We start from the raw sequence: 72,089 nt of genomic DNA, 5'->3' as shown, positions 1-72,089 counted from the left end.
AAAATTCATGCCATTGTCGGTGATGATGCTGTGTGGTACGCCGTACCGAGTTGTTATGTCTGCGATGAACGTCATAGCAGTCGGCCCATTCAGCTTCTTGATCGGCTTTGCCTCAATCCACTTGGTGAATTTGTCCATGGCGACGAGCAAATGCGTCATGCCGCCGCGCGCCGTCTTGAATGGGCCCACCATGTCTAGTCCCCAAACGGTGAAGGGCCAAGTGAGGGGAATGGTCTTGAGTGCCGAAGCCGGCATGTGTTGCTTGGAGCTGAAGAGTTGGCATCCCTTGCAATGCTTAACTAATTCTTTGGCGTCATCCAAAGCAGTCCGCCAGAAGAAACCACGGCGGAAGGCTTTGGCGACAAGTGATCTTGAGGCCGCATGGTGGCCGCATTCTCCTTGGTGAATGTCTCTGAGGATTGCAATGCCCTTCTCTTGCTCAACGCACCGTTGGAGGATTCCAGTGACACTGCGCTTGACTAGTTCTCTGTTGACGGTTGTGTATGCTCCGGCTCGACGTTGGACTTGTCTTGCTTCTGTTTCGTCAGCCGGCAGATCTTGGTTTACTAGGAAGTTGAGGATGGACTGGGCCCATGACGGAGCCACGACTTCTTCTACTGCCAAAGTAGCTACCGCCACCAGGGTGGGCGGGCTGGGCGGTGAGATGCTGGAGTCGGCCAGTGCTTGGGACTTGATGGAGGTGTGGGGCTGGTAGAAGATTGTGTAAGGGGCCAGCTCGATGGCCCATTTCACCACCCGGCCGGATGCGTCCCGGCTGCCTATGATCTCGGCCAGCTGGGCGGTGCATACGACCGTGACGGGATGCTCTTGAAAGTAGGGCTTCAGCTTCTTGGCGGTGAAGTACATGCCGTAACACATCTTCTGGTAGTGCGGGTAGTTCTGCTTTGAGGCGGATAACACCTCGCTCAAATAATACACCGGCCTTTGGACCAGCTGGGCTCGGCCTTCTTCCGAGCGTTGGACTACGATGACGGTGCTGACCACCCGGCTGGTTGCGGCGATGTAAAGGAGCATGGGCTCTTTCTCAGTCGGCGCCGCGAGGACAGGTGGCGTGGCCAGCATCTTCTTCAGCTCGTGAAAAGCTTGGTCGGCCTGGTCGTTCCATTCAAAGTGAGTGCTCTTTTTCATGAGGCGGTAGAGGGGGAGAGCTTTCCCTCCGAGCCGGCTGATGAAGCGGTTCAAGGAGGCCAAGCACCCGGTGAACTTCTGAATGTCTCGAAGCTTGGTGGGGATCGCCATTCTCTCGATGGCCTTGATCTTCACCGGGTTGCATTCGATGCCGCGTTCGGAGACCAGGAAGCCTAGGAGCTGGCCGGCTGGCACTCCGAACACACATTTCTCGGGGTTGAGCTTGATTTGAAATCGGCGCAGGTTCTCAAACGTTTCCTTGAGGTCTCCCAGCAAGGTGCCACGCTTCTCCGTCTTCACCATGATGTCATCCACGTAAACGTGAGCGTTTCTGCCGAGCTGCTTGAGGAGGCACTTCTGCATGCAACGCTGAAAAGTGGCACCGGCATTTCTCAAGCCGAATGTCATAGTCAGGTAACAGAAGGCTCCAAATGGCGTGATGAAGGCGGTCTTCAGGCGGTCGTCCGGATCCAGCTTTATCTGGTGATATCCGGAGTAAGCATCCAAGAAACTCAACAGCTCGCATCCGGCTGTGGAGTCTATCACTTGGTCTATCCTTGGCAGGGCAAAGGGATCTTTGGGGCAGGCCTTGTTGAGGCTTGTGTAGTCTATGCACATGCGCCACTTGTTGTTCTTCTTTAGCACGAGGACCGGGTTGGCGAGCCACTCTGGGAAGAAAACTTCCATAATGAAGCCGGCTGCCAAAAGTCGGGCTATCTCCTCCCCTACAATCCTGCGTTTCTCCTCCGACAGTCGGCGAAGGGGTTGTTTGACTGGCTTTGCGTCTTCTCGAACGTGTAGTTTGTGCTCGACGAATTTCCTCGGAACACCCGGCATGTCCTTGGGGGACCATGCAAAGATGTCCCGATTCTCACGGAGGAAATCGGCGAGCTCGCCTTCCTATTTGCTGTTCAGGTTTGCCCCGATGACGGTGAACCTTTCTGGATGCTCGGGGTCAAGAGGCACCTTCTTTGTCTCCTTGGCCGGCTGGAAAGATCCTTGAGCATCATGCTCCTTGGGGTCGGGGGACACGGCCGACTGCTTGCCGGCTATGGCCATGACTCGGTCCAGCATCTTCTTTTCTTCGGCAATCACAAGGGACTCGGCCAACCGACTGCTGGCTGCTGCGCACTCAGAGGACTTCTTGTAATCGCCGGCAATGGTGATGACGCCTTTGGTGCTTGGTATCTTCATCTTGAGGTATGCATAGTGGGGATCTGCCATGAATTTGGCCCAGGCAGGTCGGCCAAGCAATGCATGGTAAGGGCTCTCCAGGTCCACCACTTCAAACCAGATTGCTTCCCGGCGGAAATGCTCCTTGTCCCCAAAAAGTACATCGATCTTGATCTTGCCAATGGGGGCGCAGGATAAGCCGGGTACGATGCCATGAAACACTATCCGAGTAGGCATGAGCTGCTTCGTCTTGACGTTCAGCTTCTCCAGGGTGTCACGGTACAGGATGTTGATGCTGCTCCCGCCGTCTATCAACACACGGGAGAAGCGGGCGGTGCGTCTGTCCGTCGCGAGGGTGGCTTCCAGGACCAGGGCATAAGAACCGGGAGACGGCATCACCTCTGGATGGCCGGCCCGGCTCTAGCTGATGGGCTTTTCTGACCAATGCATGTGTCTGGCAGGGTCGGCAGCGACCACGCTAACTTCCTGGTGCTCTCGGCGTTTGTCGCGCCGGTCTTCGGGCTGGCTTGTAAAGATGATGTAGGTTGCTTGCTTGTCAGGGAACTCATCATGCACGACTCCGACCGCGGGCCGAGCTGCCGGTGGCGGCGGAGGCGGAGGCGGCGGGCCGGCAGGCGGAGGCGGCGCCAGCCCCTCGCCTTTGGAGATTCGGGTGAGCCAATGGCACTTCTGGGTTGTGTGGTTGGATGACTTCACGCCGCTATGGAACTTGCACGGGGCGTCGAGAGTTTGCTCGTAGGAGAAAGCCGGTTGCCAAGCCGGTCGGCCGCCCTTGGGTTTCTTGGGGGCGGGCCGCCCTTCAGGCGGCACGTCTTCAACTGTGGCCACCTGCCGACTGGCGGGAGGTGGCGCGGGGCCCTTGCGCTTGTGGTCGTTCGAGTGGGGGTGTCGGCCGGAATCCCCATCCGGCGTCTTGGGCGCCGGGTTGAGTACCTTTCCGGACGCGTCCACCCGAAGCTCGGTCTTCATCAAGGAATCGGCGGTGGCGTACTTGTCCGCTATGTCCATAAGCTCATCGAGGTTAGCCGGCTCGTCGCAGAGGAGCTTGTGCTTGAGGAGGGTGCCTTCTCGGCATCTGGCTGTAAAGTACTCGATGGCTTGCACCTTGTGCACCCCCTCGCAAGAATTGCGGAGCTCGGCCCAATGCGTGAGGTAGTCGCGAGTGGACTCGGCGGGGCCTTGTACGCACAAGGAGAGCTGTCTGGGCTTGGGAGCCCGCTTGTAGGTGCTGGTGAATTTGCGGATGAAAGCTTCGGTGAAATCTAGCCAACTGTTGATGCTGAGAGGCTTGAGGCTGTTGAGCCAGGTCCGCGCCGTGCCTTGCAGCATGAGGGGCACGTACTTCACAGCAACGCGCCGGTTGCCGTTGGCTATGCTGACTGCCGTGGAGTAGTCGATTAGCCAATATTCCGGCTTCACGGAGCCGTTGTACTTGGGCGTGTCTCTTGGGAGCGAGAACCCTTTGGGGAAAGGCTCATCACGGATGCGGGGGCCGAAAAAAGGCGGGCCGACATCGTCTTCTTCTTCCAACGCCAGGGATCGCGCCAGGCGGTCGATCCGATGGCGGGCATCGTTCTCGCCGACTCCTTCGCGGCGACCAAGTCGGCCGCTGAGAGTCGGGTGCGCCACTAGCGGCGGGGTGGGATATCTCTCTCCACGGGGTCGAGGCGGAGGCGGGTTGCCCCGCCATTCCGTGGCTCGGGGATGGCCGTCCGCGTCTCGCTCGATGGAGATTCGGGTCCGGCTGCGGCTGGCAGCCGGCTCTTTCTCGCGCCGCGCGCGGGTGTTGCTCGTAGCCGACGTCCGGGACGTCGCGCCGTGATCTCGGCGCGGGGGAGGGCTTCCCGCGCGGGTGTCTGCTTGATGTCGCTGCGCGGCTACGTCACTCAGTTGCTGGATGCGCCGGGTCATGTGGGGGAGGTCTTCGGCCTCCAAGCCGTCCAACTCGTCTACGGCCGCCTGGGCGGCACGCAAGTTCTCGAGCGGAGTGGCATAAACCGGGCGGTCGACTCCCAGCGTGTCGGCAATGATGGCACCGCGTTGCTTGACAAGGCCGGTCCGGCTTGGCCCGCCTGGGGCCGGCGTGCCGAAGGCGGCGCGGTCAGCTTCGCGCTGATAGGCCTCAGCGAGGCGTCTCACGGAGGCTAGCCTCCGGCCCTCTGCGAGGAGGGCGAGGCGGCGTGCCTCCAGTGCTTCGTCTTCGGCATTGGCCGGGAGGGGGGCGGACAAGTCGTGGGCGCTCTCGTCGGCCGGGCTGCCGTGGCCGACAACAATTACTTCGGTGGTGACAGCATCGCAGCCGTCGGCTTGAGGAAGCGGGTCGTTGTAGATCGTGACATTGGTGGGGAAGGTGTCGTAGGAGGCCGTGTCGGAGTCGACAGGCATCGGGTCGGTGGAGCCAACCAACTCCAGGTCTGCAGCGGGCTCGTTGGAGACATGGAGCTGACCGAGAAGGTTGGCGAGGTGGTCGGTGCCCGCATCGGAGGCGAGCTCGTCGGAGATGAGGGTTTCGTCGAGGAGATCGGCGAGGCTGCTCGCCGCGCAGATGCTGGTGACGCCTTGCAGCGCGTCGTGGCAAGCGCCATCGGGCGTGCCGGGCTGGCTACGCTCGCTGGGGAGGAAGAGGGTTCCCGTCCAGAACAGGTCTCCGGACGATGGTGAACCTGGCCCCACGATGGGCGCCAAATGTCGGGTGGTAGGTGCGACATATGCCAACGGGTGGCTTATCATTGTGGGAGCCAGTAAGACATCACCGTTGCCTGGAAACTGGATAAGGCGAAGACATGCACGCCGGCGGATCTTACCCAGCTTCGGGGCTCTCCTTGGAGATAACACCCCTACTGCTGCTCTGCGGGGTCTCCGCATGATCACTAGATGAACAAGTAGCTACACAATGCTCCTTGAGCTGTTTGATGTGAGGGGGAAGAAGGGCATGGCTAGCCTGCTTCCTCTCCTTGCGTGGTGTCTAAGACTAGCAGAGGGTCCAACCCTTTACATGGGTGCCTCGGGGGGTTTATATAGGCCTACCCCCCGGGGGTACAATGGTAATCCGACTGGGCGCGGGGCCCAGCCGTCTGTGACTGCGCTCGCCGGCTTCTGCGCCGGCTGCTGGGGCCCGCCGACTGGTGGGCCCCGCCGGCTGCCGGCCCCTTGGTCGACAGGCAGGCCCCACTGTCCAGGGCCTGGTAGGCGGCTGGTTACTGTGGCTTCATCTTGGTGACGTGGGCTTCGTCGTGGTAGGCGCGGCTACAGTGCCGCCGCCCGTCGGGCGATCGCTGTAGCCTCACCGCGTCTGGTCTCCTTAATGGGGCGTCTCCTTCGAGGGAGGCGGCAAGCCGGCTGCGGGGAGCCGGCTCTGTCTTGGGCTGACTGGTTGGAGGCATGGCCGCCTTCGGGCGTCTCTCTGCCGGAAGGGGCCCACCATCTGTGGGCCACGCTGGCGGCCCGTCATGGGTGACACCAAGGTCAACATGGCAACAGTGCCGCGCCGGACGGGTCAGGCCTACTCCGTACGACGCACTGTGCCAGGCGTGCCCCGGGATTCGGGGGTGGCAGGCTTCACTATAGCCACGCCCCGTCGCACCACCATTAGGTGGGTGCACACTTTGAGGGTACGGTCTCGACCGCTTTATGGGAGCCGGCTTCTTGGAGTCGGCATCTTGGAGCCGGCTTCTTCGAGTCGGCATCTTGGAGCCGGCTTCTTCGAGTCGGCCTCCCATGGTTTTCTTCATGAGGGGTAAAGTCGGGCCGCCTTCCGAAAGCCTGCCTGGGTGGCAGCCAGCAAGGGTGAGGTGGCTCCATGTCTTGGATTCTTGAGAGCCGGACGGGCTCGTGATTTTTTCAGAAGGGCCAGGGGAAGCCGGCTAGGCTACCCCTGGCTATTTACTCTGACATTTCCTCTTGTTTTGGATTCTACTTTGCATGATTTGAATGAAACTAACCCAGACTGACGTTGTTTTCAACAGAACTACCATGGTGTTGTTTTTGTGCAGAAATAAAAGTTCTCAGATTGGAATGGAACTTTGCGAAGATTTTTATACAATAAATAAGAATTTCCAGAACCAAGAACCACCGGAGGGGGCACCTGAGTGGGCATAACCCACCAAGGCGCCCCCTCCAGGCGCGCCCAGGTGGGTTGTCCCCACATGGTGGCCCAGTAGAACTCAACCCTAATACTATAAAATCACATATTTGGAGAAACAATCGGGGAGAAAGAAGTATCGCGTTTCACGAGACACAGCCGCCGCCACCTCCTATTTTTCATCGGGAGGCCAGATCTAGAGTCCATTTGGGGCTTCGGAGAGGGGGATCTTCGATATTCGTCATCACCAACCCATCTCCATCGCCAATTCGATGAAGCTCCCCACCAGGAGTGAGTAATTCCTTTGTAGGCTCGCTGGCCGGTGAGGAGTTGGATGAGATTCATCATGTAATCGAGTTAGTTTTGTTAGGGCTTGATCCCAAGTATCCATTATGTTTTGGGATTGATGTTGCTCTCACCGTTACCATTACTATTTTTGTTGCTACTACTATCAAAACTATCATACTACTTTGCTACTAATCACTTGGATGCAGATAGTTAATCTCCAGGTGTGGTTTAATTTACAACTCAGCTGCTACTACTTGCAAATATTCTTTGGCTCCCCTTGTGTCGAATCAATAAATTTGGGTTGAATACTCTACCCTTGAAAACTGTTGTGATCCCCTATACTTGTGAGTTATCATGAAGTAGCGCAAGAACCACCCCGACGTGATGATGATGTGCTACTTGAGGAGAACCATCTCTGGGCTGCTACGCGTGCAGCACGCTACCAGCAAGCCCTGCGTCGCTATCACAGTCGCGGGATTCATGCCTGGGGCTTTGAGGAAGGTGACCTTTTCCATAGGCGTGTTCAGTTCGCCAAGGGTACAAATAAGTTGACACCGAAGTGGGAAGGCCCTTACCAGGTAGTACGAGTCACCAGACCCGGCGCAGTCCATTTGGAGACCGGAGATGGCATTAAGTTGCCACACTCATGGAATATTGAGAATCTCTGTAAGTTCTACCCATAAGGCGCGGCTGTCGGGCCCTGCTCGACAGCCACCCTTTTGTACAACCCTTGCCGAAGTTGCATGTAACCCTTTGTATAAAGCCAGGCGCAGACCTTGAGCAACAGATAAATAAAGAAAGCACTAGGGGCCCCAAGGAAGATTGCATGCATGCATAAGCATATCATGAGGATAGCATGTTCATGTAGATAAGATCACATGTAGCTCTGTTTTCATCTGCACTAAGATTGCAGGATTCATTCCGCGGACTCGATCCTGAAGAAAAGGATTAAGAAAAGCCTACATGACGGTCCCTGACAACCCAAATAGATAAGTTCTTTCTTATCCATACGTGTTCGGTGGAGTGAAACTTATGGATATGAAAACCTCGCCACCTTCGAAACATAGGTGTTCCCATCCTTTGACTCAAACGTTGCTTTGGTTAGGGCGGTTGAAGTGGCCTTTGGAGGAAAAGGTTCGGCAGAGGGGCGGGTCCCTTGTTGTAGTCTGACAGAATAACCTGCCGGGGAAAACTTGTTTACTTGAATGTATAGAGGCATTTCACCTCAGCATGGATTTGATACATGCACAAGTACCCGACAAGCCTTTTATTTTTCATCAATATGCTGATAAGCAAGTACAGAACTTACAAAACACAAATATGGATAAAGGAGATTACATAACTTAGACTAAAGTTTGGCAGATGCCTACATATTTTATTATGAAAAAAAGATAAGTGCCCCATGATGCCTTTGATCTGTCCCTCTTGTAAGGGCATATTTCTCCCTCTGTGGTTTTGGTGATTGATGACAATGCATTTGGTGACTAATCATGTGCATTGAGCATTTTAGATATCTCATGTCTAGGCACAAGACGATTCGGTGCCCCTCGGAGCCTATCGAAGACGGTGTTTCTCTACGTTTCTTTTCGGTGGATTTGAGTCGTAGGAAAGCAATACTATTAAGAGGGTGTCCTCTTCGGAAAGGTTAGGGTGGAATCAACATGTACACATATGTTCCTTTGCACCACCTTTCCTTCGCTTCATTGGAGCAACGGTCGTTTTCCCTTGTCTATGCGAAGATGAAGGCCTCGAAGTGCTATAGTTTCTGTGGCGTGCGGTAGTACTGCTCAAGGGAGCAGTAGTACCGCAGTGGTCCATGGTAGTACCGCCTAGGGTAGTGATAGTAACGCGTTGTGCGGTAGTACCGCTCCTTGCCCACGATAGTACTATGGCCTCTAGCCTAGAACGCTGGCACGCTCGGAAGTAGGTGCGGAAGTAATTTTTACATCCGCGCTCTATGCGGTAGTACCGCTCCCTGCGGGCGGTAGTACCATGCCGGATTTTCGCACAGACCAAAACTCAGCAACAGTAGCCACAGATGTAATTTTATTAGTCCGTTCCTTCCCAACCCAGTTGAACCCTGCCTTGCGGTAGTACCGCAATAGCGCGTGGTAGTACCGCTTCGGCGGTTCTACCGCTCATTTCTATATGCAACAGGGCCTCATCTGGTCTCTGCTGCGCGAGCGGTAGTACCGCACCATCTAGCGGTAGTAGCACATGCCCTTGTGGTACTACCGCGTGTCTGTGTGGTAGTACCGCATGTCGCGGGCTCAATAAGTGGGTAACGGATTGATCTTTCCCCTCACTATATAAAAGTGGTCTTCTTCCCCAGGTTGACTACCTATTCCCTCCCCATGCTCCATTATTGCTCTAAGCTCCATTTTCGCCTGATCTCTCTCCCTAGCCAATCAAACTTGTTGATTTTCTAGGTATTGGTTGAGAAGGCCCCGATCTACACTTCCACCAAGAGAAATTTAATTCCCCCCACTAATACCTTGCGGATCTTGTTACTCTTGGGTTTTTGAGTACCCTAGATGGTTGAGGTCACTGCGGAGCCATATTCCATTATGATGAAGCTCTGTGGTGTTGTTGGGAGCCTCTGATTAAGTTGTGGAGATTGCCCCAACCTTGTTTGTAAAGGTTCGGTCGCCGCCTCCAAGGGCACCGATAGTGGAATCATGACATCTCGCATTGTGTGAGGGCGCGAGGAGAATACGGTGGCCCTAGTGGCTTCTTGGGGAGCATTGTGCCTCCACACCACTCCAACGGAGACGTACTTCCTCTCAAAGGGAAGGAACTTTGGTAACACACCCTCATCTCCACAGGCTCCACTCTTGGTTATCTCTTACCTTTACTTGCACAAGCTTATATTGTGTTGTATCCCTTGCTTGCTTGTGTGCTCATTCTTGTTGCATCATATAGGTTTCTCACCTAGTTGCATATCTAGACAAACCTACATTGATGCAAAGTTTAATTTGGTAAAGAAAAGCTAAAAATTGTTAGTGTCCTATTCATCCCCATCTAGTCAACTATATCGATCCTTTCAATTGGTACCAGAGCCTCGTCTCTTTATTAAGGACTTTGCCATCTTAAGAATTTGGTTGACACCGTAGACAGTGGGGAGGAGAACTCTGGTGTGAATCTGTACTCGTCTATGGCCGATGGGGGATCCTCGGTCCCTCTTGAGGAGTTCAATGCGGCTTTGGACACATTGAAAACCTCCATGATGACCGAGGTCAAAGGCATGTTTAAGGATTTTCTTGATGGTCTTAAATTATCCACCGCACCGTTGGAAGCGGTCGATTCCGCTAACAAGGTGATGGATGGTGACTCTGACAAGGGGGGATCTACTAGTGATAAAGTTCCTTTGACTAGTGGTATAAGTGGAAACGACATCTTTGCCCATGTTGAACCACCCCCTACTTATGGAAGACCGGTTCCCTCCACACATTTGAATCATGTTGGTCCTCCTCCTAAGTTTGTGAAAAATGAGGATTTTGCCTCTTGGGTCTATGACTTTAAACGTCATTTAAATCATAGTTCTACTAATCTTTGGAGAATTCTTGAGCAAGGTTTCTACCCGCATGACCCAAGGAACTTCACTTCTAGAGAAGCCGCGGATCATCAATACAAATTGTCTGCTCTCTTCATTCTCCAAGATGCAATTCCACCCGAAGATATTGTGTATCTCCAACCTTTCGCCATGGCCAAGGAAGCATGTCAACATGTTGTTTCCGTTTACAAGGGAAGCGCAAGCATTCAACGCTCCAACTATGAAGTGGTGCAAGATGAAGCCGATGAGTTTGCAATGAATGAAGATGAAGAACCTCGTGAGCTTTACAAGATATTAACCACTCGCGCGGTCTCACTCCGAGATCATGGGAGCAAGGATACGGATGACAATTGGATCAAGTGCAAGTTTCTCAAGGCCATGATGCCTTACCATAAGGCCATGTCCTCTGTCATCTGTCAAAGGCCGTACTTTCACGCCTTGTCCTCAAGTGAAGTGTTGGATGAGTTTGTTGCGATGAGGCTCTTGGATAAGACTGCCGACAATGCGGTGTTGAGTTCGCAATGAGTAAAGAATCCCAACCTTGCTTTGAAGGCCAAGGCTAGTGTGGAAGAAGAGGGTGAAGAGGAAGAAGAGGAGTGTTTCCCCAAAGATACCAAGTATGCTTATCATGAGCACATGGCTCTTGCTTCATGGCAATTTTGGATCAAGAAGAACTCAAGGCCCAACTTCAACAAGAACAACTCAAGTGGCGCCAAGGTCAACCAACATGTGAGGACATGCTATAATTGTGGCAATGTGAGCCACTTTGTTGCAGAGTGCCCATACGAGAAGAGGGAAGACAATGGTGGCAAGCTTATATGAAAAGACAAGGCCAAGTCTTTCCCCAACAAGAACAACTTCACCAAGAAGACTCCTCCCAAGGAGTTGGTGGCATGATACGTCTCCAACATATCTATAATTTTTTGATTGTTCCATGCTATTATGTTATCTATTTTGGATGTTTAATGGGCTTTAATATACCTTTTTATATTATTTTTGGGACTAACCTACTAACCAAAGGGCTAGTGAAAATTGTTGTTTTCTTGCCTATTTTAGTGTTTCACAGAAAAGGAATATCAAACGGAATCCAAACGGAATGAAACCTTCAGGAGAGTTATTTTTGGAACAAACGCAATCCGGGAGACTTGGACTGGATGTGACGGAAGAAACGAGACGACCACGAGGTAGGAGGGCGTGCCCAGGGGGGTAGGCGCGCCCCCACCCTCGTGGGCCCCTCGTGGCTCCGCTGACCTACTTCTTTCTCCTATATATACTCATATACCCCTAAAACATCCGAGAGCACCACAAAACCCGATTTCCACCGCCGCAACCTTCTGTACTCGTGAGATCCCATCCAGGGGCCGTTTCTGGTGCTCCACCGGAGGGGGAATCGATCACGGAGGGCTTCTACATCCACACCATAGCCTCTCCGATGACGTGTGAGTAGTTTACCACAGACCATCGGGTCCATAGTTATTAGCTAGATGGCTTCTTCTCTCTCTTTGTATCTCAGGACAAAGTTATCCTCGATTCCCTTGGAGATCTATTCGATGTATTTCTTTTTGCGGTGTGTTTGTCGAGATCCGATGAATTGTGGGTTTATGATCAAGATTATCTATGAACAATATTTAATTCTTCTCTGAATTCTTTTATGCATGATTTAATATCTTTGCAAGTCTCTTCGAATTATTTGTTTGGCTTGGACTACTAGATTAATCTTTCTTGCAATGGGAGAAGTGCTTAGCTTTGGGTTCAATCTTGCGGTGTCCTTCCCAGTGACAGCAGGGGAAGCAAGGCATGTATTGTATTGTTTCCATCGAGGATAAAAAGATGGGGTTTATATCATATTGCTTGAGTTTATCCCTCTACATGATGTTATCTTGCCTAATGCGTTACTCTATTCTTATGAACTTAATACTCTAGATGCATGCTGGATAGCGGTCGATGTGTGGAGTAATAGTAGTAGATGCAGAATCATTCCAGTCTACTTGTCGTGGACGTGATGCCTATATACATGACCATGCCTAGATATTCTCAGAATTATGTGCTTTTCTATCAATTGCTTGACAGTAATTTTTTCACCCACCGTAGTATTTGCTATCTTGAGAGAAGCCACTAGTGAAACCTATGGCCCCCGGGTCTATCTTCCATCATATTATTTTCCTATCCACTTACTATTTCTATCGTTGTTTATTTTGCAATCTTTATTTTCCAATCTATACAATAAAAATAACAAAAATATTTATCTTATTATCTCTATCAGATGTCACTTTCGTAAGTGATCGTGAAGGAATGGACAACCCCTTTATCGCGTTGGTTGCGAGGTTCTTGTTTGTTTGTGTAGGTACAAGGAACTTGCGTGTTACCTCCTAATGGATTGATACCTTGGTTCTCAAAAACTGGGCGAAATACTTACGCTACTTTGCTGCATCACCCTTTCATCTTCAAGGGAAAACCAACGCATGCTCAAGAGGTAGCAAGAAGGACTTCTAGCACCGTTGCCGGGGAGGTTGCACCAAGTCAAGTGAAGATTTGATCTCTCGTCAACATGCCATTTCTGGCGCCGTTGCCGGGGAGATCTACGCACAAGTCAAGACATACCAAGTACCCATCACAAACTCATATCCCTGGCATTACATTATTTTCCATTTCCCTCTTGTTTTCCTCTCCCCCACTTCACCCTTGCCGTTTTAATCGCCCTCTTTTTCATTCTCCTATGTACCATTCGCTCTTCTTCTTGCTTTTTGTGTGCCCGCTCTTTGTGCAAATTGCTGCCATCATGTCTGAAATTGGGGAGGTTATCGTTGATAAGGATAGTGGTAATAACATGGAAAACGTTGATGCTTTTGATTATCCTCATGAAGAACCTAATATTAAAATTAAAATTAGAGATCATGAATGCTATGCTTTATGTGATTTGGGTGCTAGTGTTTCCACGATTCCAAAAACTTTGTGTGATGTGTTAGGTTTCCATGAATTTGATGATTGTTCTTTAAATTTTCATCTTGCGGATTCCACTATTAAGAAACCTATGGGAAGGATTAATGATGTTCTTATTGTTGCAAATAGGAATTATGTGCCCATAGATTTCATTGATATAGATTGCAATCCTACATGTCCTATTATTCCTGGTAGACCTTTCCTTAAAACGATTGGTGCAATTATTGATATGAAAGAAGGAAATATTAGGTTCCAATTTCTGTTAAGGAAAGGAATGGAACATTTTCCTAGGAAGAAAAATTAAATTACCTTATGAATCTACTATGGAAGCCACTTATGGATTGCATACCAAATACAACAATACCTAGATCTATTCTTGTTTTTATGCCTAGCTAGGGGCGTTAAATGACAACGCTTGTCGGGAGGCAACCCAATTTTATTTTATTTTCTTTTTTTTGTTCCTGTTTAGTAATAAATAATTCATCTATCTTCTGTTTAGATGTGGTTTTATGTTTTTAATTAGTGTTTGTGCCAAGTAGAACCTTTGGGAAGACTTGTGGGAAGTCTTTGCGATCTTGCTGTAAAAAACAGAAACTTTAGCGCTCACGAGATTTGCTGCCAGTTTTTACTGGCGATTGAGATTAGGTTGATTCTTTCTGCATATGATTAATAGACAAATTCCTCACGGCCAAAAATTTATTTCAGAATTTTTTGTGTTGCATAAGTATTCGAAACCTACATATTACTACAGACTCTTCTATTTTTGACAGATTCTGTTTTTTGTGTGTTGTTTGCTTATTTTGATGAATCTATGGCTAGTATCGGGGGATATGAACCATAGAGAAGTTGGAATACAGTAGGTTTAACACCAATATAAATAAATAATGAGTTCATTACAGTACCTTGAAGTGGCGGTTTGTTTTCTTAAACTAACGAAGCTCATGAGATTTTCTGTTGAGTTTTGTGTTGTGAAGTTTTCAAGTTTTGGGTAAAGATTTCATGGATTTTGGAATAAGGAGTGGAAAGAGCCTAAGATTGGGATGCCCAAGGCACCCCAAGGTAAAATTCAAGGACAACCAAAATACTAAGCTTAGGGATGCCCCGGAAGGCATCCCCTCTTTCGTCTTGATCCATCGGCAACTTTACTTGAGGCTATATTTTTATTCACCACATGATATGTGTTTTGCTTGGAGCGTCTTGTATTATTTGAGTCTTTGCTTTTTAGTTTACCACAATCATCCTTGCTGTACACACCTTTTGGAAATACACACATAAATCATAATTTAATAGAATACTCTATGTGCTTCACTTATATCTTTTGAGTTAGATATTTTTGCTCTAGTGCTTCACTTATACCTTTTTAAGAGCACGGTGGTGGTTTCATTTTATAGAAATTATTGATATCATGCTTCAGTTATATTGTTTTGAGAGTCTTTTACAATAGCATGGTAGTTTTCTTTGGCTATAAAATTAGTCCTAATATGATAGGCATCCAAGATGGGTATAATAGAAACTTTCATTAAAAGTGCATTGAATACTATGAGAAGTTTGACACTTGATGATTGTTTTGAGATATGAAGATGGTGATATTAGAGTCATGCTAGTTGAGTAGTTGTGAATTTGAGAAATACTTGTTCTAAAGTTTGTGATTCCTGTAGCATGCACGTATGGTGAACCGTTATGTGATGAAGTTGGAGCATGATTTATTTATTGATTGTGTTCCTTATGAGTGGCGGTCGGGGACGAGCGATGGTCTTTTCCTACCTATCTGTCTCCCTAGGAGAATGCGTGCAGTACTTTGTTTCGATAAGTAATTGATTTTTGCAATAAGTACGTGAGTTCTTTATGACTAATGTTGAGTCCATGGATTATCCGCACTCTCACCGTTCCACCATTGCTAGCCTCTCTAGTACCGCGCAACTTTCATCGGTACCATACACCCACAATATACCTTCCTCAAAACAGCCACCATACCTACCTATTATGGCATTTACATAGCCATTCCGAGATATATTGCCATGCAACTTACCACCATTATGTTTGTTATAACATGTTACATCATTGTCATATTGCTTTGCATGATCATGTAGTTGACATCGTATTTGTGGCAAAGCCACCTTTATAATTCTTTCATAGATGTCACTCTTGATTCATTGTATATCTCGGTACACCGCCGGAGGCATTCACATAGAGTCATATTTTGTTCTAGTATCCAGTTGTAATTTTTGAGTTGTAAGTAAATAAAAGTGTGATGATCATCATTATTAGAGCATTGTCCCAAGTGAGGATAGATGATGGAGACTATGATTCCCCCACATTTCGGGATGAGACTCCGGACGAAAAGAAAAAAAAGAAAAAAAGGCCATAAAAAAGAAGAGGAAAAGGCCCAAATAAAAAAATGAAAGAAAAAGAGAGAAGGGACAATGTTACTATCCTTTTACCACACTTGTGATTCAAAGTAGCACCATGATCTTCATGATAGAGAGTCTCCTATGTTGTCACTTTCATATACTAGTAGGAATTTTACATTATAGAACTTGGCTAGTATATTCCAATGATGGGCTTCCTCAAAATGCCCTAGGTCTTCGTGAGCAAGCGATTTGGATGCACACCCACTTAGTTTCTTTTTAAGCTTTCAGACACTTAGAGCTCTAGTGCATCTGTTGCATGGCAATCCCTACTCACTCACATTGTGTAACATCCCAAAATTCTAAATTCTGGAATGTTATAATAAATAGATAGATTTGATTGAATGTTTGATTGATTGACTGAAAGTGAGTGAAATTCGAAGCTTTTTGAAAGTTAAATGAGAGGGAATAAAAGGACTTTCCCAAACTTTCACCTTTTTCTTTTGATCCCCGAGAATTCAAATTCTTTTCATCACAAAACCCTGGAGAGAAGATGACATGACTTCTTCCATTTATTTAAATGACAAGGGGTGTTGAAAATATTTGAATTTCATTTGGAAAATATCTCCAATTCTGAAACGTTTGCAACTCAATGATTTTCACGAGAGGAGATAAAATGACTTCTTCAAATTATATGAAATATGAGTTGGGAGTTTCAAAAAATTAAATTCAAAGTTCTTTTGAATTTATTTTCAATTTGGAGTTATTTGAGTTTTATTCAAATTACTTTTCTCCAAAAATAAAATATATGGAAATTAGGGTAACATGATTCCCTACAACAGAAAATCGGAGAAAAATTAATTTGAAATCATTTTGGTATTTTTAAAATGATTTTTATTGGATTTTATTAGACCAGTAGCACTCTTTGATTTATCTGAATTTGTGTGGATTTTATTTGAAGTTATAAAAATGTTCATGTCGTAGAGAATCTTTTTCTGAAAATTTTGATATATTATATGCCTATATAATATTTTACTTATTTTGCTTTTATTATTTTATTTGTCTGAAAATGTCTCTTTCCGCGCCCATGTGTGGATTTTATTTTACTTATTTTATTTTATTTTACTTATATTATATGCCTATATATTATATGTCTCAAAACTTTTGTTTGTATTGTGTGTATCCCTCTCTATCTCTCTTATCTCACCCAAAACCCATGGACCCAATAGAGGACCGATGAGTCAATTGCAGACGGACCAATGGATTCAGAACATGGAGGATCACATGAAGAATAACCCTATAGTTGGACATGATGTGACCCAGCATGCTCTTCAGTGCTTTGAAAGAGGTGCTGCTACTTGGTGGAGGATGTACCAAACCATCAATGGATGGCAAGGAGTAACGACTTGGAAAGAATTTAAGTTGACTCTGCCAAAGTCTCAGCTTGTGTCCCAGAAGTTGAAGAATTATGGAAAGGATATGAAGAAACCTTGTGCATGCAAGATTTGTCGAGAAATAGGACACACGCATAAAGAACACAAGGATGAATGCCCTAATTGTGAAGGAAGTCACCCAGTTGAAGAATGCCCAATTAGGCAGATTACTTGTTTCTTGTGTGAAGGGACTACCCACCATCCTGCTCAGTGTCACATTTACCCCATGGTACAACGAACCATCTAGCAGAAGAAAGAAGTAATGAAAGGAGCCCTTATGGAATTTTTAGAAGAACTCGTGATGAAGGAAGAGGTGGAGGACACACCCAAAGAAGAACTAATTAAACCCTGCACCAAGTCATGCTATTCATGTGGAGAAGAAGGACACATCTCCCAGAATTGTATGAATGGGGGATCTAGTAGAATTCCCGACAGAGGAAGTAGAATATGACCCACAAGAAATAGAAGCCATGATTGGCATGGAAAGGTCCAGGAAGAGAAGCAGATTGGATTCCAGGAGGGACCTGAGTCATATCACCTGTTACAGGTGCAAGGAGTCAGGGCACTACCTCAACAGTTGCCCAAAAAGGAAACCTCGAGACTAGTCAGAAGTAATATGTTTTAGTTGTAATGGAGCAGGGCACTTTGCCAGAGAATTCCCTAAGGAGAAGGAAACTTGTGCTAGATAGTTGAGTTTGCAACAAAAGAAATCGAGTAGTAGAAGTGAGAACATTTTTCTTCTATATTGAGGTGTTGAGTTGAGACATGTAATGGAAAAGTGAGAGATTGTAATCAATGAATAAAGTTAGCATCGTTGGTACTGATATGGATTTTATGAGTTGTTACCCTATGAAGAAGAATTTTGACCATTTTTGAGGATATGAGAAATATGGTCTATGGAAGATTTGTGCATTTTAAGGGTGGTAGTACCTTGTAAGAACCGTTGACCCCTGGAAAAGATAAAGATACTCCACTGAGTGGATTTCGGACAAAATGAATACGAGTTTTGTCTCGATATGCGTGATGCCCCAAGAGTATGTGGGATGAATTTGGAGACCGTTAGTTGTTTGGACCAAAAGTGATCAAGGAGTCAGAAGAGAATGTTAAGTTGATTCGAGATAGACTGAAGGTAGCTCAGTCCAGGCAGAAGAGTTATGTAGACTCAAAAACTCAAGGAGGTAGTCTATGAAATTGGAGACAGATCATGTCTTCGCGTGTCCCCTATGCGAGGAGTTAAACGGATTGGAGTTAAGGGACAGTTAGCCCCGAGATTTGTAGGACCATACCGAGTTTTGGAGCGTATGGGAGAAGTGGCCAACAAGTTGGAGTCACCCGAAGGACTGTCAGGAGTCCATGATGTGTTTCACGTTTCCCAGTTGAAGAAGTGCCATTTAGAGATGGCCAATATTCCCCTGCAAGGACGCTTGACCCTGGAAAGGATAATGATGTTCCACGAAGTGGAATATGGACTCCATAAGTATAAGTTTATATCTCGGTATGTGGGATAACCCACGAGGATGAAGAGACGAATTACTATTGGATATAAAGGAGGTGTGATGTTGGAAATATGGATCAATGGAAACTCCATGATGAGTCTGAGTAATCATGTCCTAGTTTGGTGCCAATAGAAGGAAGGAAGACAATACAATTGGATGGATTTAAGAATACTAGGAAGTTGGAAGTTGGAATAATGATCAGTTGCCCGATGATAAGTTCAAGGACTACAAGTGATGAGATGGGCCATAACCCACAGGCCCCAGGACCTGCCAAGAAGCAAGCACATTCTTGCTGAAGGAAAAACCCTGAAAGAAGTTAAAAATTTTATCGACAGACGATCTTATAGGAGTTACGCAAAACCTGAGAGTTATGAAGGAACGATAGATGGTTGCTTGGCTTGCAGAATCAATGGATTATTCCAAATGTAGTTCATGGACAAGAGAAATTCTGCAATGCTTGTGAGGATGACCGAGTGTTAGAATGCGTGATTCGCTAAACCGTATACAAGGTAATGATTTGGGTGTGGGATGGATTGATCACCATACCGACTTACTCTTGTAATTCGCCTTGCTATATGGGATGGTAAATCTGAGTGACTTACCTATAGTAGGGAGACGATGATAGTAAACCTTGTTTGAACCTTAGAATGGTATAAGTATTTTCCCTTGTACAGGGCAGCTTTTGCCAACCGTAGGTTATACGGTGAGGATCAACCAGACCCATTTCGTGCAGGAGAAACCCTAAATTGTTAACCACCATGAGATATCGATAGTTAGTTAGTAATGGCGCCAGACCCGTCAGCTAAGAAGACCCAGTCTTGGAATAACCTTACCATGATGAAAGTACAGAAGAATTGAGGAAAAGGTTATGCCGCTGTCGGAAGAGCCGGAGAAGGAATTATCCTTATGATCTGAGAAGACCGGACTTGTCAAGAATAAGGATGGAGTATACGAGTATTGATGGGACCGTAACAATGTTTCTAAGGGTGGTAGCACCTGAGACGCTGAAGACGATCGATGGATTTTGGGAAGACCCCAAACCCAACCTATTTCTTTCTAGCCTCTCCGAATCTCGAGGACGAGATTCCTTTTAAGGGTGGTAGGTTTGTAACATCCCAAAATTCAAAATTCTCGAATGTTATAATAAATAGATAGATTTGATTGAATGTTTGATTGATTGACTGAAAGTGAGTGAAATACGAAGCTTTTTGAAAGTTAAATGAGAGGGAATAAAAGGACTTCCCCAAACTTTCACATTTTTATTTTGATCCCCGAGAATTCAAATTCTTTTCATCACAAAACCCTAGAGAGAAGATGACATGACTTCTTCCATTTATTTAAATGACAAGAGGTGTTGAAAATAGTTGAATTTCATTTGGAAAATATCTCCAATTCTGAAACTTTATGCAACTCAATGATTTTCACGAGAGGAGATAAAATGACTTCTTCAAATTATATGAAATATGAGTTGGGAGTTTCAAAGAATTAAATTCAAAGTTCTTTTGAATTTATTTTCAATTTGGAGTTATTTGAGTTTTATTCAAATTACTTTTCTTAAAAAATAAGATATATGGAAATTAGGGTAACATGATTCCCTACAACAGAAAATTGGAGAAAAAATAATTTGAAATCATTTTGGTATTTTTAAAATGATTTTTATTGGATTTTATTAGACCAGTAGCACTCTTTGATTTATCTGAATTTGTGTGAATTTTATTTGAATTTATAAAAATGTTCATGTCGTAGAGAATCTTTTTCTGAAAATTTTGATATATTATATGCCTATATAATATTTTATTTATTTTGCTTTTATTATTTTATTTGTTTGAAAATGTTTTTTTTAAATCCTGACTGGGCCGGCCCAGCCAACCGGGCCAGGCCGCAGCCCAGCGCCCCGCCGCCTCCGCCTCCGTCTTCGAGCGGGACTCCGCTCGGAGCACCGCCGCGCCATCGTGGGGGCTCGGGACTCCTCCCGAGGTTCGCCGCCCCCCCTATTTAAGCCGAAACCGGGCCCCCCTGGACCCCGATCCGCCGCCGCCACAGATCGCCACCGCCGCCACAGCCCCGCAGCTCCGCCTCCCCGCCCCGCGCCCCCCCGCCGCCGCCTGTCGCTCCTTGCCCCGCGTCGCTCGCCGCCTCCCGCAGCCGCGCGCCACATGCCAGAGCCGCCGCTCGCCTTCCCCGCGCGCCGCCGCACCAGAGCGCGCCGCCCTCGCCGGAGTTTGCAACCGCCGCCGCCGACACCACGAACCGGTAATAGACCGCCCCGTTCACCGGTTTGGTTTTTGTTAAAAAAAACCCCTAGATCGGTTTTGTTATAAAACCGGTTTTGTTTAGGTTTATTTATGTAGTGAACGTTCATTAGTTAGCTTCTTTAGCGAACGGTTTTCGTCGTGTACGCCTCCGTAGAGAACGTTCGTTAGATAGGATTTTTCTTTTTATTATAATTCTCGGCCAAGGACCTATCTGTGATGATTTTATTTACAAATTAGTCCCTGATTTTCAAACGACTATAACTTTTCGCTCGTTTGTCCAAATCCAACGAAACCAACGCTCACGTCTTCGTTATGATATCCTCTAACCATTAATCCAACTCAAAAATATTTTTGCAAAGTTTAAAATTTGAATTAGATCATATTTGAATTCAAACTTCGTTTGTTCATAACTTGAGTTTCGTAGCTCCGTTTGAGTTGATTCTTTTTGCAAATCGAAGCTCTTGACCTAAACATTCTAATAAGGCCAAATTCATATAATTTTGGTACTGTTAGAAATTGATTTATTTTGCAAGAGTTATTCGCTTGGTTTTGAAGTTTTTCGAATCGTCTTCTCCGTTCTTTCTGATCTTTGGAGTGATTGCTTATGTGTGGTTACTACTGCTTGCTTACGATAGATTGACCGGAGTGTGACAAGTAGAACTATCAAGAGTTTTGAGTGTGAATCATCTTCATCGACATTGCAGGCAAGTTCACACTTTGATCATATCCCTTTCGTACCCAGATTTTATGCATTAGTTTCAACCCTCAAACATTGCATGAGTAGGATTGATAACATGTGGGTATTGGGAAGTAGTTACTGAGGTAGGAACCTATTGCCCTGTTACTATCAAACCCTAGGGAGTTGCTTCTACGCATTGCTTATATTGCTATGCTATGCTCGTAGACGTGGTTTGGGTATGAGTGAAATCCATGACAGATGTGATATTGTTATTTAATGGTTCAACTTAAGGTGGCAACTTAAATACACATCTGGGTGGATTGCTAGGGGCACCCTGGGAATATACCAGTGGACTTACCCGGACACCTGGGGATATACCAGTGTTGTCCTAGGAGATCCCGGGGATATACCGTGTGATCATCCTACGGTCCGCCACCCAGGCTCAAAGGGATCATAAGATTATTCATGCTAGAAACTTCCGTGTGCAGCCACAAGCTATTATGGGCTCTAGCATAGTTGATTAAGTCGTGCGAACTCTTACAGTGGTAGACTAGCAGATGTAGGGGTTGTAGGTGGTACGGTCTACCCATCGTAAGGTGCAAACGCTTCTGAAAAACTATGTCTCGGTCATCCGTTTCTCAAACACGAAATCCAACGGAGGAGATCGAGTCTTGTTGGGAAAAGTGCGCAAACCTCTGCAGAGTGTATAAACTAATCATGGTTAGCCGTGTCCCCGGTTATGGACATCTTGAGTATCTAGTTCTTGGATTATCATGTGAATCTCATCACGTTACTTTAAATTAAGTTTGTTGGGTTTAATGATGTTACTTAATTGGGATTGAGAATGCCGTCAACCATTCTCAATGTTCAACAACCACCATGATAGTTAAATAAAATTTGTTCCTTTGAAGTAGGGAAAAATTGGCTTTTCGCAAAAACCTTATAACCGTAGAGCTTTTCCACCAGCCAAATATGCATGTAGTGATAGCCATTGTTCATCATTCTCTATGGTGTGAATTTGCCAGTACATTCATTGTTCTGACCCTTTGTGGCTGCAACGTCTCATGTTGCAGGATTTCTTACGACGAGTAAGTGATACATTAGGGTTACGACTTCTACACTCAACTTTGCCGTTGGTGTTGATGGGAATCCACAACCTTGTTACTTCCGCTATTTTGGATTGAGGTAATAGTATTTACGTTACTTTTACATGTGATTTACCTCTGTTATAAATCCTCGAGTACTGTGTGTGTCAGCATACCGATCCAGGGATGACACTTAAGCACAGAGACTTGATCCATTCAGGTCGGGTCGCTACACATTTATATCTATTGATGGGCATCTCCATAGCCCGTTGATATGCTAGTTGATGTGAGACTATCTTCTTCCTTTTTTCTTCTCCACAACCACCATTCTATTCCACCTATGGTGCTATATCCATGGCTCACGCTCATGTATTGCGTGAAGATTGAAAAAGTTTGAGAACATCAAAAGTATGAAAGAATTGCCTGGCTTGTCATCGGGGTTGTGCATGATTTAAATACGTTGTGTGATGAAGATAGAGCATAGCCAGACTATATGGTTTTGTAGGGATAACTTTCTTTGGCCATGTTATTTTGAGAAGACATGATTGCTTAGATTGTATGCTTGAAGTATTATTATTTTTATGTCAGTATTAAACTTTTGCCTTGAATCTTTAGGATCTGAACATTCATGCCACAATAAACAAAATTACATTGAGAATTATGTTATGTAGCATTCCACATCAAAAATTCTGTTTTCATCATTTACCTACTCGAGGACGAGCAGGAATTAAGCTTGGGGTTGCTTGATACGTCTCCAATGTATCTATAATTTTTTATTGTTCCATGCTATTATATTATCTGTTTTCGATGTTTAATGGGCTTTAATATACCTTTTTATATTATTTTTGGGACTAACCTACTAACCAAAGGCCCAGTGCAAATTGCTGTTTTTTTGCCTATTTCAGTGTTTCGCAGAAAAGGAATATCAAATGGAATCCAAAAGGAATGAAACCTTTGGGAGAGTTATTTTTGGAACAAACGCAATCAAGGAGACTTGGAGTGGACGTCAAGGAAGAAACGAGGCAGCCACGAGGTAGGAGGGCGCGCCCCCCACCCTTGTGGCTCCACTAACCTACTTCTTATGCCTATATACTCATATACCCCGAAAACATCCGAGAGCACCAAAAAATCCTATTTCCACCGCCGCAACCTTCTGTACCCATGAGATCCCATCTTGGGGCCTTTTCCGGCGCTCCGCCGGAGGGGGAATCGATCACGGAGGGCTTCTACATCAACACCATAGCCTCTCCAATGATGTGTGAGTAGTTTACCATAGACCTTTGAGTCCATAGTTATTAGCTAGATGACTTCTTCTCTCTCTGTTGATCTCAATACAAAGTTCTCCTAGATTCTCTTAGAGATCTATTCGATGTAATTGTTTTTGTGGTGTGTTTGTCGAGATCCGATGAATTGTGGGTTTATGATCAAGATTATCTATGAACAATATTTGATTCTTCTCTGAATTCTTTTATGCATGATTTAATATGTTTGCAAGTCTCTTCGATTTATCAGTTTGGTTTGGCCTACTAGATTGATCTTTCTTGCAATGGGAGAAGTGCTTAGCTTTGGGTTCAATCTTGCAGTGTCCTTTCCTAGTGAAAACATGGGCAGCAAGGCATGTATTGTATTGTTGCCATCGAGGATAAAAAGATGGGGTTTATATCATATTGCTTGAGTTTATTCCTCTACATCATGTCATCTAGCCTAATGTGTTACTCTATTCTTATGAACTTAATACTCTAGATGCATGCTGGATAGCGGTCGATGTGTGGAGTAATAGTAGTAGATGCAGAATCGTTTCAGTCTACTTGTCACGGACGTGATGCCTATATACATGATCATGCCTAGATATTCTCATAATTATGCGCTTTTCTATCAATTGCTCAACAGTAAATTGTTCACCCACCGTATAATTTGCAATCTTGAGAGAAGCCACTAGAGAAACCTATGGCCCCCGGGTCTATCTTCCATCATATTATTTTCCTATCCACTTGCTATTTCTATCGTTGCTTATTTTGCAATCTTTATTTTCCAATCTATACAATAAAAATACCAAAAATATTTATCTTATTATGTCTATCAGATCTCACTTTCGTAAGTGACCATGAAGGGATTGACAACCCCTTTATCGTGTTGGTTGCGAGGTTCTTGTTTGTTTGTGCAGGTACTAGGGACTTGCGTGTTACCTCCTACTGGATTGATACCTTGGTTCTCAAAAACTAAGGGAAATACTTATGCTACTTTGCAGCATCATCCTTTCCTCTTCAAGGGAAAACCAACACATGCTCAAGAGGTACCAAGATGGATTTCTGGCACCATTGCCGGGGAGGTTGCACCAAGTCAAGTGAAGATTTGATCTCCCATCAACATGCCATTTCTGGCGCCATTGCCAGGGAGATCTACGCACAAGTCAAGACATACCAAATACCCATCACAAGCTCTTATCCATCGCATTACATTATTTGCCATTTGCCTCTCGTTTTCCTCTCCCCCACTTCACCCTTGCCGATTTATTCGCCCTCTTTTCCGTTCACCTATTTTCCGTTCACTCTTCTTCTTGCTTTTTGTGTGCCCGTTCTTTGTGCAAATTGCTGCCATCATGTCTAAAATTGGGGAGGTTATCATTGATAAGTATAGTGGTAATAACATGGAAAATGCTGATGCTTTTTATTATCCTCATGAATAACCTACTATTAAAATTAAAATTAGAGATCATGAATGCTATGTTTATGTGATTTGGGTGCTAGTGTTTCCACGATTCCAAGAATTTTGTGTGATGTGTTAGGTTTTCGTGAATTTGATGATTGTTCTTTAAATTTGCATCTTCCGGATTCCACTATTAAGAAACCTATGGGAAGGATTAATGATGTTCTTATTGTTTCAAATAGGAATTATGTGCCCGTAGATTTCATTGTTCTTGATATAGATTGCAATCCTACATGTCCTATTATTCTTGGTAGACCTTTCCTTACAACGATTGATGCAATTATTGATACAAAAGAAGGAAATATTATATTCCAATTTCCATTAAGGACATGAATGGAAAACTTTCCTAGGAAGAAAAATTAAATTACCTTATGAATCTATTATGGAAGCCACTTACGGATTGCATAACAAAGACAACAATACCTAGATCTATTCTTGTTTTTATGCCTAGCTATGGGCGTTAAACGATAGCGCTTGTTGGGAGGCAACCCAATTTTATTTTATTTTCTTGTTTTTTGTTCCTGTTTAGTAATAAATAATTCATATAGCTTCTTTTAATAGGTGGTTTTATGTTTTAATTAGTGTTTGTGCCAAGTAGAACCTTTGGGAAGACTTGGTGTAAGTCTTTGCGATCTTGCTGTAGAAAACAGAAACTTTAGTGCTCACGAGATTTGCTGCCATTTTTGAATGGAGATAGATATTAGGTTGATTCTTTCTGAAGATTATTAATAGACACATTACTGACGTCCACAAATTTATTTCAGAATTTTTGGGTTACATAAGTATTCGAAACCTAGAGATTACTACAGACTGTTCTGTTTCCGACAGATTCTGTTTTTCGTGTGTTGTTTGCTTATTTTGTTGAATCTATGGCTAGTATCGGGGGGTATGAACCATAGAGAAGTTGGAATACATTAGGTTTAACACAAATATAAATAAATAATGATTTAATTACAGTACCTTGAAGTGGTAGTTTGTTTTCTTATACTAACGGAGCTCATGAGATTTTCTGTTGAGTTTTGTGTTGTGAAGTTTTCAAGTTTTGGGTAAATATTTCATGGATTTTGGAATAAGGAGTGGCAAGGGCCTAAGCTTGGGGATGCCCAAGGCACCCCAAGTTAAAATTCAAGGACAACCAAAAGCCTAAGCTTGGGGATGCCACGGAAGGCATCCCCTCTTTCGTCTTCATCCATCGGTAACTTTACTTGAGGCTATATTTTTATTCACCACATGATATGTGTTTTGCTTGGAGCATCTTGTATGATTTGAGTCTTTGCTTTTTAGTTTACCACAATCATCCTTTGTGTACACATCTTTTGGAAAGACACACATAAGTCGGAATTTTTTAGAATACTCTAAGTGCTTCACTTATATCTTTTGAGCTAGATAATTTTGCTCTAGTGCTTCACTTATACCTTTTTAAGAGCACAATGGTGGTTTCATTTTGTAGAAATTATTGATCTCTTATGCTTCATTTATATTATTTTGAGAGTCTTTTAGAATAGCATGGTAATTTTCTTTGGCTATAAAATTAGTCCTAATATTATAGGCATCCAAGATGGGTATAATAAAAACTTTCATAAAAAGTGCATTGAATACTATGAGAAGTTTGACACTTGATGATTGTTTTGAGATATGAAGATGGTGATATTAGAGTCATGCTAGTTGAGTAGTTGTGAATTTGCGAAATACTTGTTCTAAAGTTCTTGATTCCCGTAGCATGCACGTATGGTGAACCGTTATGTGATGAAGTCGGAGCATGATTTATTTATTGATTTTCTTTCTTATGAGTGGCGGTCGGGGATGAGCGATGGTCTTTTCCGTCAATCTATCCCCCTAGGAGCATGCGTATAGTACTTTGTTTAGATAACAAATAGATTTTTGCAATAAGTATGTGAGTTCTTTATGACTAATGTTAAGTCCATGGATTATACACACTCTCACCTTTCCACCATTGCTAGCCTCTTTAGCACCGCACAAGTTTCACTGATACCATACACCCACAATATACCTTCCTCAAAACAGCCATCATACCTACCTATTATGGCATTGCCATAGCCATTCCGAGATATATTGTCATGCAACTTACCACCGTTCCGTTTGTTATGACACGTTACATCATTGTCATATTGCTTTGCATGATCATGTAGTTGACATAGTATTTATGGCAAAGCCACCTTTATAATTCTTTCATACATGTAACTCTTGATTCATTACATATCCCGGTAAACCGCTGGAGGCATTCACATAGAGTCATATTTTGTTCTAGTATCGAGTTGTAAGTAAATAAAATTGTGACCATCATCATTATTAGAGCATTGTCCCAAGTGAGGAAAGGATGATGGAGACTATGATTCCCCCACAAGTTGGGATGAGACTCCGGAAGAAAAGAAAAAAGTGAAAAAAATTAAAAAAAAAATAGGCCATAAAAAAGAGGAAAAATCCCAAAGAAAAAAATGAGAGAAAAAGAGAGAAGGGACAATGTTACTATCCTTTTACCACACTTGTGCTTCAAAGTAGCACCATGATCTTCATGATATAGAGTATCCTATGTTGTCACTTCCATATACTAGTAGGAATTTTACATTATAGAAATTGGCTTGTATATTCCAATGATGGGCTTCCTCAAAATGCCCTAGGTCTTCGTGAGCAAGCAAGTTGGATGCACACCCACTTAGTTTCTTTTTGAGCTTTCATACACTTATAGCTCTAGTGCAACCGTTGCATGGCAATCCCTACTCACTCACATTGATATCTATTGATGGGCATCTCCATAGCCCGTTGATATGCCTAGTTGACGTGAGACTATCTTCTTCTTTTTTGTCTTCTCGACAACCACCATTCTATTCCACATATAGTGCTATATCCATGGCTGACGCTCATGTATTGCGTGAAGATTGAAAAAGTTTGAGAACATCAAAAGTATGAAACAATTGCTTGGCTTGTCATCGGGGTTGTGCATGATTTAAATACTTTGTGTGATGAAGGTAGAGCATAGCCAGACTATATGATTTTGTAGGGATAACTTTCTTTGGCCATGTTATTTTGAGAAGACATGATTGCTTTGTTTGTATGCTTGAAGTATTATTATTTTTATGTCAATATTGAACTTTTGTATTGAATCTTTCGTATATGAACATTCATGCCACAATAAAGAAAATTACATTGAGAATTATGTTAGGTAGCATTCCACATCAAAAATTCTGTTTTTATCATTTACCTACTCGAGGATGAGTAGGAATTAAGCTTGGGGATGCTTGATACGTCTCCAACGTATATATAATTTTTTATTGTTCCATGCTTTTATATTATATGTTTTGGATTTTAATGGGCTTTAATATACCTTTTTATATTATATTTGGGACGAACCTACTAACCAAAGGCCCGATGAAAATTGTTGTTTTTTTTGCCTATTTCAGTGTTTTGCAAAAAAGGAATATAAAACGGAATCCAAAAGGAATGAAACCTTTGGGAGAGTTATTTTTGGAACAAATGCAATCCAGGAGACTTGGAGTGGACGTCATGGAAGAAACGAGGCGGACACGAGGTAGGAGGGCGCTCCTAGGGGGGAAGGCGCGCCCCCACCCTCGTGGCTCCCCTGACCTTCTTCTTTCGCCTATATATACTGATATACCCTAGTAACATCCGAGAGCACCACAAAACCCTATTTCCACCGTCGCAACCTTCTGTACCCGTGATATCCCATCTTGGGGCCTTTTTCGGCGCTCCGCCGGAGGGGGAATCGATCACGGAGGGCTTCTACATCAACACCATATCCTCTCCGATGATGTGTGAGTAGTTTACGACAGACCTTCGGGTCCATAGTTATTAGCTAGATGGCTTCTTCTCTCTCTTTGGATCTCAATACAAAGTTCTCCTGGATTCTCTTGGAGATCTATTCGATGTAATTGTTTTTGCGGTGTGTTTCTCGAGATCGGATGAATTGTGGGTTTATGATCAAGATTATCTATGAACAATATTTGATTCTTATCTAAATTCTTTTATGCATGATTTAATATCTTTGCAAGTCTCTTCAATTTATCAGTTTGGTTTGGCCTACTAGATTGATCTTTCTTGCAATGGGACAAGTGCTTAGCTTTGGGTTCAATCTTGTGGTGTCCTTTCCCAGTGACAGCAAGGGCAGCAAGGCATGTATTGTATTTTTGCCATCGAGGATAAAAAGATGGGCTTTATATCATATTGCTTGAGTTTGTCCCTCTACATCATGTCATCTAGCCTAATGCGTTACTCTATTCTTATGAACTTAATACTCTAGATGCATGCTGGATAGCGGTCGATGTGTGGAGTAATAGTAGTAGATACAGAATCGTTTTGGTCTTCTTGTCGCAGACGTGATGCCTATATACATGATCATGTCTAGATATTCTCATAATTATGTGCTTTTCTATCAATTGCTCGACTGTAATTTGTTCACCCACCGTAGAATTTGCTATCTTGAGAGAAGCCACTAGTGAAACCTATGCCCCTCTCGGTCTATCTTCCATCATATTATTTTCCTATCCACTTGCTATTTCTATCGTTGTTTATGTTGCAATCTTTATTTTCCAATCTATATAATAAAAATACCAAAAAATTTATCTTATTATCGCTATAAGATATCACTTTCGTAAGTGACCGTGAAGGGATTGACAACCCCTTTATCGCATTGGTTGCGAGGATCTCGTTTATTTGTGCAGGTACTAGGGACTTGCATGTTACCTCCTACTGGATTGATACCTTGGTTCTCAAAAATGGAGGGAAATACTTACGCTACTTTGTTGCATCACCCTTACTCTTCAAGGGAAAACCAATGCATGGTCAAGAGGTAGCATGGCACAAGAAGAGTACAATGAGGACGATGATGATGAAGACGGTGAGACGGTCGCCATGGCCTCCGTTGCCATTGCCGGGTGTCCCTCTTCGACTCACCAAACGAGAATAGCACCACCATGTGCCTCATGGCCAAAGCCACCAAAAAGGTAAACCCCCAACATCAGAACCACCATCACTACTAATCCTTCCTTGACGGATTGCATTGATGAAAGTGAGGGATCGAAGGAGGAAGAAAATGAGTTTGAGTCTTTTATGAGTAAGCTCAAGGGTAAACAAAAGAAGCACTTTGTTGCTCTCTTGGAATAACTTGGTGAAGCCAATGACATGATCGAGGCTCACAAAGAAACCATCTCTAAGATGGAAGGGCATAGTCGTGACTATGCCAATGAGATATCGGATCTCTCTAATGAGCTTGAGGAAGAGCGTGGTCATCGTTTGGCTCTTGAGGAGTCACACAATGATGATCATGCTAAACTAAAGAAATATCTTGATCATGCTCTTGTTGTTTCTCGTGTGCTCAATTCCGAGAAGGCTAAACTTGGGGTTGACCATGCTAGACGCAAGGAGGAGTTTTCTATACTTGACAAGGCTCACAAGGCCTTGAAAGGTTCTCATGATAGCCTCAAAGAGTCTCGTGCTCAACTCCAAGTGAAGCTAACCAAGGAGAAAGCCATATTTACTCATATGGTTTTAATTGATAGTGCAAATGCTACTAACCCGTGTTGTGAGCATGTGCATCTTGCGGAGGATAATGCCAAGTTGAAGGAGCAACTTGAGAAAGGCCTTGTGTCGTGCATACAAGGTGAGAAGAACCTCAATGACCTTTTGAGTAATCAAAAGGAAGTTGTGGGCAAGGAGGGAATTGTGTTTGCACCCAAGTCCAAGAACAAGAAGAAGAACGACAAGGCCAAACGACCTCCTCTCCTCAAGCAAACTTTTGTGAAGGAGGGAGAGGGTGTTTCTAAGGAGAAGAAGAACAATGTGAAGGGTGGTGGTGTCAAGAAGGGCAATGCCACCCCTTCCAACAAAGCCAGCAAATTTAACCTTCTTATGTGTTATGCCATGCTAGTGATGGGCATGCTTATGCCAAATATTTTGGTTCTCCTTATGAGTACATTGAATGGTCTATATGGGTTCCTAAGACCCTTGTTACTAACATCAAAGGACCCATTACAAAATGGGTAGCGAAAACCAAGCATTGATCTCTTGTAGGTGTTTGCTTCCGGTGGGGGTCATGGTTGCTCGATAGTGGAGCCACAAATCATATGACCGGAAGAAAGGACTTGGTGGTGGACGTGCACAAGATTTCATCTATGCCCACCAATGTCGAGTGGGGTGATGCCTCATCTTCTAAGGTATTGGGTCTTGGCAAGGCTGTCATTTGTAATGATCTCATAATCGAGAAAGTCATGCTTGTTGAGTCCCTTGCATACAACTTACTTTCTGTTCGTCAACTTGCACTCATGGGCTTTGCCACTTTCTTTGATATTGATATTATGGCCCCCTTTTGGAGCAAGACTCTTAAAGTAGCCTTTGTTGGGCATGTCGAGAACAGTCTCTATGTGATTAAATTTTTGGAGCGACCCTCTAAGACCACGACATGCCTAATGGCTAAAGTTGACATGCACTAGTAGAAAACGGGCCATTAGTACCGGTTTGTAAGGGCCTTTAGTGCCGGTTATGGAACCGGCACTAACCTTTCGGCACTGAAGGACCCCCCCCCTTTAGTACCGGTTCAGCATGAACCGGTGCTAAAGGGGAACCACGTGGCACGAGCCAGCTCCGGGGGCCGGGAGCCCTTTAGTACCGGCTGGTAACACCAACCGGTACTAAATGGTTGTGGGTTTTTGTTTTATTTTGTATTTTTCAATTAAATTTGTGTTATCAATTTAATTTAGGATTGTTTTACGTTATAATGAGTTGTAGTCGTCATCATCATCATCATCATCATCATCATCGCATATTAATAAATAAATAAACTCTAGCTAGCTAAAAATCATCGTAGTCGTCTAATTACCACTATTTAATCATCATAGTCATTACCGCGCTAGCTATCTAATCATCATCAACGCTGGCTAGCTTAAAGAGGAAACATTCACTTTGTAACAGAAGCAAAGATATCATCAAGTTCAACATAATCTTCACCAAGATCGAAGTTCAGGACACGGACATGAGACAAGTACTAATTAAGAGCATGAACTAGTAGCTACTGATCCTGCTGCTCCCTCTCAGGTAGAATAGCATAGAACATGTATAGCTCTCCTGATTCATCATACTGGAGCATGCAGATGAATCTGTCTCCTAATCTTGGGTTGCGCTTCTCCTTACTGCCCCCTAGTACTTCTCTGCGATCGTTAACAATTTTGCTCCAATCTTTCACTATTAAGCATTCTTCGCTTTCAGAAATCCTGAATGCACTCATGTGCAATGTAGGAAATCTTGGTCGTAAGCTAACCATTGACATGCGACCTTTTGTCTCGATCCACTGAGGCACAACTGTCATCGGAAGTCCCTGTTGAACAACATCGTATAGTAATTAATATACTAAGCAATGAAAGTTTAGCTTCAAAAATAATGTATGCAAAAGATGCACTAATTAAGGACAAATATTTAAAATCTTACCATCTTTTGATTATAGATGTGACCGTAGTTCAATACGATCACCATTGGTCGCACGTTTTGAGTACTAACATTTCTAAGTTTAGGAAAAAAATTTGTCTTGACAGTATTAAGATCCTCAAGCCATGAAACATAATGAATTATCTCCTCGCAGTTTAGTTGAGCCCCGAGGCAGTAGTAGGTCCTGTCTACCAAGCGCCGGACATGTTTGCTTGAACCGAAATAAGCTGACAATACAAATTAGTTGTCAACTATTTTTGAATAAACTGTATGAAAGACATAAACATATGCATGCATGGTTGAGAAAAACTCACCAAATGGTAGAACTGGAGGCGTTTGCACATCGACCCAGATGTCTATATTACCTTCAATATCATCTTCCGGACGAATATCAAAGGTGATAACCATATCAGGCTCAAATGCATAAGCCTTGCATAGTGCGTGCCAAGTTTTTCATTCAAAATGGGTGTATGTGTCTCCATTATATAATTTGACGTTGAAAGTCTACCCATTCTCCGTCTTCAAGTAAACTCTCTTTACCTCCATATCATCTATAGCACTAAAACCTATCTTATCCAAGACAAAAATTCTTGCATGGCAGGGGATGCGCTAGTAGAATAGTGAAAATTTAAAATTATAAGTTGAAGCAAATGAAGCATAAGTTTTGCATTCAAATAATAATTGACAAAGTGACTTACTGTATCAACTTCGAATGTCTCATCCAGCTTGATGCTGAAGCGCCTACCATCAATAAGGAAATTTTGGTCGCACAGGCCGCGCTGGTCTTCATAGTGTTCGCACAAAATAAAATCTTTTTCGTCGTCAGATGACATTTCCTATGTTCATATAGGTGAAACATTAAACACCTATATCTAGCCAAATATATATTCATCTAACATTTGACATTAATATATCTAACTATATATTCAATTGACATTACTATATATTTAACTTTTCTATCTAATTCATCTAACATTCGACATTAATCTAACATTTATATAAACTCAAAATATATAAAAAATTAAATAAACAGAAAAACTCATTAACAAATAATATTTTAATTAGATCATCAAATCTCATTACCTAAATTTTCTTACTAAAATAAACTAGTTATATTAATTATTCAACTAGTTCTAATCTCATATACCTAAATTTTCTTACTAAAAATAAACTAGTTATATTAATTATTCCACTAGTTCTAATCTCATATACCTAAATTTTCTTACTAAAAATAAACTAGTTATATTAATTATTCAACTAGTTCTAATCTCTAGTTCGACAATTTTTCTATCTAGCTAGCTAATTCATCTAACATTCGACATTAATCTAACATTCGACATTAATCTAACATTCGATCATCTAATTAACTTTTCTAAAAAACAGAAAATAAGTAAAAAAAATGTGTGTGTGTGTGTATGTGTGTGTGTATGCGTGTGTGTGGTATGTGTGTGTGTGTGCGGCCCCGTACATACGAGCGGGGGCGCCGGCGTACGGGGCGGGGGCGCCGGTGTGTGTGTGTGTATGTGTGTGTATGCATGTGTGTGTATGTGTGTGCGGGAGCGAGAGAGAGACGTACGGTCGCGGCGATGGCGACGGACGGCGGCGGCGTTCGGGGCGGCAGCGCGAGACGAGACGACGACGGGCGGCGGCGGGGACAGCGACGATGACGACGGACGACGGGCGGCGACGACGGGATCGTGCGGCGCGCGCGGCGGAGGTTGGAGACGAAGTGGGGATGAAACTGAAATTTTCGTAAGAGCTATGTATATAGGATGGGCCTTTAGTACCGGTTGGTGGCTCCAACCGGTACTAAAGGCCTATTTTCGCCAGGCCAAGCGGCGGGAAACGAAGGCTTTTAGTACCGGTTGGAGCCACCAACCGGTACTAAAGGGGGGCCTTTAGTACCGGTTGCTGGCTCCAACCGGTACTAAAAGCCTTGTGCTGCCACCCCAAAGTTTAGTCCCACCTCGCCCGGCGAAGGGCAGCCGCACTGGTTTATAAACCCAACCGCGGCTACCTCTTCGAACTCCTCTATATAGCAGGCTTCTGGGCCTAATTAATTAGGGCGCGCTGCCCTGTGAGTCTGCTGGCCCTCCTGGGCCTGCATTTGCACACCCTAGGTCTGGTAGACCCACAGGGCAGTGCGCCAACAAATTTGTTATATAGTTTTTTCTTTTCTGCATTACTTATTTTCTTTTATTTATTTTTGATTAGTTTTTATATAGTTTTTTCTTTTCTGCATTATTTATTTTCTTCTATTTATTTTTGAGTAATTTTTTTGTATAGTTTTTTTATTTTCTGCATTATTTATTTTTGTATAGTCCGAAACCCTGATACTCGGAAAGAGTTTGTCCAATTTGTACACGAAGTGCGTCCAGTTTTTGCCGTGACCCTCTCTACTCTTTCGCGCATGCTATGCGGGTGATATGATGATACCATGCCAAGTTTCAACATTTTCAGGATTCATTTTGTAGTGATTTTCAATTTCACGGTCATTTAGCTCTAAACAATTAGGTAAATGACCGAAAAACAACAAATGATGTCAGAACATGTTGGAAATTGATGACGCCGCTTTAAATGCTGCATACTGAACACAAAAGAAGTCCGAAGTTTAAATAAGTTATTAAAAATAAAAAAGAGGTGCAATGCTGGTTAATTTGCTTCAAGCCATTCGGAACAGTGTAGACTGCACTGCACATAGCTCAGTGCAATCTATGCTATTCCGCAAGGCTTGAAGCTAATCAACATGTAGGTGAGAATTGCAACTCTTCGTCATTGTCTGTGCACTCACGGCTTATAAACCGCTCATACTGCCTCTCTCTTGGCGAAGATCACAAGATAGTTTGGTTAAATTGCATTACTTGTAAGTCCAGTTAACATGGATGCTTATGATGCAAGAGCAACAGCAAAAGTGAAAATTTGGCACAAATAGGTAGTTGTGTAACTAAAATAGGTAGGAGGAGAGATAGCTCTTATGTCACAAAAAAGAAGTTGTATCAAACCTTTTATGTCGGATCTAGAACAAACCAATCGGTATCGCCATCATACAGCCCAACTGTTGCTCGTGATGCATATATATGCATATCAAATGCACGGTTGGACGTATGATGGCGAATCCGAATGATTTGTATTCAGTCGATGAACTGGTAGATGTATGCAGTCGATGAACTGGTAGATGTATGTAGTTGATGAACTGAAAGACTTATGCAGGGAAGGCGAGAGGTGGGCTAGCTATATATAGGGTCGTCTGGCTCACAAAGTGATTGTGGTAGTTTCGATCCAACGACTCACATGAGCTAGGAAGAAACACACCCTTGATCCAACGACTCGCAAGAGCTAGAAAGAAACACACGATCTGTGTGATTCTTCCTGATTGGTGGGATGAACATTAGTACCCACTCCGGACTCCGAAACCCTGATACTCGGAAAGAGTTTGTCCAGTTTGTACACGAAGTGCGTCCAGTTTTTGCCGTGACCCTCTCTACTCTTTCGCGCATGCTACGCGGGTGATATGATGATACCATGCCAAGTTTCAACATTTTCAGGATTCATTTTGTAATGATTTTCAATTTCACGGTCATTTAGCTCTCTAAACAATTAGGTAAATGACCGAAAAACAACAAATGATGTCAGAACATGTTGAAAATTGATGATGTCGCTTTAAATGCTGCATACTGAACACAAAAGAAGTCCGGAGTTTAAATAAGTTATTAAAAATAAAAAAGAGGTGCAATGCTGGTTAATTTGCTTCAAGCCATTCGGAATAGTGTAGACTGCACTGCACATAGCTCAGTGCAATCTATGCTATTCCGCAAGGCTTGAAGCTAATCAACATGTAGGTGAGCATTGCAACTCTTCGTCATTGTCTGTGCACTCACGGCTTATAAACCGCTCATACTGCCTCTCTCTTGGCGAGGTGGGACTAAAAACAGCTTGCCATAACCTCATTAGTACCGGTTCGTGGTAAGAACAGGCACTAAATGGTGATGGTGGGGCCATAGCCTGACCGCAGGCTGATGCAGCCTCTTTAGTACCGGTTCGTGGCATGAACCGGTACTAAAGGTTCGCCACGAACCGGTACTATTGATCGCTGCCACGAACCGGCACTAATGTACACATTAGTGCCGGCTCTAATTCAAACCGGCACTAATGTGCTTCACGTTTAACCCTTTTTCTACTAGTGATGGGATGGCTTTGGCATCGCCATTTAGCCCATGTCAATATGAGATCTTTGCAAAGTATTCTCAAGGGGGACCATGTCCATGGACTAACAAATGGTAGTTTTGCCAAAGACCGTGCTTGCAGTGCTTGTATCAAAGGAAAGCTACATGAGAAGGCTAACCCTCCCACGACTATCATCTACTCGAAGAGGCCCTTGGAGCTCCTTCACTTGGATCCCTTTGGGCCTCCATCCTTTGATAGTCTTGGGGGTAGAAAGTATTGCCTTGTGATTGTGAATGATTATTCAAGATATGCTTTGGTATATTTCTTCAAGAGGAAGAGTTACACCCAACAAACCGTCATCGACTTTGCAAATGAAGCTCAACGTCAACACAATGCAAAGATCTTGACGATAAGAAGTGACAATGGCATCGAGTTCAAGAACTACACCTTGGATGAGTTTCTTAGTGATGAGCGGATCAAGCATCAACATTCCACACCTTACACCCCTCAACAAAATGGTGTAGTGGAGAGGAAGATCCAGACGTTGATAGATGCGGCAAGGACCATGATGGCGGAGTTCAAGTCTCTATAGAACTTTTGTGCCGAAGCCATCAACACCGCTTGTCATGCATCCAGTCGGCTCTATCTCCGCAAAGGCTTGAACAAGACTCCATATGAGATACTCACCGGCAACAAGCCCAACCTCAAGTACTTCCAGGTGTTCAGGTGTAAGTGTTTCATTCTCAAGAAAGGTATTCGTTTGTCTAAATTTGAGGCTAGAGCTCATGAGGGCATATTTTTTGGTTATGCTACAAACTCTCATGCTTACCATCTCCTCAACAAGTCCACCGTACTCATTGAGGAGATGTGTAACGTGGAGTTTGATGAGAATAACGGCTCCCAGGTGGAGCAAAGTGGTACTTGTGATGTAGGTGATGAAATTCCTCCCCAAGCCATAAGAAGAATGGGTGTTGGTCATATCCTACCCATTGGGGAACCCCTTGTGGCTGAAGGAGTAGGACAATGTTCCACTGAAGTGGAACCAGCACCAACCCAAGACCCACATGCATCCGAAGAACAAAGTGAAGGCCCTCAACCAAATGAACAAGATCAAGGGCAAGATCAACCTCAAGATGGTGGTGAACCACCAGGTGATGCCCAAGGTCAAGTTCTCACCACCGAGCAAGTTCAAGATAAAGAGAAAGCTCAAGATCAAGAACAAGCTCAATACGACGCTCAAGATGATCAAGTTACCGCTCCTCAACTCTCTCCTGAGGAGGAATTGGAGCGTCGTGCCACCAAGGTTGCATCCAAGCTCACTACCAAAAATCATCTCATGACAAATGTGCTTGGAAGCTTAAGAAAGGGGGTAAGCACTCGTAGACAATTAGCAAACTATTGTGAAAATCACATGTTTGTTTCTTGTGTTGAACCCCAAAATGTCTATGAGGCACTAGAGGATCTGGATTGGCTTAATGCTATGCATGAAGAACTCAACAATTTCGAGCACAACAAGGTGTGGAGATTGGTGCCAAGGCCAAAGGTGAATCATAATGTCATTGGAACCAAGTGGATATTCAAGAACAAGCAACATGCTCATGGTATTATTGTTCGCAACAAGGCTCATTTGGTAGCACAAGGCTACTCCCAAGTCGAGGATATCGACTACGGTGAAACCCTTGCTCCCGTTGCTCGCCTTGAATCTATTTGTTTGTTGATTGCTTATGCTTTTCATCATAACTTCAAGTTCCAACAAATTGATTTGAAGAGTGCTTTTCTTAATGGTCCTATTAATGAGTTGGTGCATGTCAAACAACCCCTAGGGTTTGAGGATCCCAAGTTCCCCAATCATGTGTACCACCTCGATAAGGCACTCTATGGCCTTAAACAAGCCTCACATGCATGGTATGAGCACCTTACCAAGTTGTTGCAAGACCGTGGGTTTGAAATTCGGAAAATCGACCCCACTCTTTTTTACTAAGAAGGTCGAAGGGTATTTGTTTGTATGCCAACTATATGTTGCTGATATTATCTTTGGTTCTCCTAACAAAGCTTTCAATGAAGAGTTTGCCGCTCTCATGACCTCGAAGTTCAAGATGTCCATGATGGGAGAGTTGAACTTCTTTCTCGGCTTCGAAATCAAACAAAGAAGAGAAGGAAACTTCATCAACCAAGCCAAAAACACTCAAGACATGCTCAAGAGATTCAAGCTAAGTGATGTCAAGCCGGCTTCCACTCCAATTCCCGTCAAATGCCAACTTGACATAGATCCCAATGGTAAAGCGGTGGATCAAAAGGTATATCGCTCCATGATTGGCTCGTTGCTTTACCATTGTGCATCTAGACTGGATATCATGTTGAGTGTGGGAATTTGTGCATGGCTTCAAGCTGCACCCAAGGAAGCCACTATGTGGCGGTCAAGCGAATCTTTCAATATTTGGCTCATACCCCACACTTTGGCTTATGGTACCCAAGAGGAGCTAACTTGAACCTTGTGGGATTTCCGGACTTGGATTGGGTGGGAGAAAAGTTGATAGGAATTCGACTTTTGGAGGGTGCCAATTTCATGGTGCCTCTTTGGTGTGACAATGAAAGTGCCATCAACATTTCTCTCAACCCGGTGCAACACTTCAGGACAAAAGCATATTGAGATTCGGTATCATTTCATTCAGGATCACATTAGGCGAGGGGGGATCGAGCTCAACTATGTCAATACTCATAATAACCTTGCAGATATTTTCACGAAGTCCTTGGATGAAGCAAGATTTCGTGAGTTAAGGCATGAGCTAAATATCATTGATTCGAGCAAGGTGGCTAGAACCTTTGCACACCCCACCATACTCGTCTTGATGTCTTGTTTAGGTGTAGGCATGGACATAGGGGGGTGTTGTTCTCTAAATGAACTCTCCCTCTCCCATTATGCATAAATTGATCAACTCTTTCACATTAGCCATTTTTATGGTACTTGTGCTTAAAAGACGAGTTTTGTTCATGGGCCCAAGGATAATTCCTCGCAGTTCCATACCAATTGACTCAAACATAGGTGGCTCCGGCCACCGCCCTCTCCCTTTGAGGGTTTTCTTCGTGTTTGGTCCTCGTTTTCTTTTGCCTTCTTTTGTCTCGTGTTTGTGTTTAAGTTGCCTCGTGTGTGTGCTCTTTTGCGTGTCCGGTTGCTTGAAGGTTGCATTGCAAAGGCCGTGTTTTTATGTTTTTATCGAAACGTGCACTTTCTTGGGTTTACGGTACTACAGTGGCAAGCCATGGTACTACCGCTGGAGATGGGTTGCCATGTGCGTGCACAGCTGCATCCCAGGCACGGTACTACCGCTTCCATCGCGGCTGTAATTTTTTACTGCCACTGGAAGAGCGTTACTACTGGCCTATGTGTGGTACATCTTCCTGGGCGGTACTACTACCCTGTGTGCGGTACATCTGCTTAGGCGGTACTACCGCGATGACCCGCGGTACTACCGCACCCTCGTGAGTGCATGGGGGTTAAGAGCGGGCAGGGGGAGTTCCAACTTCCCCATACCCATTCATCTCTTTTCCCCACTTCGTCTCTCTCTCTCTCTTTCCTGTCCAAGAACGGTGCCGAAGGACCTCACTAGATCATCGTCTCTGGCCGCTCTCCTTGCATTCCGACCGGTAGGATCGATCCCCACCTCGCCCTCTTGCCGTGGAACTCGGTATCTCCCCTTGTCCCTCTCTCTTTGCCACGTTGTTGTGTTTCTAGGTTTTGGGGAGATGCATGTGTAGTTCTTGTGATTTTTGGCTAAATCTTTGCAAGAGGAGATTGTTGGAGAGTGCTAGTGCAGTAGATATGCTATTTGCTGTGATACAAGGGTGTAGTTTTGATCAACGGTAGTATCGATCTACTTTTATATATGTTTCTAGATCTGCTCTTGGCATTCTTGTGAGTTGATGTTCCGTGCGGTACTACCGCCTGGAGTGGTACTACCGCTCCTCCAGGCGCGATACTACGGTGCCAACCCAGCACAGTACTATCGCGGCTAAAGCGGATGTAAAATTTAACGTCCGCATCCTAGCCCGGTACTACCGTTGGGTTAAAAACTACTCGGTTTTGTCCTCCCAACCTCATTTCTACATGTTTCATTTGTTTTGGCCTTGGTCTTTGCACTAATCCTTCTCGTTTTTCTCGTGTTCTGTGTTGTGTGTCATAGGTGGTGGATCCGGTTCCAATGTCTGGCGCTCGAATCCCAGCTGTGACACGAGATCGAAGCGCCTTCGCAGCCAAGAGCCTCCTGAGGAGTCCAGGGCCCCACAACGCCACGTCTAGACCACAGCTAGCAAGTTCAAGGCACCAACTATTGGCATGGATGAAATGCCTCAAGCGGAGTTTCTCACTCGAAGGAAGCTCAACCCCTAAGCCAACCCTAGGGAGCTTTCAAAGGGAAATGACTTGTTTTGGACCAAGCAATAGAATCTTATCTTATTGGATGTGATCAAGGCCAAGCAGAACCTCCATGTACTCGTTCAGTGGATTGATATGAATCATCTGAAGAAGGACCATGCATACTTTTGTGAGCCTCCAGATTTGGTTGTGCAGTTTGTCATTGAGGAGTTACTCACGTTCCACATGCACTTTAACCCGGAGATGTGGCTCGGTTCTTTGCTTATGTCCACTTCCACATGGATGAGAAACGGACCATGACGTGGATGACTAATGGGAAGAGGATGTCTGCAGAGTGGAAGGAATTCATGGAGATGTTGCACGTTCGTGATGAGGGGCTCAATGTGCCCGTTGGTGTCCGCCCACATGCCAACCCCGAGTCGGCCAACAAGAACAATCTTCTACCGTACCTTGTTGAGAAGAAGTTAGCCAATGACAAGAAGACTTGGGTGTTGAACCCGTTCCTTGACATCATGCACGAGATCTTCCGCAACTCACTTTTTCCTCGCATAGGCAACAAGGAGAAGGTGCATGCCTATATTGTGGATATGATGCTCATTTGTGAGCAAGCGCGTCTCAAGCAGACTCAACCACTTGATCTCTCACATCTCATGTGGTGTGAGCCGCAATTTGCTGTGTTCAATCGTAAGGTGCCCATCTAGGGACCTTACCTGTTTCTCTTGATATCGAAGACTTGGGAGAAGCTCTTTTCGTGTGAAGAGTTTCTTGCTCCCAACTGGGTTCGCCATGAACCCATCAAGCTGCGCCAGAAGAACAAGTGGGCTAACACCACTACCCGGGCAGAGGCAGAGGCTGCTAGGATGGATGTGGATGAGGATGAGTTGGAGGAGGAGGCGGTTGAGGACAGTTCTGAGGGATACACTCCACCCTCTACTAAGCCAACTTGGTATAAGAAGCTCAAGGCCAAGATGAAGGCTCTGTTCTGCTTGCAGGCCAAGGGATAGTACTAGGCTCATGTGAACACCAAGATGGCTCCTCCTCGCAACAAGGCTATTGTCGGTGTACAAAAAGAGGGGTACACTTTTTTGTACCCCTATAACTGTGCACGGGCAGTCTGAGCCACAGATACCACCACACCAAGCAAGGCAAGGGAGGTGTGCTAGGGTAAGACCGAAGCTCAAGAGAACTAGAACGATGCCAAGGCCAAGACCACGAAGAGCAAAGGGGACGAAGCGGACTCCCCCGGCAAGATCCTTGCCGGGAGACAGTTCTAGCAGCCTCGGCAAGACCCTTGCCGCGGCGACTCGTCCCGCGCCTCCGAAGCAAATCACCCTTGAGTCCACTGCCCCCAAAGTGCAAGGATTCGGGAGACATCCCCGTGGCGGCATGCAGATCTTTGTGAAGACATTCAAGATCAGATACGCACTAAGGAGACGACAACCCTTGGCGGGATCCCAGCCAAGGAAGACCACAAGGCCCCCGGCAAGCGCCTTGCCGGGGATGACAGCAGGCGCCTTGGCAAGACCCTTGCTGGGGCCCCGGCAAGGCCCTTACCGAGGACACCCGCACGGCCACCATCAGGCCCACGCCGACTAAACCTCCACCATCGCATGCATGCAGCTGCTGACCCAACCAGCTGGGCAGGCACCTACGTGGCGGCATGCAGATCTTCGTGAAGACCCACCACTGCGCCACCTCAGCTGCCTGCCTACCTACATGGCATCGTAGGCGTCGCTGGCCAGGGCGCGTGTCGACACAAGAAAGAGCGGCGACGGACAAGATAGGTTTCTCCCCCATCCCCGATAAAGCAAGGACACCTAAGCAAGACGCATTGAAAGTGCCTTGTCATGTGATGCGAGGGATAACCTCGCCGCATTGTACCCTTTCCACCTCCTGTGTGCCACTGTGGCAACCCCTTTTTTCTATAAAAGGAGGCCCGAGGCGACTAGAGGAAGGATTCAGCTTTTTGGAGCTCCTCACGCCCCATAGCTAGCTCAAGAACACAGATATACAATCCACCAAAGCAGGAATAGGGTTTTATGCATCCTCGCAGCCCGAACCTGGATAAACGAACCGTGTGCTATCTGTTTGATCCGCTCTTCTCATGACCCCGCGCCCCGCTAACCACAGTTGGGATTCTTGTGATCCCATAGGTGTCGTTCCCACCGACATCTTTGGCGCGCCAGGTAGGGGGGCGCAGTTGTGAGAATCGGCTTTAGCAGTTAGTTCGGCGCTTCTTCATCATCATGGCGCCCAAGAAGAAGACGACGGTGGCGGTTGGCCAGTCGAAAGCCGGACAGCCCGTCCCGACGCGGGCGAGCAGCGGACCGGTTGCAAAAAGGACCCGGGGCGCTGCTCGCGAACACCAACACCATCCCAGTAGCCGGAGTTTGGGAGGCGGCGATGTTTGTGCGCCTAGTAACGGGCCACATGTCGCCAAATCCAAAGGCGGAGCCAAGCCCTTCGCGGGTGGAGCGGGGCCTTCCAGGGTCATCGCCGCCCCGCCCGAAGGCGACGCAAGGGCCTCCAAGACTCCCATGCTGGTGCCAACAGCGCGCTCCTCCCAGGCAGCGCGCGACGAACGGCGTAATCACGCCGAAGATCCCGGTCTTCGCCATGGGAAGAGCCCCGAGCGCCACTACCGGGACGTAGAAGACCTTCCCACTCGCCGAGGCGCTGGTGAAAACGGCGTGCAACCATGGGGTCGTGATAGCGCTCCTTCTGACATGGTCAGAAGTCGAAGCGCGTCGCGATCCGTGCAGGTTTCGCTGCCACCGACGCCAGCAGAGGCCCTGGCGCGCGCGCAGTTGCTCCTCGACTTTCCTCCCACTACGGGGAAACTCGACGAATGGAGAGCCACTATCCGAAGCCTTGTTGCAGTGACCAACAAAGACGAACCAAGTCCGGTGGGGCCCCCGGGTCGACGCTCCGATGGAGTCCCGCGGACCAGTGGAGGAAAAGCCGGTGGCGCCGCGACCATGGTGCATTCACCTCTTCCCCATCCGGTACCGCGGACGCCGGCTCGTCGCGATGTCGCGGGCGACGACATCTCCATAGCATCGTCTGACCCGCGGACCCACTGTGACCAGCACCAAGTTCTTTGGGAACGAGCCCATGAAGACGCTCGAACCACTATCGAGTGCCGGCGCGGAGCGTGCCACCAGTCAGACAGGCGAGCAGGGCCTGCTGTGAACCACCCGGCCCCGGAGAGCCCTGGAGGCCTACCTTACGAGGTAGGTTGTCCGGCTTTTACCCGTGAGCTGTGGCAGTTCCAGTGGCCTACTCACCGTGCCTTCAAATCTGACGTTGGCGAAAAGTGCAATGGCAAGTACTTTCCCGCCGAGCTCCTCGAAGCTGCCGGCAAGGATGTTGCCGGAGACACTGAGCCCGCCGCGGGACGGCTGGCTCCGACAAAGCATCAAGCTCTTTCCATGGAGACAACCGCTCCGATAGCGCAGGAAATACCTTTAGTCCTCGCCGTCGAGGCCCAGGCTCCAGCGTGGGCACAGCATACCGTTCGATTCCTCCAAACAGGGGAACTTCCTAAGGAGCAGGAAGAAGCGGAAAAAGTAGCCCGTCGCTCTACTATGTACCAGTTCGTCGATGACGTCCTGTACAGAAAGAGGCCGAACGACGTGAAATTGAAGTGTATCCCTCGAGAGGAAGGACTGGGGCTGTTGGCGGAGATACATGGAGGCATATGTGTATCCCACATCGGGTCAAGGGCCCTTGCCGACAAAGCGTTTCGGCAAGGCTTCTTCTGGCCCACCGCCCTCCAGGATGCGACGACACTAGTCACCAGGTGTGAAGCGTGTCAGTTCCATTCAAAGAAGCTTCATCAGCCAGCTCAAGCCCTTCAAACCATTCCTCTCTCTTGGCCTTTCTCGGTCTGGGGGCTCGACATACTGGGCCCTTCCCCCGCGCTGTCGGGGGCTTTGAGTACTTGTACGTTGCAATCGACAAGTTCACAAAGTGGCCAGAAGTGGAAGTAGTGAGGAAGGTCACAGCACAGTCAGCCGTCAAGTTCTTCAAAGGACTGGTGTGCCGTTTTGGTGTACCCAATAGGGTTATCACCGACAACGGCACGCAGTTCACAAGCCACACCTTCATGCAATATATTCAAGACCTCGGCAGCAAGGTCTGTTTCGCTTCCGTTGCTCACCCACGAAGCAATGGTCAAGCTGAGAGGGCAAATGCTGAAGTACTGCGAGGCTTGAGGACAAAGACCTTTGACAGACTGCACAAGAGTGGAAGGCGCTGGATTGATGAATTGCCGGTGGTTCTTTGGTCAATCAGAACGACACCAAATCGAGACACCAGCCAGACACCCTTTGCCCTGGTATACGGGGCAGAAGCAGTTCTCCCCACGGAACTCATATACGGGTCACCTCGAGTACTCGCTTATGACGAGCTTGAGCAAGAGCAATTGTGGAAAGATGACGCAACGCTCCTTGAGGATGATCATCTTCGGGCGGCTGTGAGAGCAGCGCGCTACCAGCAAGCCTTGCGCCGCTACCATAGCCGCAAGGTTCATGCCCGAACCTTTGAGGAAGGCGGCCTTGTTCTTCGGTGCGTTCAATCGGCCAAGAATTCCAAGAAGTTGACGCCAAAGTGGGAAGGCCCTTATCGGGTAATACGAGTCACCAGGCTCGGCGCAGTCCGCCTGGAGACCGAAGATGCCATTCCGGTGAGTAACTCCTGGAACATTGAGCATCTTCGCAATTTTTACCCATGAGGCGCGGCTTGCCGGCCCCCCCGGCAAGCCACCTTTTGTACGAGCCTTGCCGATGACGCATGTAACCCTTTGTACAAAGCCAGGCGCAGACCATAAGCATAAATAAATGAAGCGCTGGCGCCCTAAGTTATAGCATGCATGCTAGGTCAAGTCTCTTCCTTGGTTAGGGTTCATAGTGCTTAGCGGTGACTAACCCCTAGCTTAGAGGTCGAGTGTGCGTCTCTTTGTCTTTCTTTTGTCTTCTTTGGTTCACAGGACACACAGATATCCGTGCCGAACCACATGGGGAGAAAAAAAAGAGGAACAGACCAGCATCTAGCCCCCGGCAAGCCAGTATTGCCGGGGGCTGCAAGAGCAAAGATTCACCCACGGCGAACCAGGGTTGCCGGGGACTGCAGCTTCAGATAAGTTCTTCATCCCTTATCATGCATTCCATTATGGACTGAGGTATGTGAAACCTCGTTTTCCCCTAAGCTACCGTGCTCCCCTAACTCTAGGCCCTAGGGCTCGTTCCTGGGCCAAGTTTGGTCGTAGTCGCGGCAGCGAAAGGATGAAACAAGGAGCCTGAACCCGCCTCATCCCTGCCTCCGCCAAAGGCGTGAGGAAGGTCGAGCGAAGTGGGGAGATGGCAAGGCCTGTTGCCGGGCAAAGAAATGTTTATCTTGAAGATATCAAGGATTTACTCCTTGTCGTGGGTTCCACCCGCAAACAAATGACCCCACAAGCATCCCTTTTTCATTAAAAAACATTCTACTCAGGTACAGTCCATAGGGAATGAAAAACATGAATGATGGGATTACAAGTTTTAAATTCAACAAAGGCCCGAAGGCTTACAAACTAAAAAGAGATAAGGTGCCCGTAATCCCTTTCTTGTCCCTCTCCTCAGGAGGCAGGTCAAGGAGGCGAAAAGGACAAAAGGAGCGCCTAGGCGAGGTACGGGTGGCAGAAGACACCAAGAGAACATCTTGGTGGCCGTCCAAAGGCTGGATGGTGATGGCGGCGCCAGAAGCAGAGCTCAAAGATGAGGCGGCAGGACGTCAGCACGCGTCGAAGGCATCGGTGCCCGCGTACTCCGACTTGATGGCCTTGCCGCCCGCCCTCTTCCTCTTCCGCAGCCGCCCAAGGAGACGACCTCGAGAAGTTCAGGGAGCCGGCGACACGGATGATGGGGTCGCCGGTGCCGCACGGAGCGGCACTCGACACCTAGTCGGACCCGTCATCCTGCCGCCTACTACCCTCATCGTCGCTGCCGCTATCCTCCTCGTCTCTTCACTATCAGAAGAGCTCTCCACGCAGCACCTTGCACGGGTCCCAAAGAGCCCGAAGACCTTGACGGAGAGAAAGCCACCCTCCATCAGCTTAAAATGGAGAGTGAGCCCCTCCGTCAAGCGGTGGATATGATCAAACGTCTTCCATCCCCGACGAAGATACATCACATGAGGGGCGGGGAAGTCGACGCAGAACTGCGTGCCACTGATCCCGCAGCCCCTCATGTGCAGCTGCAATGACTTCGGCGGATCCAGCTCCATCTCCCGCACAAATGGAGTTAGGAGATGAAGGCAACGGCACGGCGGCCGGCGCAGCCTGACGAAGAACTCATATGGGTCATCCCCAACATGGCCCTCCATTGGAGGAGCTGCTGGCGGAGGCGAGGCCGGCGCGCCGCCCCGTCCTCCTCTTCCCCGAGCGCCCCGGCCTCGCCCACGGCCTCGCCTCCTCCCCCTTCCCCTCGCGGCTGGCTCTGCCACCGCAGGCGCAGGAGAAGGAGGGACGCGTTGTCGAGCGGCGACCCTCGCCGCCACTGTTGAAGGACCGGGATTCCCTCTCTCCATGACAGATGGAAGGGAGGAGCAGAAGCTGAAGGAAGAAGAAGATGAAAGAATGCGGGACGCCATCCCCCTCCCGCTCTTTATAACGGATCGGGGTTGGGGCTCGGCCGCCCCGCTCGGCCAATCAAGATACGGAAGGCACAGGGAGCCAGGACCGACCCGCCGCCCCGCTCGGCCAATCAAGATACGGAAGGCACAGGGAGCCAGGACCGACCCGCCGCCCCAACCAATGACGGCCCGGTTTCCCGCCTCCACCGTTTGCCACCCCAGGCGCATGGGAGACACATGGCGGACGTGCAGAACCGAGGGGACGGGTGAGACGACCACTCCCCACCCCGTGATCGTGGGGAGTGGACGCCTTGAAGACCGTGCCTCAGCCCCATTCAATAAATGGGCCGCGCCTCCACGCCTCCCTCCGTCTATGGGGAAGGCGCGAACTGCCCCATTACTACGATGTGACGCATGCCTGTGGGAACCAACCCCACGCATGCCGCCCACGTCACACGCGCCTCCCCACGACGCGCCACGCGCGGGAATTGTGGGAAGCGCAGCGCGCGAAGAATCTTACCACGGTAAAAACCGCCCCACCTGCCCGCGCACTGTTTTTGGGCCTAGCCCAACAACGCGTTGCGCTTATGTGTGGCCCAGGCCCGGGGGCTCCTGTCGGTGTACAAAAAGAGGGGTACACTTTTTTGTACCCATATAACTGTGCACGGGCAGTCTGAGCCGCGGATACCACCACACCAAGCAAGGCAAGGGAGGTGAGCCAGGGTAAGACTGAAGCTCATGAGAACTAGAACGACGCCAAGGCCAAGACCACGAAGAGCAAAGGGGACGAAGCGGACTCCCCCGGCAAGATCCTTGCCGGGAGACAGTTCTAGCAGCCCCGACAAGACCCTTGCCGCGGCGACTTGTCCTGCGCCTACGGAGAAAATCACCCTTGAGTCCACTGCCCCCAAAGGGCAAGGATTCGGGAGACATCCCTGTGGCGGCATGCAGATCTTTGTGAAGACATTCAAGATCAGATACGCACTAAGGAGACGACAACCCTTGGCGGGATCCCAGTCGAGGAAGACCACAAGGCCCCCAGCAAGCGCCTTGCCGGGGATGACAGCAGGGGCCTCGGCAAGGCCCTTACCGAGGACACCCGCAGGGCCACCATCAGGCCCACACCGACTAAACCTCCACCACCGCATGCATGCAGCTGCCGACCCAACCAGCTGGGCAGGCACCTGCGTGGCGGCATGCAGATCTTCGTGAAGACCCACCACTGCGCCACCTCAGCTGCCTGCCTACCTACATGGCATCGCAGGCGTCGCTGGCCAGGGCGCGTGTCGACACAAGAAAGAGCGGCGACGGACAAGACAGGTTTCTCCCCCGTCCCCGATAAAGCAAGGACACCTAAGCAAGAGGCATTAAATGCGCCTTGTCATGTGATGTGAGGGATAACCTCGCAGCACTGTACCCTTTCCACCTCATGTTTGCCACTGTGGCAACCCCTTTTTTCTATAAAAGGAGTCCCGAGGCGACCAGAGGAAGGATTCGGCTTTTTGGAGCTCCTCACGCCGCATAGCTAGCTCAAGAACACCGATATACAATCCACCAAAGCAGGAGTAGGGTTTTACGCATCCTCGCGGCCCGAACCTGGATAAACGAACAGTGTGCTATCTGTTTGATCCGCTCTTCTCACGACACCGCTCCCCGCTAACCACAGTAGGGATTCTTGTGATCCCATAGGTGTCGTTCCTACCGACAGCTATTATGAGGCAGGTTGGCCTTGAGGTCCAGGATGGCTCTGAGGAGAAGATCACAGATGAGGAACAATGGACCAGACAGCACTGCCGATGGAGTGAGTCTGAGGAGGATACTGGAGTTCCCTCTTCATCCCATGCAGCTGAGGACTTTGAGGAGGAGGAACATGAATGGTGATGCCTTGGAGTTCTACCACCACCTGTGTCATAGGTGTCCTCTCTGCCTTTTTGGTGTCTTGATGCCAAAGGGGGAGAGAGTGTAGGATTTGTGAGTCTCGTGTCGAGTCTTGTGTCGCTTTGTTTTCGTTCTGTTGAACCTTCGTTGCTTTCGTTGGTTGGTTTGTGGTTGTGTTCGTGTGAGACCAGGAGGCTATCATATGGTGTAAGACATATGCCCTCAAGCTTATCTTATTGTCTAGTATGTTTAGTAGATTGTGAGCTTATGCTATCCTGTGCCCTTTACTTCATGCTCAGTTACTTGACCTTGCCTCAATGCTTAGTGTCATGTATATTATTGCAAGGATTTCCTTGTCTATAAATATAGGGGGGGTGTTGATCCTAGTATGTGTGTCGTGCAGTCCAAAGCATATCTATAGAGTGCACACATCTAGGGGGAGCCTGTCTATATTTTATAGATGTTGGGTTTGCTTATGTTCATTTTATATCCATATGTGCAAATCCAGAATTGTCATCAATCCACCAAACAGGGGGAACTTGTAAGGGCATATTCCTCCGTATGTGGTTTTGGTGATTGATGACAATGCATTTGTAGACTAATCGTGTGCATTGAGCATTTTAGATATCTCATGTCTAGGCACAAGACGATTCGGTGCCCCTCGAAGCCTATCGAAGACGACGTTTCTCTGTGTTTCTTTTCAGTGGATTTGAGTCGTAGGAAAGCCGTACTATTAAGAGGGGGTCCGCTTTAGAAAGGTTAGGGTGGAATCAACGTGTACACATCTATTCCTTTGCACCACCTTTCCTTCCCTTCATTGGAGCACTGGTCATTTTCCCTAATCTATACGAAGATGAAGGTCTCCAATTGCTATAGTTTTTGTGGAGTGCGGTAGTACTGCTCAAGAGAGAAGTAGTACTGCAGCGGTCCATGGTAGTACCACCCAGGGTAGCGGTAGTACCACTCCTCGCCCGCGGTAGTACCGTGGCCTCTAGCCGAGAAACCTGGCATGCATGGAAGAAGGTGCAGAAGTATTTTTTACTTCCGCGCCCTATGTGGTATTACCGCTCCGTGCGAGCAGTAGTACCGTACCAGATTTTCGCATAGACCGAAACTCAGCGGAAGTAGCCACGGATGTAATTTTATTAGTCCGTTCCTTCGCAGCCCAGTTGAACCCAGCCTTGCGGAAGTACCGCAAGGGGGCGCGGTAGTACCGCTCTAGCGGTTCTACCGCTCGTTGCTACACGCACCAGGGCCTCATCTGGTCTCTGCCACGCGAGCGGTAGTACCGTATGCCCTTGCGGTAGTACCGTGTGTCTATGTGGTAGTACCGCATGTTGGAGGCTGAATAAGTGGGTAATGGTTGGATCTTTCCCCTCACTATATAAAGGGGGTCTTCTTCATCAAGTTGACTACCTCTTCCCTCCCCAAGCTCCATCGTTGCGCTAAGCTCCATTTTCGCCCGATCTCTCTCCCTATCCAATCAAATTTGTTGATTTTGTAGGGATTGGTTGAGAAGGCCCCGATCTACACTTCCACCAAGAGAAATTTGATTCCTCCCACTAATCCCTTGCGTATCATGTTACTCTTGGGTGTTGGTGCACCCTAGACGATTGATGTTACTGCGGAGCCATATTCCATTATGGTGAAGCTTCATGGTGTTGTTGGGAGCCTCCGATTAAGTTGTGGAGATTGCCCTAACCTTGTTTGTAAAGGTTCGGTCTCCGCCTCCAAGGGCACCAATAGTGGTATCACAGCATCTCGCATTGTGTGAGGGCGTGAGGAGAATATGGTGGCCCTAGTGGCTTCTTGGGGAGCATTGTGCCTCCACACCGCTCCAACGGAGATGTACTTCCTCTCAAAGGGAAGGAACTTCGGTAACACACCCTCGTCTCCACCGGCTCCACTCTTGGTTATCTCTTACCTTGACTTGCGCAAGCATATATTGTGTTGTATCCCTTGCTTGCTTTCGTGCTCATTGTTGTTGCATCATATAGGTTGCTTACCTAGGTGTGTATCTAGACAACCTACTTTGATGCAAAGTTTAATTTGGTAAAGAAAAGCTAAAAATTGTTAGTTTCCTCTTCAGCTCCCTCTAGTCAACTATATCGATCCTTTCACCTCTCCTCCTCAAAACCGTAGGGGAGAGGAAGAAGACGGAGGGAAGGTCTGGCTGGGATTCGGCGCCTCCCGAGGATCTGGAGGGCGCCGTTCCTGAGCTGGGAGGAAGAAACCGGAGGGCAGGTGCAGATGGTGGTGCTGCCGAGGCCTGGCCGGTGATGATGGTGCTTCCAGAAATCACGCTGCGTCGGAGTGATCATCCTCACTCTTGACGCGCCGTGAGTTGCCGCCACCCTCCTTGTCGAAGTCGCTCGAAGAGGCACGTCTGTCGTCGCTCGAGCCCCTGTCGCGACGGCAAGGACAGGCACCAAGCGCTTCGGGAGACTCCATAGAGAGCATCGTCGTCTCCATTGACCCGAAGCTAGAAGGATGATGTCCCCTGAAGAAGCATGCACGGGCACGAGGAATCCGACCGTATCCAAGACAAGCAGTACCCCAAAAGAGGGGCTCTACTGTAACCAATGGCGAATCGCTTCCACGGTCTCCCTTTATCATCGCAGGCGAAGAGAGGATAGACCATGGTCGACTACCACGCTTTGTGTCTATTACGGAGCTCAGCGTGTTTTCACATACGTGTCCCCTCACTAAGATTGAGACCGCGGACGGCCCAGCGACGAACACGCCGGAGTAGCAACCTCCAACGCTACCGCCGCGCCGCCTGCATGCCCTCCTAAGACCTTTCCCACTCGTGCTAAGCACCAGACCGCCACTCCAGGCCGGATACTCTGTGTGAGCATGGGAAGGGGACCATATCTCAATGAAGGCGCGGCCATGCCCTCCTTCCCCTCCCCTCATCATGATGAAGAAGCAACACTAGAAAACAGAGGGGGGAGATTGGTGTGAGCTTGCACCCCCACCCACATCCCCTCTTATAGGGAAAATGAGGACGGGGGCTTGCTCCTTCCTTAGGGAAGGTAACCGCCGTCCTTATCCACCAATCTGAGAAGACCGAGCCCCTGCCTTGATGCTCTCCCACACCACGGGCCTCCGTTACCTACCCCACTCGATGCATGCAGCATACGTGGCAAGGGATAAGGACGTGGTGGGAAGAGTGAATTTGCAGTTACTCCCCCGTGCGTTATAGTCATTCACATGCCATTATAGAGATGGCCCCACTACAATTGGCATTATGCGACACACGGGAAAACCGGAAACTAACCTAAGCACAGATTAATAAAGAAACAAAGAAGATCTCAAAGGACGAACTACCGCAGCCTCCTCGCCTGTGTACTTGACAGGGCCTACCCCGACGACGCTCGGCAGCATGTTTAGGCCAGGCCAGGGGGCTCCTGTCGGTGCAACAAATCCCTGGTGTGTTGCCCAGACTATACACAGGCGCAAGAGCAAGGTTGCAGCGTCCAAAACAAGACCAAGCAGAAGAGATAAACTCTTTTGAGAAATCAATGGGTGGATCAAGAAAACAAAGGCCAACCAAAGGAGCAAGATACCGCTAAGGAAAAACCTCCCTTGCCGGGCAGGCGAGCCTGGCGAGGTCGAGGTTTCCCTGAAGACAAGTCTTGAGACCACCCCGGTGATGACCCACAAGTATAGGGGATCAATCATAGTCCGTTTGATAAGTAAGAGTGTCGAACCCACCGAGGAGCAGAAGGAAATAACAAGTGGTTTTCATCAAGGTATTCTCTGCAAGCACTAAAATTATAAGTAACGAATAGTTTGATAGCAAGATAATTTGTAACGAGCAAGTAATGATAGTAGTAACAAAGGTGCAGCAAGGTAGGCTAATCCTTTTGAGGCAAAGGACAGGCCAAAACGGTCTCTTATAATAAGCAAAGTGTTCTTGAGGGTACATGGGAATTTCATCTAGTCACTTTCATCATGTTGGTTTGATTTGTGTTCACTACTTTGATAATTTGATATGTGGGTGGACCGGTGCTTAGGTTCTATTCTTACTTGAACAAACCTCCTACTTATGATTAACCCCCTTGCAAGCATCCGCAACTACGAGAAAAGTATTAAGAATAAATTCTAACCATAGCATTAAACTTTTGTATCCAAATCAGCCCCTTACGGAATAGCGCATAAACTAGGGTTTAAGCTTCTTTCACTCTCACAACCCATCATCTAATAACTACTCCACAATGCATTCCCTTAGGCCCAAATATGGTGAAGTGTCATGTAGTTGACTTTCACATGACACCACTAAGGGAATCACAACATACATACCTTCCAAATATCGAACACATATAAAATTCACATGATTACTTGCAACAAGATTTCTCCCGTGACCTCAAGAACAAAACGAACTACTCACAAATAATAATCATGCTCAAGACCATAGGGGTATTAAATAGCATAATGGATCTAAACCTATCATCTTCCACCAAATAAACCATATCGTAATCAAATACAAGATGTAATCAACACTACTAGTCACCCACAAGTACCAATCTATAGTTCCGGTACAAAGATTGAACACAAGAGATGAATTAGGGTTTGAGAGGAGACAGTGTTGTTGAATATGCTGATGGAGATTGCTGTCCCCAAGATGGGAGAGTTATTGTTGTTGGTGATGGTGATGATGACGATGATTTCCATCTCCGAGAGGGAAGTTCCCTCGGCAAAATCGCTCCGCCGGAGGGCAAACATGCTCCTGCCCAAGTTCCGCCTCAAGACGGCGGCGCTTCGTCCCGAAAGTTCTCTCCTGATTTTTTCTAGGTCAAAATGACTTATATACCAGAAGATGGGCACCAGAGGTGGGCTGGGTTGAGCACAACACACTAGGGCGTGCCTGAGGGGGCTGGCGCGCCCTGGTGTCTTGTGTTCACCAGGTGGCCCTCCTCCTGTAGTTATTTGCTCCAGTATTTCTTATATGTTCCATAAAAATTCCTCATGAAGTTTCAGCTCATTTGGAGTTGTGTAGAATAGGTAGCCTGACGTAGCTCTTACGGATCCAGATTTCCATCTACCGGAATTCTCCCTCTTTGTGTGAACCTTGCAAATTATGAGAGAAAAGGTATTATAATTACTCCAAAAGGCATTATTATGCATAAGAACATTATAAATAACAGTAGGTAAACATGATGCAAAATGGACGTATCAACTCCCCCAAGCTTAGACCTCACTTGTCCTCAAGCGAAAAACGAAATCGAAAAACTTGTACACATGCTTAGAGAGAAAGGTGTCGATAAAAACAAAATACGGACATAGAAGCTTCAGGTAAATTATTATAACAACAACAAACTTTAAGATAAAACTTTTATCATAGAACTTTTATCATCGACTTCTCATGAATAAGTAACAATTCATCACAACATCGAAGTATAAAGCATGAACTCTATTGGAAACAAACAAACTACGTTCTCAGTCAACTTTGCAACTACAATTCATCATCTTTTCAGGAATGGTCACGTATCAGAGCCTTTGGGCAAGTGCACATACTCAATCATCATATAGTCTTCTATGATTGATAACACTCAACACATACACATGAGCAAAACATTCCAACCGGACACGTAGAAAGATAGGGGCTTATAGTTTCGCCTCCCAACATACTCACCTCAAGGATGACGTCAACAATAATAACTCATGCTACCCATATCCAACTGGATATATGTGCCTAGATCTTTCCTCACCACATGATGCTTGCCAAAAGAGAAAAATAAAAAGGAATAGAGAGAAAAACTTTGACTCTTGCATGAAAGTAAATACATAAAAGTAAAAGATAGGCCCTTCCTAGAGGGAAGGAGAGGTTTCCATGCACTTTTTGTTTGTATGCTCATTTCCTTAGTGCAAAAGAACATCACATCATATTGCCCCTTATGATAGCAATATTTATTATGTAGTCTGTCGCTTTTATTCTTTGCCATCACAAGTTCGTACAATGCTCAATTTTCTCTTACACTAAATGATCTAACACTTTTAGAACCAATTTGTATTGCCTTATTGCACCGCTGACAACTTACTTGAAGGATCTCACTCAATCCTTAGGTAGGTACGGTGAACTCTTGAAAATAAGATTTTGGTTTCAGGGTTTTTGGATGCACAAGTAGTATCTCTACTTGGTGCGGAATTTTTTTGCTAGCAAAGATGGGGGCAAGCACCGCATGTTGAAGGATCTATGAAAATATAACTTCTATGTGAATATGAACAAACATAAATCATTATGTTGTCTTCCTTGTCAAACATCAACAATTTTGGCATATATTATTTTGATGGGGGCTCACGATCAAAACAGATTTCTAGGATAGTGTATTTGCATGTGGATCTACTCTTCCCTTATTAATTCTTTCATGAATTGCATCATTGACTAATGCTATGTTTGTCAATCTCCAATAAAATTTTATAATTATACTTTTCCTTATGTGGTGTCATTACTTACCATAAGATTATCATATGATCCTTTTCATTTATTTGCTTTCCCTTTTTTATTAGACATGAAAGTAAAGGAAACAAAACTTTAAACTAATCTTTATTATATATTTCGCACACGATTACAAGGATAGATTACTATGCGAACTCTCGAAAAGAAAGGATCGAACTAAAGTTTTATTGATCTAAAGCAAAAGATAACTATGGATCGAACTAAGGTAAATAGAGGCAAAAAGATAGTGGAGGTTTTACGATACCGGGGAACCTCCCCCAAGCTTGGCGCAATCCAAGGGGAGTGCCCATACCCGATACTCAATTTTCTTTTGGTGATGAAGAAGGAGGTGGTGGTCATGAAGTAGAGGGTTTGTCTTTCTTTTCCTCCAACATACGCCGGAGGATAGTTATCTATCCTCAACTCATCATTCTCCATCTCGAGCTTTATTATCCTCCTGCATAATGCCTGCATGCTTTCATCTTGAAACGAGGAGGGACTGGTTCATCTTCATATTCCTCATCGGTATAACACATATAGGGATAGGTATCCTCGAAGATATTCTTGTCTAGAGGCCGCTAAGTAACTGGACAATCCTCCTTGGAATCTTGAGACAGATATTTTTAGATCTGGCAGAAAACAGCGAGGAAAAGAAAACACGAGATTTCTCCGCGATACGGAGGTCAATAGGTTCGGGGGGTATATAAAGATTTTTTTATCTTGCGAAACAGGCAAACGGAAGAAAAATGGAGTCGGGAAGGTACCCGAGGTGGGCCAGGCACACCCTAGTGTCTTATGCCCCCCAGGGTAACCTTCCTGACAGTTTCTTATTTTCCTAATTTTTCAAATGTTCCAAAACTGACAAAAAATATTTTTGCGGATTTTTCGGAGTCCGTTTACTTACTGTATCACGTACCACCTCTTTTTAGGTATTCTGGAGTGTTGCAGAAGGTTTCCTTTATGTGTTCTTCTGGTGTCATAGTTTGGATAATATTGCTTTCAACATTGATGGGCGTACCTGCGATATAATGTTTTATTCGTTGCCGATTAACAACCTTCGGGTTAGTACTGTCGGCATTATTTATTTTGAGAGCTCCAGATCGATAAACCTCCTCGATAACATAGGGTCCTTCTGTAACACCCTAGTTTTAAAACTTCCATATTTGGCAATGTATCCAACCTTGTCACGATCAATCCCAAGTGGTTTCCTCCTTGTTGGTTTTATTTTGGAATTTTGCCTTGTTTCATATTGCATTGTATTATCGTTTCTTGTCATATTTCTTTTTTCCATCAATTGTTGAATCATGGCCTCATCATATGTTGCATTGTGCTTGGTGTCATTATGCATATTCTCATCATCATGTGCATCTTCATATTTTTCTTATGGCATTGTGTCATGTTCCTGAGGGATCCAAGCATCATCATTTTCCCCTTCCATGCATCACCACCTCTCCTTCTCTTTCTTTCTTTTGGTAAGTGCCATTTTCACTCATCCATTAATGGCCAACTTTTCCCCAAAAGTAAAGCACCATGCCCAAGACCTCTCTGCCAAATTTCAGCTTTATCTAAGTTTTTTTGCTCAGGTTCAAAAATGACCAAAGTTTGAACTAAATTCAAACTTGCATTATTTTTCTACCTCTAAAAATGCCAAATCAATTTTATCAAATAGTGGGTATTTCCAGGGTCATGAGGATATTCTCATATCTCTCATACACCTCTCCTTTTCCCCCGCACATTTCCATTTGTTTTCTGTCTGAAGAAAAAAGGAAAAATAAAAGAGCAGCAGCAGAAGCACAGCTCTAGCCGAGCCGTGATCCATCCAGCCCACCCTCGCAGCCCACCAGCGCGCGCGCCAGCCCGCCCGCACGTCGATTCCCCAGCTTTTCTCACACAGCCACCTCTGTACCCATGTGCCCGTACGCCCACGTGTCATCCGCGGCCCCACCTATCGGTCTGTGGCTACAGTCGACCCGCCGCCCACCTTTTGGTCCACCTCCAGCCGCTAGCGCACATGGCCGCGCCCGTGATGAGGGCGAGCTCCACAGTAACGCCCACGATGCGGCTATATCTCCCATGTGTCGAGGCACGACTTAGAGGCATAACCGCATGGTGGTTTTGTCGCAAGAACGGTCATCTTCACAACATCCCATGTAATGAACAAGAAAGCGATAAATAGAGTTGGCTTACACTCGCCACGTCACACAATATTCAAATAAGTCATACATCATTAGAGTACACTCATAGACCGACTACGGTCAAATCCAAAATAAAAGAAGATCACCGCAAATGCTAGATCCCCGATCGTCCCAACTGGCCCCCACTACTAATCATTAGGAAACGAAACGTAGTAACGACCAAGGTCCTCGTCGAACTCCCACTTGAGTTCGTTAGCATCACCTGCACTGGTATCATCGGCACCTGCAACTGTTTTGGAAGTATCCGTGAGTCACGAGGACTCAGCAATCTCAAAACCCCCGAGATAAAGACTATTTAAGCTTATGGATAGGACAAGGTTATGAGGTGGAGTTACAGCAAGCGCTAAGCAAATATGGTGGCTAACATAAGCAAATAAGAATAAGATGAGAAGCTACGCAATGGTCGTGAAGCTATAAGTGATCAAGAACTGATCCTGAAACTACTTACGATCAAACATAACCCAAACTGTGTTCACTTCCCGGAGTCCGCCGAAAAGAGACCATCACGGCTACACACGCGGTTGATTCATTTTAATAAGTCAAGTTCTCTACAATCGGATAGTAACAAATTCCCATCTGCCACATAACCGCGTGCACAGCTCTCGAAAGTTTATACCCTTCAAGGGTGTCCCAACTTAGCCCATCACAAGCTCTCACGATCAACGAAGGATATTCCTTCTCCCGGAAAGACCCGATCAGTATCGGAATCCCAGTTACAAGACATTTCGACAATGGTGAAGCAAGACCAGCAAGACCTCCCGACTGTGCCGACAAATCCCGATAGGAGCTGCACATATCTCGTTCTCAGGGCACACCGGATGAGACATCCTATGAGTAAAACCAACCCTCAAATTTTCCCGAGGTGGCCCCGCAGTCTACTCGGTTTGGACCAACACTCAAAGGAGCACTAGCCCAGGGGGGAGGGGGTTAAAATAAAGAAGACCCTCAGGTTTGCATCCCTAAGGGAAAGTTATAGGTTGTTAGGCAAATGTCAAACCAAGGTTGGCCTTGCTGGAGGAGTTTTATTCAAAGCGAACTGTCAAGGGGGTCCCATAACCCCAACCGCGTAAGGAACACAAAATCAAGGAACATAACACCAGTATGACGGAAACTAAGGCGGCAAGAGTGGAACAAAACACCGAGCAAAAGGCCAAGTCTTCCACCCTTTGCCAAGTATATAGATGCATTAATTAAAATAAGAGATATGGTGATATCCCAACATATCCATGTTCCAACATGGAACAAACTGCTCTGCACCTGCAACTAGCAACGCTATAAGAGGGTTTGAGCAAAAGTGGTAACTTATCCAAACAACGGTTTGCTAGAAAGGTGGGTTAGAGGCTTGACATGGCAATATGGGAGGCATGATAAACAAGTGGTAGGTAGCGCGACATAGCGATAGAACGAACAACTAGCAAGCAAAGATAGAAGTGATATCGAGGGTAATGGTCATCTTGCCTGCAAAGTTCTCAGAGTTGTCGAAAGCTTGCTCATCGTTAGCGTACTCAACAGGTTCCTCATCCACGAACTCGTCTCCCGGATCTACCAAAAGCAAGAACACAAGTAATGGAACAACAATCAATCACGGTGCAATGCACAAGCAACATGATGCAATACATGACATGGAATGCAAGATATGATGTGCAATGCATATGGGTTCTCCGGAAGGAAAAAGGATGAACAAGGCATCAACTTGGCAACCCAAGTATGCCGCTGAAAATATGGGGTGATTTTGGTCGAAGTCGATATAGGGACCACCGGAAACGGATGCTTGGTTTGCAAATGACAAGCAAAACAAGAATGACACAAATCTACGATTAACAGCATCATAGCAATTAGAATTCAACAAGAAACTATGCTACAACACCTCAACATAGCAACAAAGCACATGACCATAAAGTACAGGTGAAGCTCTACAAATCATGAACACCGAGCTCCTGCTAGAACTTGCTAGAAAAAGCTCAAAATAGCATGACAAAAATGCAAATGATAACAGATTCAGACTTACTGAATATACTAAACATGTCAAGGCAGCATCAGCTAGCAATGTTTAGAGCTAGCAAACAACATGCTACAGGAACATATCATTGCAAACAAAGGCATGGAATGATATTACTAAAGACATAGAACAAAACTCACTTACTGAACTTTAACCAAAGATGCATGGAAAATAACTTGGCACCCATGCAAACATGGCAAGTTATATGAACAGTTCCAGACTTAGAAGAAAAACATGATATGGCAGAAACATATTCATGATAGCAACCTTGCAAGCCCATGCCACTCACCACAAGGCATTTCATGGCATAGAAAGGTAACCAACAGTAAGTACACATATTCATGAAGCTGAACATGGAAAGAGCATGTTCGTAGGGTGCATGGATCAATAGCAAAACACATGGCAAAACTTAATCTCATGTTAACAATCTACCAGGAATAATATTTAGCAAAATTATAGCATAGAAAAGACATGCTAGATTACTCCATAGATACAACCAGAGGCACGAATGGATAGATCAACACCACATATTGAAAACACTCTTACTGAACTATCTCAAAATGTGCATGCATCTCACTATAGCAACAAGTTTACATAGCATCAAAATGTAACAGGAAATGACTAAGCAAAATATCCAAGTGTGTGAAATTAGCAACATCACATAGCCTACTTTGCATGCTTGTGCTAGTCACCACATAGCTCATAAAAATACAAGGCTTGCACCTCTGTAAAGATGGCATGTTGGATCTCATAAAACATGTAGACGTCAAACTCATAGGATGCACACACAAAATGCAATGAAAATGATTAATCAGCAAGTTATGTTGAATTCCAGCAGACAACATCATATAGCACTTCTGCAACGAGGATTAGGGCATCAACATGGACAGTAACATGTATGAAAATGACACTAACATGAAGATCATTATGAGATGAACACTTTGATATATCATATGCACAAAATGGAGTTACGGGCATGGGGATATGACATGATGAACAGGGGCACATGATGTTACAGATTCGGGACTTAGGAGAAAACGAGATCAACCTTCTAGGGTTTCGGCACGGATATCAATGCAGCTGGATCTCGCCGGAGTAGTTCGCCGGAGAGGAAGCAGTCGGCGGCCGAAGATGGGGAAGCTCACCGGAGATGGCTCGAGGGCTCATGATCTGGGGGCCGGGGAAGGTCGCCGCGGTCACCCATGACCGGATCGGGGCGGAGGCGGTGAGGTGGCGCTCCCCGGCGACGGCCGGTGCGAAGGGCGGCGGAGAAGGGCGGCGACCGGGCGGTGGGGTCACGGGCGAAGTGGGCGACGCACGGGAGGCAGGCGGCACGGGCGACGTGGGCTCGGGGGCCCGTCCCAGGCCGAGCGGACCGCAGCGGTGGACGGTGGCGGCTTGCCACGTGGCACACGCTGATTCATGGAGGGCGGCGGCGCGGTTTGTCCGGCGTCGCCCGGACATGTCCGGCGGCGCAGGGACAGGGGAGCTAGGGTTTTACCGGCGAATTGGAAGGGGGGATGTCTATTTATAGGTAGGGGAGCTAGGAGTGTCCAAATGAGGTGCGGTTTTCGCCCACATAATCGCGATGCAACGATGGAGAGCATGGAGGGGGTTTAGATAGGCTAGTGGGATGTTTTGGAGGGGTGTTGGGCTGCAATAAGAGAGGGGCTTTTACGGTTAACCGGTTAACCGTTGGGGCATCAAATGACCTCCAAATGGAACGAAATTTGACAGGCGGCCTACTGGTGATGTACCAAGGCCACTCGACAAATCTTGACCCATTCTGAGTAAGTTTTTCTCCTGCTCACGAAACGAGGTTAGAGGGGTGCAATGGGCGCATGTGGGAGTGTCGGATCGCGAAACAGACAACGGGGAAAATGACCGGATGCATGAGACGAACATGAGTGCAACTGAGATGCACATGATGATGTGAGATGAAATGCATGACAAGAACAAAATGCAAAACAAAAGACAAAAACCCAACCACGAAGGGAATATCATATCACATAGTGGGAAATTGCAAGAGTTTGAGTTAAAAATATGGGAAGTTACATTTGGGGTGTTACATCCACCCGTCGCCCTAGCCCCTTTTAAACCCCCTCTCCATGTATCCCCGCCTCTCTAGGGTTCTCTCTTCCCTCTCGCCACCGCCGCCAGGTGAGGGAGCCTCCAGATCCACTGCTAGAACCTCATCCCGAGCGCACGACCTCGTCGCCGACGTGCTCCCCGTCGTTCCCCGCCCCTCCCACCGTGTCCCTCTTCTTCCTCGACATCGACTATGTCCTCGTCGATGGCTACATGGAGCCAGAACCTCTGCATCCACCTCTTCTTCCTCGTCTCCGACTCCGGTGGCCGTAGCCGTTCGTCCGTCATCGTCGCCGTCTCCATCCACCTCCCGAAAAAGCGAGCGCACCCACGTGCTTGTGGTGAGCTTGCGCTCCTCCCCATCCTCTTTCCCCGCCTCTTTTGCACGCTCCGTCGCTATTAGCTGCTCGCACCCAATGTCGCCACCATTGGACCTCATCTCCGACGAGTTCCCCGACCTCTGCAGCTCCCCTGCGCATGTCCGTCATGATGGCCGTGTTGCGTATGCCAGTTCCCCGTGCGTAGTAGCTCGCTAGGGTCGTTGCCCCGTCGCGTTCGTCTCCGCGTCGCCGCCTTTGGTTCGCATCGATGGCGCCAACTCCATCGTCGCCCGGTGTCATACGATGCATGTACGAGTGCGGGATCGTCGGGAGATCCTGTAGCGCCCATCCGATGCTCCGTTAGGTCACCGGAGCTACTCCGGCGAGGCCTTCGCTGTGCTCTGTCCATCCGCCGACGCCCTCCTCTATTTTTCCCCTCCTCGAGCATGCCTATGTCATCCGCCATGTGGGCCCTGCGGGTCCCACTACTCAGCCACTCAGGGGACCAGGACCCCACTTGTCATCACCCTCTCCCCTCCGTTTTTCTTTTCCTTTTATTTCTTTTCAGCTCACTCCATTTCTGGCAAGGACCCAAATTCCAAATTGGGCAATTAAATTTCTGGAGGTTTCCAAATTAGGAAAATGCCACTTCTGTCAGATTCCACTTTAGGCAAGTTATGTTTTTGCATATTTGTGGGGATTTTTCTACTCCAACCTAGGAATATTATATATGTTTTTGGGGTAGAAAAATCCCACCAATCCAGTGGTGGCTTTAGTTTCTGCATTTGAGAAAGTTTTCACCCATGCCATTTTGCATCATGTTGTTGTTTTGTCTTTTATGTGTATATTTATGCAAATATGCTATGGGAGACTGTTATCTTTTGCATTTTTGCCATGCTATTTTAGACTTGTTCTAGTGAGTTCTAGTAGTAGCTCAGTGTTCATGAATTGTAGAGCTTCACCTGTACTTCACTGCCATTTATTTTGTTTTCATGTTTGGGTGCTGTACCATATTTAAACTTTGCATCTAAGTTGCCATGCTACTATTTTCAACATATTGCATTGCATCTTGTTTGGCTCGTCATTTGCAAACCATGCATCCGTTTCTGGTGATCTTCATGTCGATTTCATTCGAAATCTTTCAATCTTTCCAGCGCATGCTTGGGTTGCTGAGATTCTGCCCATATCTTTCATGACTCCACCATTTCCTTCTCATTGTCCGTCCCTTTTGTTCCGATAGATCCGTAACTCCGTGCATACTGTTCTTGTTATGCATCCTCGTTAGTCTTGCATGTAGAACATGTTCTTTCCATGAGTGGTTGTTCACTGTATGCTTGTCTTTTCTTTGGGTAGTTCCGAGAGACGAGTTTGAGTACGAGGACCCTATCGAGTACGTTCACGAGGAGCAAGCTTTCGACACCTCTGAAAACATTGCAGGCAAGATGATAATTACCCCTGATAACACTTATATCTTTGCTTGCTAGTTGTCCATTCTATCGCTATGTCGCGCTACCTACCACTTGTCACATAAGCCTCTTATTATGCCATGTCAAGCCTCTAACCCACCTTCCAAGCAAAACCGTTGTTTGGCTATGTTACCACTTTTGCTCAGCCCCTCTTATAGCGTTGCTAGTTGCAGGTGCGGTGTAGGTTGTTCCATGTTGGAACATGGTTGTGTTGGGATATCACAATGTCTCTCTAATTTAATTAATGCATCTATATACTTGGTAAAGTGTAGAAGGCTTGGCCTTTTGCTCGGTGTTTTATTCCACTCTTGCCGCCTTAGTTACCGTCATACCGGTGTTGTATTCCTTGATTTTGCGTGCCTAACACGGTGAGGGTTTATGGGCCCCCCTTGATAGCTCACTTTGAATAAAACTCTTCCAATAAGGCCCAACATTGATTTTACAATTTTCCTGATAACAACTAAAATTGGCATAGGGAGTAATCAACCCTCAGGCCAATGCTCCTCATGAGTGTTGGTCCAAACTAGAGCACTATGTAGGGCCGCCCCAGGGCAACCTGGATTATTTTGGCACCTGTATGCGTCGCTCATCCGCCGTGGCCTGAGATGAGATACGCGCGACTACTATCAGGGTGTCAGCACGTCGTGAGGTCTTGTTGGTTTTGTTTTACAATTGTCAAAATGTCTTGTGCACTGGGATTCTGAGTCTGAAGGGAGGATCCTGCAATGGAGGATTGTCTCCGTGGATCGTTAGCTTGTCATGGGCTAAGTTGGGACACCTCTGCAGGGTTTAAGTTTTCGAGAGTCGTGCCCGCAGTTATGTGGCAGATGGGAGTTTTTAATATGCGGTTGTAGTGAACTTGAAACCAAACTCTTTAAAATATAGCAACCACGTGTATAACCGTGATGGTCTCTTTTCGACGAGGTTCGGGAAGAGAGCATGGTGGGGTTATGTTTGAACGTAAGTAGTCTAGGTTCACTTCTTGATCATTACTAGATTACGACCGTTGCATAGTTTCTCATCTTATTCTTGTATGCGTAAGCTAGCCACCATACAATGCTTAGTGCTTGCTGCAACTCCACCTTATATCCATACCTTGCCTTTAAGCTTTGATAGTCTTGACAACGTGGGTAATAGAATTGTTGAGTCCCCATGGCTCACACTATACTACAAACACAGTTGCAGGTGCCGATGAGACTAATGCAGGTGATGCCACTGAACTCAAGTGGGAGTTCGATGAAGACCTTGGGCATTACTATGTTTCCTTTCCGGATGATCAGTAGTGGTGCCCAGTAGGGTCGATCGGGACTTAGCTTGGGTGGTTGTCTTTTATTCGTTTGACTTCGTCCGTAGTCAGACTTTGTGTTCATCTTGAATGATTGTATAACTTGATGTTATTGTGTGACATTGTGGCGATTGTAAGCCAAAGCTCGTATTCTATCTATTCAGTACATGAGATGAGCAAAGATACAACCACTCTTGCGACCATACCAATGTGTGCTTATGCCCCAAGTCGTGCCTCGACACGTATGGAGTATAGTCGCATATTGGGCGTTACAAGTTGGTAATCAGAGCCATCCTGACTTAGGAGCCCCTGCTTGATCGAACTGCTGACGTTGTTGAGTCTAGAACAAAACAATTTTGGAGTGTTAGGAATATATATATATATCAGAGAGTAGGATTCTTTTTACTCCTCAATCCCTTCGTCGCTCTGCTGAGGGCTCCTGACATAGATGTTTTGACTTCCCTCTCCTCATTTTCACTAAAAAAATTTAGGATCACGCCGGTATCTTGGCATCGTTCCGATATTGTTGTGACGAGAACATTGTTCTTGGTGCCTCCTAACATTTAGGGGTTGTGGAAGTGTCCCGGGTAGTTGAGCTTTGAGGTGTTGTCGTCACAATTTTATCGTTGCAGTTCCGGTATACCTGAGCTCACTGACATCAAAAATCTCTTCTATGTAGTTAGTGGTGAGATAACCTCGATGCCACCTAGTACTGGGGAGGGAGTTCAGGAGTATTGCCACAACTAGTATAGCGGATGCTTTTCAATGGTCGAGGTACACGATTTCCATAGTTTTCTTGGTTATGTGTTGACGGATGGATATAGTTGAGCGTAGGGCTAGTTAGTTGCGTGATATATATTGTGCCTCCCTGTATCCCCAATACCAGATTGCATAACCAGAAAGTTCCGGGAGTTAATAGGTGGGAATTCAAGTAGCTCTTAGTTATTCTTCTGATAGATAATTGGTATGTGATTGGGTGATCCTTACCATTTATTTGTTCCAGTCGTACCTTGTTGTTTCATTCATCAACCATTGTCTAAGTGGCTTCTCACCCTAATGGTCGTGTAATGTTAACTTTGGAATGCATTCGTTCAATATCTGTTCGGATGCTTATTATGAAGACTTATTTGCACATATCTATTTGTTGATTCAGCTTGTCTATCATGGTTTTAACGGATGCCACCTTCTTCAGGATGGCTCCCCCAACGCGTCTACATCCGGAACGTACCGATGGAGAGGAGTCGAACTCTCCGCCACCCTCTCCGCCTCCGGAGGCATGGCAAGCTTTGATGGCGGCCACCAATGCCAACACCCAGATGCTGATTCAGCTCATGGAAGAGTGAATCAATAACAAGGCAACCAAGGGAACCAAGGCCAAGGCAACAACAATCAGCCTCAGTTTGCTACCCTCAACTAGTTTCTTGAAATTTAGCCAAAGTCTTTCAGCGCTTGTGTTGAGGCCATGGATGCTGATGATTGGCTCGTGGACATCGACAAGCATTTTGAATGCAGTAATGTCAGGCCTGAGGACTACATGAAGTTCGCTTCTTTTCAGCTCAAGGACCAAACAGCAGATTGGTATCAACAGTACAAAGACTCTAGAGGGGGTCAAGTGATTACTTGGACTAACTACTGCCGGGACTTTCGAGCTCATCACATTCCAACAAGTGTTGACGAGAGCAAGCATGAGGAATTCCGCAATCTCAAGCAAGGAACCATGTCTGTGTATCAATACAATGTCAAGTTTCAGAATCTTGCTCGCTTCATAAGGCAAGAGGTTCCAGATGAAAAGAGCATGATCTAACACTTCAGGGGTGGCCTCAGAGAGGATCTGTAGTTAGCTCTCGTTCTTCTTGAGCCCACTCAGTTCAATCAGTTCTATAACACGGCGCTCAAGCAAAAGCTGCCCAACTCAAGTGTGACGCTTCAAAGAAACTCAGGGATGCAGTCCAGTATTCCTCTTCCTCTCAAGTGGCAGCTAAGCAACAAATGTTCTGACTTCCTCCAGCTCCTCTGTTTCGTCAGCCCTACCAGCAGAAGCACTCGGGTGGTCGTGGATCTTCCCACCGACCCAACCGAAGCTATCACAACAAGTCTCAGTCTCAGGCTCCGAGGACAGGTATTCCTCCTCCTCCACCTTTTCGTCCACTTTCAGAGATCACTTGTCACAAGTGTGGTTTGAAAGGGCATTACTCCAACAAGTGCACCTAGAGGCGCCTTCCACCTCCTCCTCCGGTCAGGTCGGCAAGCAATGCAGTTGGCAAGCACAATCCAAAGCATGCAAAGGTGAACATGTTGAATGCAGCTTAAGCGGAGGAATCTACTGATGTCATCATGGGTACACTTCCAGTTAACTCTATTCCTGCTAGAGTTTTATTTGATTCTAGTGCATCGCGTTGTTTCATGTCTAGATCGTTCTTTGCAAAGCATGATTTCTCTTGGTCGTATCTGGATAAACCTTTGCGTATTCTTTCTCCAGGTGGGTTAATGAGCTCCAACTCAGTGATTCCTGATGTTCGCATCAAGATGGGCAATTATAAATTTCTGGCTTCCCCAATTGTACTCGGCGATTTCGATATTGATCTCATTCACGGCATGGATTGGCTTCCTGAGCACAAGGCCTTTCTTGATTGTGCTACCAAGGAGATTAAACTGACACATCCTTCTGAAGATGTGATCATCTTTGCCGCTCGAGATGAAACCATTCGGTTGTTCTCTCTCAATGAGAAAGGCGAGATCGACGCTATTTCTTAGATTCTAGTTGTTTGTGAGTATCAAGATGTGTTTCGTGAAGAGCTTCCGGGTATGCCTCCTCATCGTCCAGTCAAGTTCGTTATTGATCTTGAGCCCGATACAAAACCCATTTGCAAGCGCCCATACAAGCTTGGGGCAAAAGAGCTGAAAGAATTGAAGAAACAGCTCGATGAACAAGAACGTCTGGGTCTGATTAGACCAAGTTATTCTCCTTGGGGATATGGTGTTCTTTTTGTCCAGAAGAAGGATGGCACGAAACGACTGTGCGTCGGTTACCGCCCATTGAACTAGAAGACAATCAAGAATAAATACCCACTTCCCAATATCAATGAGTTAGTCGAGCAACTCAAAGGTGCAAAGGTGTTTTCCAAGCTTGACCTCCATATGGGGTATCACAAGATTCACATTCGTGTAGAAGATATCCCAAAGACAGCACTCAGAACAAGCTTTGGTTCTTATTAATATACTGTCATGTCTTTCGGGGTTGCGAATGCCCCTCCAACATTCTCTCGTATGATGAATTTCAACTTCAACTGCTACACCAATGAATTCGTCCTGCTGTATCTCGACGATATCCCGGTTTTCTCCAAGAATAAAAAGGATCATGCCAAGCATTTGCGATTGGTGCTCGACAAGCTCAGAGAGTATCAATTCTATGCAAAGTTCTCCAAATTTGAGTTTTGCCTTGATGAAGTTCTTTACCTTGGTCACATCATCTCCTCCAAGGGCATTTCTATTAATCCGAAGAAGCTTTCTGCAATTGTGAACTGGGAGCCTCCTCAGAACGTCAAGCAGCTCCACAGTTTCCTTGGGCATGCAAGCTATTGCAGAAGGTTTGTGGAAAACTTTTCAAAAATTGCAAATCCTCTTTCCAACATCCTCTAGAAGGATGTCAAGTACTCCTAGAATCTTGAGTGTCACATTGCATTCAATACTCTCAAAGAGAAACTCGTCACAGCTCCTGTCCTTACTCCTCCCGATGAGTCCAAGCCCTACCAATTTTTCTATGATGCTTCGTTGCAATGTCTCGGTGTAGTCTTAATGCAAGAGAAGAAAGTTGTGGCCTATACTTCTCAGCAGTTGAAGCCAAATGAGAGGAACTACCCCACTCATGATCTTGAGTTGGCGGCAGTTGTCCATGCATTAATCACGTGGAGACATCTTTTGTTGGGTAGGCAAGTGGACATTTTCACTGATCACAAGAGCCTCAAGTATATCTTCACTTAGCCCAACCTCAACCTCAGGAAAACTCGATGGGTTGAAACGATTCAAGAGTACAATCCAAGCATTGAATACACTCCAGGCAAGGCCAATATGAATGCAGATGCGTTGAGCAGAAGGTCTTATTGCAACAACTTAATTCTCAAACCATTCCAACCTGGTCTTTGTGAAGTTTTTCGCAAGCTCAACCTCCAAGTTGTTCCTCAAGGTTTTCTTGCCAACCTTCAAGTCACTCCAACTGGAAGACCAGATTCGTGAGCCACAACTCCTTGATACCATGGTGAAGAAGGTGAGACATGGTGTTGCCGAGGGCTTACCCAAATACAAGTGCTATCGCATTGATGACAAGGACACCTTATTCTTTTAGGACTGGCTAGTGGTTCCTAAGGGTGATCTAAGGAAGGTCATAATAAATGAAGCGCACAATTCTCTTCTTTCCATCCACCCAGGCAGTTCGAAGATATACCATGACCTCAAGCAATCATATTGGTGGACTCAAATGAAGTGAGAGATTTCTCTATTCGTGAATGAATGTGATGTCTGTCGAAGGGTGAAAGAAGAACATCAACAACCAGCTGGTCTCCTCCAACCTCTTGCTATTCCAGAATGGAAGTTTGACCATATCGAAATGGACTTTGTCACTGGCTTTCCCAAGTCGAAGCATGGGAATGATGCTATGTTCGTTGTCATTGACAAGCTTACAAAAGTGGCTCATTTCCTTCCAGTGAAAGAATATATCACAGCAGCTCAGTTGGTAGAGCTATACACCTCCAGAATTGTCTCGTTGCACGGGATTCCTCAACTGATCTCCTCAGACCACAGAAGCATTTTCACATCCAAGTTCTGGGACTCCTTCTAGAAGGCCCCATTTGTTTCAGCATGACCTTTCATCCTCAAACAAGTGGCCATGTCAAGAGAGTCAATAAAATCCTTGAAGACATGCTCAGAGCTTGTGTCATCTCTTTCGGTATGAAGTGGGAAGATTGCCTCACATATGCCGAGTTCTCCTACAACAACAGCTACCAAGCAAGTTCGGGCAAGGCCGCTTTCTAAATCCTATATGGCAGAAAGTGTCGTACTCCTCTCAACTGGTCTGAGACTTGTGAATGCCAACTTCTTGGAAATGACTTGATCACAGAAGCTGAAGAAATGTGTAAAGTCATCCATGAAAATCTCAAAGCCGCGTAATCGCGCTAGAAGACTTACTATGATAGCAAGCACCATGACTTGGCTTTCGAAATCAGAGACCATGTCTATCTCCGAGTCTCTCCAATGAAAGGCACTCAATGCTTCGGTGTCAAAGGGAAGCTTGCCCCTAGATATGTGGGTCCTTTCAAGATCATTGGAAAAAAAGGTGACCTAGCCTATCAACTTGAGCTCCCGTCCAACTTCTCAAATGTGCACGATGTGTTTCACGTGTCACAACTTCGCAAGTGCTTCAAGACGCCCGAGCGTACTATCAACTTCGAAGAGATTGACCTCCAAGAAGACTTGTCTTATCATGAGCATCCCGTTGCCATTATTGAAGAAACTGAGCACAAAACTCGCAACAAGTCAATCAAGTTCCTCAAAGTTAAGTGGTCTCACCATTCCGACCTAGAAGCTACTTCGGAGCGCAAGGATCACCACCGTTCTGAATATCCGGAGTTCTTTCAGACCTAGATCTCAGGACAAGATCCTCTTGTAGTGGAGGAGAGTTGTAACACCCTAGTGATAAAACTTCCATATTTGGCAATGTATCCAACCTTGTCATGATCAATTCCAAGTGGTTTCCTCCTTATTGGTTTTATTTTGGGGTTTTGCCTTGTTTCATATTGCATTGTATTATCTTTTCTTGGCATATTTCTTTTTGCCATCAATTATTGCATCATGGCCTCATCATATGTTGCATTGTGCTTGGTGTCATTTAGCATATTCTCATCATCATGTGAATCTTCATATTCTAGCTTATGGCATTGTGTCATTTTCCTTAGGGATCCAAGCATCATCATTTTCCCCCTCCATGCATCACCACCTCTCCTTCTCTTTCTTTCTTTTGGAAAGTGCCATTTTCACTCCTCCATTAATGCCCAACTTTTCCCCAAAATTCTAGCACCATGCCCAAGACCTCTCTGCCAAATTTCAGCTTTATCTAAGTTGTTTTGGACAGGTTCAAAAATGACCCAAGTTTGAACTAAATTCAAACTTGCATTATTTTTCTACCTCTAAATGCCCAAATCAATTTTATCAAATAGTGGGTAATTCCAAGGTCATGAGGATATTCTCATATCTCTCATACACCTCTCCTTTTCACCTGCACATTTCCATTTGTTTTCTGTCGGACGAAAAAAGGAACAGAAAAGTGCAGCAGCCGCAGAGCAGCCCAGCAGCAGCAGCACAGCTCTAGGCGAGCCACAACCCATCCAGCCCAGCCCCGCAGCCCACCAGCACGCGCGCCAGCCTGCCCGCACGTCGCTTCCCCAGCTTTTCTCACCCAGCCACCTCCCTACCCATGTGCCCGTACGCCCATGTGTCGTCCGCGGCCCCACCTGTCGGTCTCTTGCTACAGGCGACCCGCCACCCACCATTTCATCCACCTCCAGCCGCTCGCGCACATGGTTGTGCCCGCGATGACGGCGTTCTCCACCTGCCACC

Source organism: Triticum urartu, chromosome 4, assembly GCF_003073215.2.
Source record: "Triticum urartu cultivar G1812 chromosome 4, Tu2.1, whole genome shotgun sequence".
Classification (NCBI taxonomy): domain Eukaryota; kingdom Viridiplantae; phylum Streptophyta; class Magnoliopsida; order Poales; family Poaceae; genus Triticum; species Triticum urartu.
The sequence above is the reverse complement of the archived record's forward strand: the minus strand, read 5'-3'. Positions refer to the sequence as shown.